A 63,592-nucleotide genomic window follows, 5' to 3' on the forward strand; every position below is an offset into this window, starting at 1 on the left:
GACGCCATGGGAGCGCGAGCGCTTGTAGGAGACAGCGGCCGCGCTTTCCACACGTTTTTAAACGCAATATGTGAACGGCCTCTTGCAGAGTTGGCCAATTACAATATTTTTGTCATCCTTGATGAAATACTTCCACACATCTGACGTGTGGCGTCTGTTGGTGACGTTCGCCATTTTTAATTCATTTATGGTTAATGGACGCTCGAGTAGTCGATTGTTTCCGACAGCGTCGACTAGTGGTTGAAGTAGTCGATCTATCGACTACTCGACTAGTCTATGCAAGCCCTAATATATATATATATATATAATTATTTTTATACAATATATACCTATCTATTATATTACATTACACATGTATATACATATATCTCTCGATTCTTATGGTTATTTTTGTGTTCTGTATTATGAAATTATAATAAAATATGTATAAGGAAACACTGTCTTAGTTTTGTCTGTTGATCAGAGGTGTGAATACAGAACAGTGTGAAATCCATAGTATTTACAAAAGTATATGTACAATATTTATACAAACCTTAGCATATCACCAAGGATGAGAGTTTTTAGACTCAATGGCTCCATGCCTTGACAAGTGGTCCACATTGGTAGTTCACAAGCAAACATGCCACTGTGAACAGTTGGTTTATGCTACCAGAAATGGACAAGGGGATGACGGTGTCAAACAACTTATGCTCTTTAACACGACGGATAAGACGTTCAACATGTACCCTGAGCCTAGCCACAGACTGAGTGTGCGTCACTTCATCAGCTGACATTTGTTTTCCATTGGTCAGGAAAACAGGCCGGTGGATTTTACATGGCACTAGGCTATCAATTAAGAAGCCCTTATCCACCATGATGGCCATGTCAGGGGTAAGAAGGTTAATGATCCCTGACTGTTTGAACAGCTCCCGGTCACTAATAGACCCTGCATACAGTGCAGAAACAAATGTTATTGCACCATGAGGTGCCATTCCTACTAAAGCTTTGAAGGTGCAGTGAGACTTGTAATTTGAAAAGACCTCACTTTGTAGTAGCAAAGAGGAAGGTGTTTGGCAGCGGATCTCTGTACAATCCAGGATAACCTGTGTGTCTCGAAATTGATGGAATTCTTCTGGCAGATGGGCTCGTACTTTCTCTTTTGGCATCCAAATGCACACTGACCCCAGGACAAAGTACAGGAAGTTGGCCCAGGTTGTTACGATGCGGCTTACAGTGGTCTGATGTACTTGAAACCGATGACCAAGGTCCCTTTGCTTGAGGCCCAAAGCAAGATGCCTCAAGAACAGGAATAACTCATCTATTGCAGGAAGTGCCCGAGTGTTTCCAGGCTCCTTGAAGACTTTGGAATTGGTGACACGAATCATCCTGTGAGTTGCCGGTTCAATCAGTTCCCAGAAGGCCATCAGGTGGTTGTATGTTGCAAATCTGTCAAGAAAGAAATGTGCATTGGTTCTCACATGGCATAAAATACTTATACATAGCTTTGTAGTAAGTTTAAAGTTTAGAAAATAGGAATGCTGAACTACAATCTTGCAATATTGAGTCATGACAATTATGGAATTTGGTATATATGATTAAACTAACTCTGGTTGCTGTTTAGGGCTGTGAAACGATTAATCGCATCCAAAATAAATGTTTGTGTACACATAATATATGTGTGTGTACTGTGTATAATTATTTAGTATATATAAACACACACACTTATGTATATTTTTAAGAAAAATTTGTTATTTATATATAAAATATTTATATTTATATATAATTCAAATTATATATATATATATATATATATATATATATATATATATATATATATATATATATATATACACTCACCTAAAGGATTATTAGGAACACCTGTTCAATTTCTCATTAATGCAATTATCTAATCAACCAATCACATGGCAGTTGCTTCAATGCATTTAGGGGTGTGGTCCTGGTCAAGACAATCTCCTGAACTCCAAACTGAATGTCAGAATGGGAAAGAAAGGTGATTTAAGCAATTTTGAGCGTGGCATGGTTGTTGGTGCCAGACGGGCCGGTCTGAGTATTTCACAATCTGCTCAGTTACTGGGATTTTCACGCACAACCATTTCTAGGGTTTACAAAGAATGGTGTGAAAAGGGAAAAACATCCAGTATCCGGCAGTCCTGTGGGCGAAAATGCCTTGTTGGTGCTAGAGGTCAGAGGAGAATGGGCCGACTGATTCAAGCTGATAGAAGAGCAGCTTTGACTGAAATAACCACTCGTTACAACCGAGGTATGCAGCAAAGCATTTGTGAAGCCACAACACGCACAACCTTGAGGCGGATGGGCTACAACAGCAGAAGACCCCACCAGGTACCACTCATCTCCACTACAAATAGGAAAAAGAGGCTACAATTTGCACGAGCTCACCAAAATTGGACAGTTGAAGACTGGAAAAATGTTGCCTGGTCTGATGAGTTTCGATTTCTGTTGAGACATTCAGATGGTAGAGTCAGAATTTGGCGTAAACAGAATGAGAACATGGATCCATCATGCCTTGTTACAACTGTGCAGGCTGGTGGTGGTGGTGTAATGGTGTGGGGGATGTTTTACTTGGCACACTTTAGGCCCCTTAGTGCCAATTGGGCATCGTTTAAATGCCACGGCCTACCTGAGCATTGTTTCTGACCATGTCCATCCCTTTATGACCACCATGTACCCATCCTCTGATGGCTACTTCCAGCAGGATAATGCACCATGTCACAAAGCTCGAATCATTTCAAATTGGTTTCTTGAACATGACAATGAGTTCACTGTACTAAAATGGCCCCCACAGTCACCAGATCTCAACCCAATAGAGCATCTTTGGGATGTGGTGGAACGGGAGCTTAATGCCCTGGATGTGCATCCCACAAATCTCCATCAACTGCAAGATGCTATCCTATCAATATGGGCCAACATTTCTAAAGAATGCTTTCAGCACCTTGTTGAATCAATGCCACGTAGAATTAAGGCAGTTCTGAAGGCGAAAGGGGGTCAAACACAGTATTAGTATGGTGTTCCTAATAATCCTTTAGGTGAGTGTATATATATATATACATACAGTATATTTAAGCAATTATTTCTTATATACATGCATGTGTATGTACACACAAACTTCTTTTTTTTTTGATGTGATTAATCACGATGAATCGTTTCACCAGCTGGTGTTCATACTTATAATTATGTTAGTCTACGTTGTTGTTGTTATTATTTTGGTCAGTGTAGCCTACTTTTAGGCTGCCTAGGCTACGTGTAGCTAGCGTATATAACTCCAATCATATTTATCAGAAACGTGGACTAGTGTTTTCAGGACAGTGGCAACGCTATTACAAATGCTTACCACAGGCAATATAATCTTACCTTGTATAAAAGCGTATGTCCTCATCGGACCCAGCAAATCTCCTGAGACCAAAGCGGTGTGTGATCTTTGTTTGCTCCAACTGCTTCCGTACATCTTCTATCTCCCTTTTTAACTCCTCGTTTTCATGTAGAACCATGTCCACAGCTGCAGCTTCGGGAACTGAACAATAATCATGTCCAGTCCTCTCCACATCAAAGTCCATATCTTCTTGGTCTATGTCCGAGTCTGGATCAGGGGTCAGCGGTCTCTCTCGACGTTCCCAAACACTCAACCTCGGCGGCTGCTCCTGACGGTTCCACTCAAACAGTGTAGGGAAAACACCTTTTTTCAGACGTTTCAGACGAGCCCCTTCCATAAAGTCATCATGTCTGAAATGAACGCTACACACCTTTGTGTTTTTGTTGACTTGGAAGTCATCTCTCCTGATCTGCGCGATCCACTTTTTTCTGAGATCCTCTTCCACTGGAAATGAATGGAAACTCACAGTCGAGTTGTATCTTGCCGACACAACGCACAACGGCACACAACAATGTTCCGATCTAGGTCGCATTAGCTTTTGGTATCGGAAAACCTTTTTCTCCATGGTTAAGCTGCCAAAAACTAGATATAAGAACAACCAGAAATGTTTGTCGCTGGTAAGTTTCGCGCCATACACAAGCCTAGGTTATCGCGCTTGGAACCGGAAACCTTTTAGCCCAGTAGAGAGTGTAGTCGGAAACACGTCACAATCCCCGCTGCATAGAGCCTATAGCCTGAGGGCGCTATATGCACAATAATACTCCATATATGGAACATGAAGAAGAGCCATAATCATGTGACCTTCAAGGACGTCACTGATAGCAGCTACACACAAAGCTAACACAGAGATCGCTGTAATATGCAGATACAGACGTTTTGAAGACAATAAACATGATTGCAAATGATATTTGATTTGCCTGTGTTCTTCAAGCAATGCCAGGTATTTTTATAATAATAGATTATATTTATAATGTAATGCTAATCGATATAGACTTTATCATCGTGCATACTATAAATAATATATTTTCTGTCTGATTTTTTTTTTTTATCTGAAGCCAAATTAGATCACAGAAGATTATTTAAAACACTCGCTTGCGTTATAAAGTAAGTTTGGAGCACAAACATGGTTTTAATCTCATAAATGGTCGTGTATTGATGGTGTGCTAAGCTAACATGCTAGCTAGCTCAGGTGCACCTGTCACCTAGAAGTTATTCTTTTATGGTTTTTTTTTCTAAATAGTAATGCTAACTGAAATGTTTTAGTGCATTTGATACAGTTTCAAATGTAAGTGAGAACTTTGATAAAATAAATTAGGGATTGAAACCCTATGAATAGCCTGTGAATAGCCAGTCGTTAGTAACTATAATGCAGACAAAAGATATGCATATTTAGAGCCATAACCAGGCTGGAGAGGTGTGTGAATGTGTGCATGGGGAGACTGAGACTGCATAGGGCTCGTTTGCACCACAAAACAATAGAGACAATAGACTGAATAGATGACTTAGATGATGACTAAACATCAGTAGCATTTTTAGAGTCTAATCAAAATAAAGTAATTTGACATGATCTTGAAAAACATTTAACTTATACAGAGTTTTAGACTTATCATTTTCAGATTTTAAATATAACATGGTCACACATATGGCTTTAGCTGCAGTGCATTTCTAGATTGCTACAGTGCCAACTTCATTTTTATTTTCATGAAGATGTTTCATAAAAATAAATTTCTAATAACTTTACAAAACTTTGAAGCTATTTAAAAAAAAATTATGACAATAATTAATTCTACATTTACAATCAACTACCAGGGGCCCGTTTCAATAAGGAGGTTCAACCAACTTTGAGTTACAACTTGAACTCTGAGTTGACTTACCCTGAGATGGGAAACTCTGAGTTTTCAGTTTCAGAACAGCTGAAATGAGTTAGTTCAATCAACTCTGAGTTGATTGACTCTGAGTTAAGCACGTGCACCACAACTATAAAAAGCCATTATCAATGGAGCGCAGATATTATGAGTCACCATGACAACAGCGCCAGACAAAAAGAGGTCTGCATATTTCTCACCAGCAGAACTGGATGAGCTTCTGCAAGCATATGGAGAGTACAAACACATATTATTATTATTTTTTAAATATTGGCTGCAGCAGCGAAGGACAGAGAGTTAGCTAGGGAGAAAATAGTTGCTCGAGTCAATGCTACGTTTACATTTTAATTACTGTTACAGTGATGGGTGTAATTAATTATCAAGTAATCTAAATACTGTAATTTAATTAAAGGGATTACTCTTAATTCTTCTGTCATTTAAAGTAAAATCTGATGTAATTGCATTAGACTATAGAACAATTCTGTATATTTAACATACATTTTTTAAAAGATACAGTATATTTTTAATGTAACCTTCTCCCTCTAAACACTTTGGTCAATTCAAGAATAATTCATGCAATTGTATATTGTTTATTTGAAAGCATTAAAAGTGAAGTTTCTTGTCCCTTTCTTGTATTGTTCAAGTGGTTGAGGTTGATATGGGATTTAGTAGGCCTAATAAGTAGACCAATACTTTCTAAAGATAGTCATTATTACATTAATCTAATTACACTGTTGAAGATGTCATTTGTAGTTAGTAATACAAGTAACTTACCCAACTGTTATAATATCAGAGGTGAAACTGAAGAACAGTATGTTATTCAACCTAATTTTAATTTTCATGAGATGCAATCCTGCAGGCATTAAAAGAACATGGCAGCAGCTGAAAATTAAACATAAAAACATAGGCTAATTCAATCAAGTAAGGCTTGAGCATATCATGGGTGTAGGCTACCCGACTTTACATTTGACATATTAAATAACTAAATAGCATCCAGTGTCTAGCAGTGCAGCAGCATTTTTGGCTGAGGGAATTCCTGGAGGGACTTCAGAGCCAGTCACTCCCGAAGATCCAAGGGCCTTCATAAAATGGTTTTACATATGTAAAAGAGGTTTACATATGTGTTATTTTTGATATAGGCTATTTTTGATATTTCCATTTATTTTACTTTGGGTTGGGTTTTCTGTTGGTCCCATCAGATTCTGATGGTAATATCTGTCTTTTGGAGCCTCCTGTCCCAACAGAACCTGCAGGCAGTCGTAAGTAGCCTACTCAAAACACCAGGAATTATGACAAATAGTATTATAAAGTGTACTCGACCAAATGCTCATCTTCACAGGACAATGGGGATAAAGAGTTTCTGCTGCCACAGAGAGGCCTACATTGTCTACACATCAAACAATCTACACATTCAGTTTTTTTCACATTTTTATGTGGAGTAGCCTATAGAATCTAAGTTTAAATCTAAGTATTTAAACGGGTATTCTTATCTCTCCCCCTCCCGCCCCAAGAGTGTGGAAGAACAGCAGGAGGACAGTCCATCAACTTCTGTTGCAAAGATGAACACAGTTCAGTGATTTTCAGTAAACGCCACAGTTTAATTCTGTAGAATTTGTTTAGAACTACATTATGTAACTCTAATCTACTACTGTATTTTCAGTTGCCAGTTAAGGAGTTATATAGACTTCATCTTATTAAAAAAATTGGGGGGGGGGGGGGGGGGAAACAGCAGTAAAAATAGCTATATTTTATTTATTAATAAAATATTAATTTTATTAATAAAAATGTACTGAAAGAATGAATGAGGTGTTTAAACATACTCAGAGTTTTCATATAACCTCCTTTCTGAAACAGGCCCCAGGTGTCAGCTTTCAAATGAGATCATACTTGTGCTTTTAGTGCAAAGGGTTCATGAACTGTATCTGTTTCAGTTTGGGTATGTCATTTCTGGGGATTTTTCAAAAGTGGCGTTGCAGCTTAACAGGTTAACCCTCTGGAGTCTGAGCGTTTTTTTGGGCCCTGGGGGTGTTCTGACATGCTCTGACATTTGTGCTTTTTTCAGTTGCTTATAAACATATTAATGGCAAAGGTGTAAATTCACTCTATATAGCACAAACAGGACTACAATAATATGTGAGCCACATGTATGTACATGTTTTCATTTTTGAGAGAATAATGTTTATGCGTGGTTATCGAAAAAACTAAAAATTAAAGTTTTTGAAATAAGGCCACAAAACACATACTAAATATGTGGCAATAAGACTTTTGACTAATGGATGTCGTCGCCTATAGTTTTTTCTTCAAAATTATGTGAAAATAGTCTTGCTTTATCGTTCACATAAAACCATACATTGATTTAAATTGATGTAAAACAGGTTTTGCTTGGAAAGCCAATATGCGAGGGGGCGTGAACGAGGAGTGGTTTACACCTTAGAATACACCCACTCTGCATAATTAGCCATTCACTCAGGTGTGACACTGACTGAGCCACAATGCAAGGACAAAAGATATATTTAGAAGAAGACTTATATTGACCATTTAAGATTTTGCTTACATCTATCTTGTAAATATGTTTTGCTATTTTATTAAAACGGTTACAATTACAACAATAATTACAATTTCAACAATATTTCAAGTGTACTCTTTCTTTGTAAAAAAAATGATTATAGGCCTACATTTTATCTATGTATTCATTAGTTTGAATATAACCAACATTGGCACAGCTAACATCTTAGTTGATGACTTTATTTTTGACAAAGATAGTATTTTATATATAGAAATTGCTAAACAAAAGCTTATTTGATGTGGCAGTATATTCTACAGTAAAAACTGTACCCAAATCTAGTCAACAAAATGTTGTCTTTCATATTTCGTCTGACTGTAACGTTGTTTTCATGAAATATTAGGGCATATTGTTAATTTGCAGTTTAATATGTTGCTTATACAAATAGCCTACATTTTATTTCAACATTCAGTCGATGTTTACTTATCTCAGTATAGCAATGCAGTTTGCTAAAACATCATCATTCATTCACACACGCGATTTAAATTTAAACTGTCTTTGCCAGCTGTGGTAAACAGCGCGCATCTCTGCCATTTATTCATTCATAAACAGAAACCCACGTGAAGAAATTCACGTGAGAAGGAAAAAACTTACAGTATTCCTCAGCTCGCTCCTCGATATACCCACACTTCTGAGGGACATTTTCCATTAGTATTATTCCTCACAGCGCTGCAAGACGGTGTAAACAATGATCTAAATAAACTTGTGTGTTTTCTCGAGCTGATGGGGGCGTTCACAGGATTGTCTCAGCCATTTGCGTTTGAATAGCGCGCGCTCTCCGTGGGCGTGGCCGATTATAACGTAATGAGATGAGATGAGCTCGACTGGAATCGCTCTCTTTTAATACAGATTTCACAAGATGAGAATATTAGCTTTTTATATAAATTACTTCATTTAAAAGAAGAGAATTCAAGCTTCATGCCTGTGTGTCTGTATGTCTGGACCAGCGGGCAGCATACTAGAGGCACGCAGCTCGCAAGTGGTTTTCTCTAGAATACCTTGTTCTCCTGATATTTCAGTGCTATATTTTAGTCAAGCATCTGTAAGAATTGATAGATATAAATAGAAGGGCTTCAGATCACTTCAATAGGACCAGCGGGCAGCATACTAGAGGCACGCAGCTCGCAAGTGGTTTTCTCTAGAATACCTTGTTCTCCTGATATTTCAGTGCTATATTTTAGTCAAGCATCTGTAAGAATGATAGATATAAATAGAAGGGCTTCAGATCACTTCAATAGGACCAGCGGGCAGCATACTAGAGGCACGCAGCTCGCAAGTGGTTTTCTCTAGAATACCTTGTTCTCCTGATATTTCAGTGCTATATTTTAGTCAAGGTAAGGCCATCTTCGATTCTCTTGTTCTTTTGTACATTTTAATTTCACATAATCCTGTATTTCAGTTAGACGCATTGGCACTTTAGAGAAATAGCCGCGAACGAAACACATGTAAATGTTTATAGCAATCTAATTTGCACGTAACTTAAGCCCTTGCTCCTAGCACTTTAGATTTGACACATTTTGCCGTTATTGACTTAATTGCCCGAACGAAACAGCATCTGTAAGAATTGATAGATATAAATAGAAGGGCTTCAGATCACTTCAATAGGACCAGCGGGCAGCATACTAGAGGCACGCAGCTCGCAAGTGGTTTTCTCTAGAATACCTTGTTCTCCTGATATTTCAGTGCTATATTTTAGTCAAGGTAAGGCCATCTTCGATTCTCTTGTTCTTTTGTACATTTTAATTTCACATAATCCTGTATTTCAGTTAGACGCATTGGCACTTTAGAGAAATAGCCGCGAACGAAACACATGTAAATGTTTATAGCAATCTAATTTGCACGTAACTTAAGCCCTTGCTCCTAGCACTTTAGATTTGACACATTTTGCCGTTATTGACTTAATTGCCCGAACGAAACAGCATCTGTAAGAATTGATAGATATAAATAGAAGGGCTTCAGATCACTTCAATAGGACCAGCGGGCAGCATACTAGAGGCACGCAGCTCGCAAGTGGTTTTCTCTAGAATACCTTGTTCTCCTGATATTTCAGTGCTATATTTTAGTCAAGGTAAGGCCATCTTCGATTCTCTTGTTCTTTTGTAAATTTTAATTTCACATAAAACTGTATTTCAGTTAGACGCATTGGCACTTTAGAGAAATAGCCGCGAACGAAACACATGTAAATGTTTATAGCAATCTAATTTGCACGTAACTTAAGCCCTTGCTCCTAGCACTTTAGATTTGACACATTTTGCCGTTATTGACTTAATTGCCCGAACGAAACAGCTGTACTCACTCAAGCGGTGAGAGCATTATCTGTATATCTGTGTAATTTGCACGCTGTCGCGGAAGCGTCAGCGGAAGCGTTCAGGCTCCTCGTGTGAAGACCGACTCGGGTAAAGACGCTCTACCTGCGCGACTCCACCGAGCAAGGACACCAGAAAGGCACTTACGTATCTCCTCTTCCCTTTTTCTTCCCTCTACTTATCTTATTGTTCACCTTAATCAACATGTGCTTTCAATACATTCCTGTTATCTCTCGGCAACGTCCTTTCATCACGCGCAATAGACAGCGCAATATTGCCAATCTGCGTCCCATCCTCACATCCTCACATACTCCCTCTCTCTCTTTCCGTGGGTCTATGGAATTGTCAGTCAGCAGTCAATAAAGCTGACTTCATTCCAGCCTTTGCATCTCATTCTACTCTTAGTATCTTGGGGCTGACTGAGACCTGGATTCGTCCAGAAGACTCAGCAACCCCTGCTGCTCTCTCTAGCAATTTCTCCTTCTCCCACTCCCCTCGCCAGTCTGGGAGAGGTGGGGGTACAGGGCTTCTCGTTTCTAACAATTGCAAATACTCCACGCTCTCTTCTCTATGCAACAACAACTCATTTGAATATCATGCTATTACACTTACAACTCCCATTAAAATCCATATTGTAGTCATTTATCGCCCCCCAGGTCAGCTGGGTAACTTTGTAGATGAGCTGGATGTGCTGCTGTCCACTTTCCCTGAGGACGGCACCCCACTACTAGTCTTCGGTGACTTCAACATTCATCTCGAAAAGCCACATGCAACAGACTTCACCTCTCTCCTAGCCTCTTTCGATCTCAAACGACTCATCACCACAGCTACTCACAAATCAGGCAACCAACTGGACCTGGTTTACACACGCAACTGCACCACAGAAAACATCCTGGTGACACCTCTCCACGTTTCAGATAATTTCCTCATTACTTTCAGTCTACAACTCTCTACCCCTGCACCACCACCCCCACCACCAGTCACTTTCAGACGAAACCTGCGCTCACTTTCCCCCTCCCATCTTTCCTCTGCCGTATCATCCTCTCTTCCCCCACCCTCACAATTCTCATCTCTGGATGTGAATACCGCAACGGACACCTTATGCTCCACTCTAATCTCTTCTCTAGACATTATCTGCCCTCTCTCCTCCAGGCCAGCACGCGCTACTCCCTCTAACCCCTGGTTATCTGAGGTTCTTCGGGAACACCGGACCGAACTCAGGGCAGCGGAGAGGAAATGGCACAAATCAAAAGACGCATCTGACCTGAGTATGTATCAATCTCTCCTCTCCTCCTTTTCTGTTGATGTTCATGCTGCAAAATCTTCATACTTCCACAACAAGATCAACAGCTCCTCCAACACACGATTACTCTTCAAGACATTCAACTCTCTCCTCTGTCCACCTCCACCACCACCCGCCTCCTCCTTAACTGCTGACGATTTTGCGCACTTCTTCACCAACAAAACAACAGCTATCAGCAGTCAGTTCTCAGCTCCACACACACAGGAACCCAGACCGACCCCTTCCACAGCCAATACCCCTCTGTCCTCCTTTTCTTCGCTAACCGAGGAAGAAGTATCTACACTTCTCCTCTCCAGTCACCCTACCACCTGCCCGCTTGACCCCATCCCCTCACACCTTCTACAAGCCATCTCTCCCACACTTCTACCATCACTCACACACATCATCAACTCATCCCTCCATACTGGCACCTTCCCTACAGCATTCAAGCAGGCTCGGGTTACTCCACTGCTCAAAAAACCCACGCTAAACACATCATTTGTAGAGAATTACAGACCTATCTCTCTCCTACCATTCATTGCGAAGACACTTGAAAGAGCTGTCTTCAACCAACTAACATCCTTCTTGTCTCTAAACAACCAGCTGGATGTCAACCAATCTGGCTTCAAGAAAGGACATTCAACTGAGACTGCATTACTGTCAGTCACAGAAGCCCTACGGATCGCAAAAGCTGCTTCTAAATCTTCAGTCCTCATTCTCCTGGATCTGTCTGCTGCCTTCGACACGGTGAATCATCAGATCCTTATGTCCACCCTCTCATCACTGGGCATCACAGGAACTTCACTCCACTGGTTTGAGTCCTATCTCACAGGTAGGTCCTTCAAGGTCGCATGGAGAGGTGAGGTATCCAGAGCACATCAGCTGACCACAGGTGTTCCCCAGGGTTCAGTTCTTGGTCCCCTCCTCTTCTCCATCTACACCACATCACTGGGACACATCATACAGGCACACGGTTTTTCCTACCACTGCTATGCTGATGACACGCAGCTCTTCCTCTCCTTTCAACCAGATGATCCCACAGTAGCTGCATGGGTCTCAAGCTGTCTGGCGGACATCTCCACATGGATGAAGGAACATCACCTGCAGCTCAACCTGGCAAAGACTGAGCTTCTCGTCCTCCCTGCCAATCCGTCTCTACAGCACGACTTCACCATCCAGCTAGAGTCATCATTAATCACCCCATCAAGATCGGTCAGAAATCTTGGAGTAACGTTTGATGACCAGCTGACCTTCACAGATCACATTTCAAAGACAGCTCGATCATGCAGGTTTGCACTGCACAACATCAGGAAAATCAGGCCTTTCCTAACTGAGCATGCAACACAACTTATCGTCCAGGCCCTGGTCATCTCTAGGCTTGACTACTGCAATGCTCTTCTGGCTGGACTTCCAGCATGTGCAACCAAACCCCTACAGATGATCCAGAATGCTGCAGCTCGTCTTGTCTTCAACGAGCCCAAGAGGGCCCACGTCACTCCTCTGTTCATCTCTCTGCACTGGCTACCTCTCGCTGCTCGCATCAAGTTCAAGGCACTGACGCTTGCTTACAGAACTATCACAGGCTCAGCTCCCTCCTACTTTCACTCACTCCTACGAGTCTACATCCCTACCAGACACCTACGATCGGTCAACGAGCGACGTCTCGTGGTTCCATCACAGAAAGCCACAAAATCACTTTCCAGAACATTCTCATTCACAGTTCCATGCTGGTGGAACGCTCTCCCCACCCTCATCCGGAATGCAGAATCCCTGACAACATTCAAAAGACAGCTGAAAACCAATCTCTTCCGTGAGCACTTAACCTTATAGAAAAAAAAAAAAAAAAAAAAAAAATAATAATAATAATTTCCTTTCCCTTTGAAACATCACTTATCAGGCTTATGCTACTCTGAATAATACCTGAACTTCGTATTTTGAGCACTTCTTGCGTTGTTGTTGCTTTTGCCTCTTTATGATGACTCGCTGAATTTTGTCCTAATTTGTAAGTCGCTTTGGACAAAGGCGTCTGCTAAATGACTAAATGTAAATGTAAATGTTTGACTGAGTATTCGCTGAGTTATTGTTAATTTTCGGACGCGTTTCAGAATGGACTTCACTGGCAGAGAGAAGGCAGAACTCGCTTCGTGTTTATTTTTCTTTATTTGGCAAAAAGCACAACACTTTGTTTTTATTGTGAGTATACACAAAAATAATACACATTTAACAGAATCGATTGATGTATGAAACTCCTATGGAAAATCAAAGTCAACAGAGTATTTATGAGTTTCTTTTACACTAATAAAAATACCGGCAATACCGTAGACCTCAGGGGGTTAAACAAACAGATTGTTAGTGTTTTGAACGTGGAGGAATAGTTTTGACCATGAAAGAACTAAGAGCTGATGTTTTGCTTTCAAAAGATAAGCTTGTGATTGGCTGAAACAGTTTGCTTATCTGAATCTGGTGTGTGCTGTGGGTGAAATGGCCAGTGCGACAGAGACACAATCTGAGTGGAAATTTGTAATGTCTAAATTCCCTGATGTGGGCAAAAGACAAATATAAAAATTATGTTTATTTGAAAACGCATGTCATTTCTGGCAAAGATGCCTTACGCTGGGCTAGAGTTAAAAGATGGTAGATAAAGTTTGATTTTAGAAGTTGATGAGAGTGCAGTGTACCAGTCCTAAATGCATCAGAGTCTCTCTCTAATTCAATGACAGCTAAAAGCTGTTATCTGAGCCTGTGTCATAAGTGATAATAAGTTATTTATAGTAAAGCACAGTGTTTCAGTTGAAAACCATAGACATGGAGATGTTAAAAGAAATCATGCTCCAGGCAGTTAAGATTTCATACATTTAGAGGGCAAATGTTTTAAAAGTAAAACTGAATGACTTTAAAGAAGTCTCTAATATAATAATGCAGACCTTAAATGGTAGAAATTACATTTTTGACTAGTTTAGGACCAGTAACTTCTTTGTCTCATTTTAGTCTCCACCATACAGGGCCGGTGGCTCCGGCTACAGATGTAACAGTACACTGAATGGACGTTGTGATAACTAAATTCACTGAGTATAATCTCAGTATTGCGATTTTGCTGATTTGAAGATGTTTAAAAGATTTAAGTGATTAAATACTGTTGTTATTAACCTGTCTCCCTGTGTTAACACTATTAGGCAGTCCAGAGTACTCTGGTGACTCTTGAATGTGCCTTTCCTAAGCTCCAGAAAACAACTGAGTCTGTTGAAGAAAACGGATTTTGTTATGGGGAAGAGCGGTTACCAGTGTGCACGAAGTGACTACTCAAAGACGGGTAAGAACCTTTGGCCAGAGGTCAACCTAAGGCAGGGGGTCACGCAGACACTGGGCATCTCCTGAATGGAGGTGTTTTATGTGAGATGGGTATGAGAGTGTAGCGGATGACTGAGGCCAGCAGCATCAGCAGAACATTGAGAGGGGAGATGAGCTGTGAGGAGTTACGGCAGTCTGACCCAGAAAATGTGAGTTCCTCTATACCACTAACCAGAAACCGCATTCATTGTATGGCTTGTTTTTCATTATGACAAGTGTCTGCAACTATGCCAGGGGACAACACCCTGAAGAGAAGAAGATTATAGATTAAGAGCTAATGGGAATGGGCTTTCAAGAGCCAGCTGAAACCATGAGGGGATTGTCATTATTTGTTGTGGAGACAGTAACAAAACTGAATTTATTTCAGGAACATGATGCTGGTTGCCTTATGGGCAAGGGAAAAATTATAGAAGTGTTGATATTGAAATAATATGTCTGTAAGATATTTTTAACTCCTGAAGGTCGTTAGATATGTTGGTGGCTAAAGATGAAGACAGCTTTTGTAGATTCAAGAAAAGTCTGGATAACAAAGGTGAATGGTCAAAGCATGGGCGTAGGTTTAGGGGGGGACGCTAGGTACTAGTCCCAATCAATATTTTGAGATGACAAATTTGTCCCCACCAATATTTAGCAAGCTCCTTTGAACTGCTATTTGGATCTTTGCGCTGCTATTTGGATCGATTCCAACGGCCAAAACAACGACAGTACAAGAAACGGCGTAATTTGATTGGCGGCGGTGTATCTGACAGGCTACACGCGCGGGCCGGGACTACTTTTGTGCTTGCACTGGCAGCGAGCGGGTGGTGTGTGTGTGTGTGTGTGTGTGTGTGTGTGTGTGTGTGTGTGTGTGTGTGTGTGTGTGCGCGCGCGCGTCGACGACGCCGACGGTAAGTTACCAGGGCTGTCTCTCTGCCACATACAAAGGCCAGAGTAAAACATTTTAATATTCCGTTTTTTGCCGTTTTTTGTACTTTGTAGATAGATCAGCTATGCCACCCAAGAAGAAGAAAGGGGACATACGAAGCTTTTTCATAAATCAGAGTGTAAGTAGGCAAAATAACTAGCCACACAAATAAACTAGCAGTAGTAGTGACTGACCAGGCTTTCAAATGCAGATTCTACTGTGGAAAATAGTATTGATTGGTGATAGTATGTGTTACCATGTTGTTACAGTTCAACCTAGCAGCAGCAATCTTTCAACTAAGGTTAAGAGTATTGATTAGGCTGTGCAGCACTGATAGACTCATAGAAGTCACGCTATCATGATAGAATGCTACGTTAGCAAGTCACTGAATGTTAATTAGCTGACCTTAACTTAGAATCTTGCAGTCAACATAAACAGTGGATCTGAGACATTTTTCGTTTCTACATTCTATTTATGTAATGTATTTGTGAGTGAGTGTAGCCTAAGAATTTAATATTTAAGAATAGAATATATCAATAGAATTTGATATAGAATAGTAGATACAATTTTAGTATTAATGGAATACTGTAATCATGGATAATAATAATAGATAATAATAATGGATTTGTTGTGTTGAATGCATACTATGATACGTGTGTATTTTATTCATTTGTTCATTATTTAATTACATATAGAAAACTCATTCCAGGGGGAGGGGGAGGGGGAGGGGGATGTCCCCACCAAAGCTGAGGCCAAACCTACGCCCTTGGGTCAAAGGTTATTGTAATGAATTTATTATTAGATTTTGTCTAAGTTACAGTCTTAGGAGGCTGTTGAAAAGATTATTTGTTTATAGTGAGAGAGACTGTTGAGTGGAGGAAGGGATGGTACTCTGTCTGTCTTTCTGTTATCGGCCTACTAAAGCAAGCTGAAGCAAAATAATGACAATGAACCAAAACAACCCAGCTGACTTTTCTAAGAGAAAATGAATAATGAACAGACGTGCTTTGAAACTGGTTAAGAGACCATGTAAAATTAGATAAAAGCTACAGGAAAATGAGAAGTTTAAAATCTTATTTAAAATTTTTATATTTTTAGAGTTAAAATCAAAGATATGAATATGAGAATATGAGCGGTTCATAGTCAGGTATGTGTGTGTGTTGGATGGTGACAGCATTGTGTGTTTTATGAGTGTTAATTCATATTGTGTCATTAACCTCTGGAATGAGTTTTATCATTACAGATGGGTTAAGGCAAATGACAAATTTGAAAGAAGCAAAAATCTGATGAAAAGACAAGACAGAACACGGGGCAAGTTTTAAGTTGATTAGTCATCAAGCTCCGTCTGGCATTTATGGTGTTGATTTGAATTACTTTCTGGATCAGTTTAAGTATTTATGTAAATTGGAATTGTGAAGCTGCAGATCGCCGTCCATTATGAGTTGAGAAAATGGTACAGATTTGATGGCAACAACAAAAGTGACACATTGGCTAAGTCAATATCAAATTATCCAGAGAGCCCCTCACATTTATGAATATTGTGAACTGAACAAAGGAGGAGAATGTTGTTTGACTGATACTGACCAAGTCTGTACACCATGACCTGACCTGATAGAAACAATTGATGACTTTGACATTGGAAAATGTTTGTAGATGACTGACTTAAGAGACCAAATAACAGGCCTGAAAAGCAGTGAGACTCAGGGCCGGTGCCCTTCAAATTATTAGATAAGAAGATGAGATTGTGGCTTACGAAATGTTTTGTTTCAGAGGCAGAGAAAGATGTCTGGGGGAAATTTGGCTGAAGGACAACGTTTGGGTTAGTGTTTACCCAAACACCATTATGTTAAATTGATGCACGAGTTGAATCATGCATCAAAAGGGGGATGGTAACAATTGCCATACCAAGGGGTTCAAATTTGATGAATGCAATCGCAGTGGGACGATAAATGTTGGGAGGACACTGGGTTTAATTGGGTAAAAGTCCTGTAAGAAGTCATTCTTCTCCCTAACAAAATTGCTGTCTCTAAGTGTGCTAATAACAAGGACTGTTTCAACAGGGAACGCCAGGGCAGATGTGGCAGCGAAGGCCGCGGCAGCACAGCAGACAAAAGAAACTATGTGTACTTTACTATCTGGCAATAACCTCGACATTTGTGTTTCTTTACAGAGGATGCAGACTTTTGATACAGGGCAAAGTGTCATATTGGTGAAAACGGAACGTACATGGGGCCTGACCAACACACCTGGAGGAAGATGTGGACCAACTAATGGTTTAAGTTTAGCAGAATAATTTGTTTTGTGACGATTTTGATGATTTTATTTGATTAAATCAAACTAGGGCTTAGTATTGATATAGATCTAATGATTTGATTGGTGCAAATGTTTTCAGGAAAAGTAGAAAATCTATTCAATGATGTGAAGTACGGTCATAAACAAAAAAAGACAGTCGGTCTGTAATGGAAAAGTCAGAGTTAATTTTTAACAACCACATTGGATAGAATGGATAAAATCATAAAACTCTTCTGGTTAGATTTGATTAAATAGGGTATTAAATAGAGCTTACTAAGTAAAACCATTGCCCGATTGAATTAAAAGTTAACAAAATATGGTTAGGAAAATGGTTAGGAAATATGTAGATGGGTGTGGATTAATGGAAAAGGCAGAATGTATAGGAGTTATGATTGTATGTGTTATTCTGATAATTTTGTTATTCATGGGTGAATACGAGTGCAGGAATGAATGTTCAATTGGTTAAGATGACGGTCAATTCTGATAATGAAACTGGTGAAAACAAATGTGAATGTGACTGTGATACAAATAGCGGAAGCTACAGTAACGTGGTAAAATTGGGGGGAGTGTTTTTTTTTTATTATTATTTTCTTACTTTCTTATTCTTTCTTTCTAAGGACGATGATAATGTGTAAAGAGGGTTAAAAGCAGCAGTCATCCGTGTCATGAGGTGGCGTACAAGGACAGGGTTTGAAAATGAGGGATTTTTATATACTTTTTATCTTTTTGTATTTTTATGGCTAATTGAATTAACTAGGGGGGTTGAATTGATGTGTTTTTCCTACTAAATATAATCTACACTATTTCTTGTTTATACTGAGGTGACTGAGGGTCCGAACTATAGTATTGGGAATGCAATAGCAGTGCCTGTTCATTTAGCCCGGCTTCAGAATAAACCTTTATTTGCTTGCTATAAAATTAAGGGCCTATCCTTACAAAAACAGCCTAAGCTTATTTCCTTTTAATCTTTTTTTTTTTTTTTTTTTTGAGTTTAAGAAGAGTGATCAGTCATATGAAAATCAGAAGTGAAGAGTATAAGTGTGATGTAAGACTCAAACTTGGTTCATTTTATTATTATTATTATTATTATTATTATTATGGTTTGATGTGTTTTGATTAATCAATTATCAGTAAATGATAAAAAGGGGGAATTGTTATGGACAATTTAGATTTTCATTGATTTACAGTATTGATTTTCATTTACTTTCAGTAAGACATTGAAATGACTCTTTGCTGGACCGTATGTGGTCTGCCAACATATGACTAATGTGTGTGTGTTTTAAAACACTGGGAAACAGGTGAGATGTCAGGAGGAGGCAGATTGAAAAGGGACAGGGCTGCCTCGACGACTTTCGTGAAGACGCGAGGAGACAGGGCTAGTCCAATTTAGAACTTGTGAGTATGTAAGAATAAACTCAGCAGGATTAGATCACTAGCAGAGAAACTTTCCCTTGTTTAGATAAGGGCCAGTAAGCAGAAGACCTTGAAAGCAGTATAAAGGCCTTCTTGCAAGAATAAAATACTTTTTAATGATCATTTGAATTTCAGAGTGTCTCTTACGCAGTTGATGATTGTTTAATGAATTTTTTGCCACAACAATCTCCATACCGAGAAAAGAGATCCTCTGCACGGGGCAGAGTTTGCTCTTCTCCCAGTTGACCCGAAGGCCCAGACGAGCTAGGTGCCGGAGCACTAGGTCCCTGTGTTCGCAAACCTGGTCTCGAGAGTGAGCTAGGATAAGCCAGTCGTCGAGATAGTTCAGGATGCGAACCCCGTGTTCCCGGAGGGGAACAAGGGCTGCCTCGACGACTTTCTTGAAGACGCGAGGAGACAGGGCTAGCCCGAATGGGAGAACCGCGTACTGGTATGCCCGCCCCTCGAAAGCAAACCGAAGAAACGGTCTGAGTTGAGGTAAAATGGAGACATGGAAGTAGGCGTCCTTCAGGTCGATCGCTGCAAACCAATCCTGCGGCCGCACGCACTGGAGGATGCGCTTGGCCGTGAGTATCTTGAACGGCAGCCTGTGAAGGGAGCATTTCAAGACGCGCAGGTCGAGGATTGGCTGTAACCCACTGGATTTCTTCGGTACAATGAAGTAGGGGCTGTAGAAGCCGGACTTCATTTCGGCTGGAGGGACAGTCTCAAGGAGGGACAGTCCCTTCGCCAGTAGGGTGGAGACCTCCGCTCTCATGACAGGGGCATTGCCACCGACCATAGTGAAGCGGACTCCCCTGAAGCGGGGAGGAGACCGCGCGAACTGAGTCGCGTAGCCGAGCCTGATGGTTCTCGCGACCCAGCGGGACAGTCTGGGGAGCTCTTAGCCAGGCTCCCAGAAACTACGCCAGAAGGGTCACTCGAACCACAAACGTACCGTCGGTGGTGCAGCGAGGCGGAATGACCGTCCCAGGCGAGGGTGGCATAGCGGCCCTGTGCGGGGGCACGGTCATTAGCCGCGTCCTGCCAGAGGAGGCCAGGGGAGGACCAGCGTCCCACGGGGGCGTGCTCTGGCAGGGGTCTGGCGACAGAGGAGGATGAGAGGAGCGTGGCCCATGGGCAGCGCGTGCTGTCATCCACAGCCTCTTGGTGCTCAGAGAAAGAGCATCAGTTCTTTTGAACGAGATTCTCCCGCAGCCCTCCACCGGGGGAAGGAGTGGTTCTGCTACCAACTCCTGAAAGAACTGAGCCCTAACTCCAAGCTGCCCGTCTCAGGAGTGCTGCTTACCCAGGTGTTAGCCGGCTAAGGGGCAGAGACAGGCGGTGCCAGCCTCCAGCGACCTCCTCGTGCTCGGGCCGGTGAAGGCTCGAGGGGAGGAGCCGCATGGAGGCGGCGTCGGCGGGAAGCAGACTAAGGAGACAACACGGACGGATGACCGTCAGTGCAGAAGCCTCAGTCCGCTTCTGGAGTGATCGAAGACTGTTGGGCGCAGTCCTCAACCACACCGCCGACCAAGCTGCCCATCTCAAGAGTGCTGCTAAGGCTGGCGTGGCAGTCTAAGGGGCGGAGACGGGCAGCGCCGCCCTCCTGCGACCTCCTCCTGCCCAGGGCCGGTGAAGGCCCGAGGGGAGGAGCTGCATGGAGGTGGCCTTGGCGGGAAGCAGACTAAGGAGACCACACGGATGGATGACCATCAGTGCAGACGAACCTGAGTCTGCTTCTGGTGGCCGAAGCCATCCCGCCGAAGAGCCCAGCCTGGGACATGGGGGAGCTGAGAAAATGAATTCTCAGACTCCCTCACATCAACCTGGCCAAGCCCATGTCTGGACCACTCTAGTGGACACCACCTGGCCCAGGATCACGCAGGTACCGATGTTGCCCGAGAGTGAGGTCAGTAGTGTGCGCGGCGGAACGACCATGCCGGGCATGGGAGGCATAGCGTCCCAGCAAGGGGGCGTGGTCGAGTTTCGGCGTTCTGACAGCGTTGGCCAGGGAAGGACTAGCGTTCCACTGCGACCGGTTCTGACAGAACTCCTGAGTCAGCACTGCCTCGAAGGCGACACACAGGACTGCATGCCTGTGTCACAATAGTGACAGAGAACATACAGACCAAGATCGACTCACGATCAAGGGCAGCGAAGGCGGAGGACGCCCGCGGGCCGGAAGCGTCCTGATGCACATCCGGGAAAGCCTACAGCGCTCGGGGGGAGGGCGGCGCCACTCCAACCGATGCTTTCAGCTGCCCGGGAAAGCATGGCCATCAGCTCTGGATCTGACCCGACTAACGCTGACACTCCTGAGGGAGGCAGTGTAGTCGAATCCTCATTTCCAGAGGAATCAAGCCCGCCTTGTGATGCTGTGAGTGACATGACACCATCTGCTGGAGCCCCGAATGAAACACTGGGTCCCCGAGAGGAACCAGGCACACACGGAAGCCCCACGGTTTGCGATGTGGAGGGGGGCGTGGTTTTTTTATTTTTATTATTGTATATATAACTTTTTTTTTGTATTGTACCACACTATAACCCTCAGATCACCCTGGCCACCAGCCAAAGTATCCCGTAGGAAGAGATAGATTGGAGTGTGGCAGAGGGGACTCTACCCACACTGAGATCATTGAGTCTCGATCTATAAACATCGCGATGGTCATGTTCCTGCAATGAAAACATGACTCATCCACGAGCGCTGCCGAGCGTGATTAAGCCCAACACGCGAAACAGCGCTCGTGACCGTTAGGCAGATGAATCACGCACCCACATCCAGTAAATACACGGGCGAACCGTCTTGAAAATGACGTGCCGCGTGCAGCTCTTTTAGAGAGGAAAAAGCTCAGCAGAGTGCTGAAGCACCCAGGGAGAAACACACTCACTGTCGGCAGATCACTGCACAAAACAGCAGCAGGCAATGCGATCTCGCTGGAACGCGCCATCACACAAACACACTGAAGAGCCGCTCGTCTCGTAGAATGAAGATGATTCAGAATGGCTTGTAGGAGTGAAGAGAACTCTTGGCTCCGAAGCGAAAACATATCTGCATGTTGCCAGCGTACTTCCTTATATACCCCCAGGATGGGGCGGAGATGCGCTATGCAAATTCCGCAGACCCATGGCGTTTCATTGCCATTGGCTCGTTTTCTATACTCGAAGGTGATAGGCTTTCTAAGCGAAACCCCATTCGTTGTCATCCGACGTAACTCGGAGTGACCACAAAAGGGAACTTGTTCTAACTTATCATAAAAAGTGGTATGGCCTGGCGGTCTGTAGCAAGCCCCCAATAAAATGGGCTTGGTTTTTGGTTAACATATGTGTGGCGAGGGGGGCGTGGTTTTGCGGAGTCTGTAGCGGGAGAGAGAGGACGGAGCAGTAGGTCAAGTGCAGATGATGAACACCTGTGTCTGATTTCAGTAATTGGCGTGGAGAGACCGGATATAAGCCGGAGCACGACAGAGAGAGAGAGAGAGAGAGAGAGAGAGACGAGCTGGGACCTCGTTGTGTGCTGCTGGGAGCTGAGAGAATCACCAAGAGAATTCTGAGTTATTGTGTTTGTTGTTGCTGTGCATGTGCACGGTGAACGCGCTTTGTGCGCACCTTTTGTTTATTTCTAAAGAAACGTGAATAAACGAGAGTCCCAGCTCAAGCCGACCTCTGTCTTCTTCCTTCCTTACCCATATTGAACTGAACCTCACCACACTGGTGCCGAAACCCGGGAAGGAAGAAGATCGCCGCCGCCATGCAGTCCCCGCCAGGTACACCATTTGCGGACATCATCCAGTCACTCGCCGGTCTTATCCAAGAGCAACACCAACATCTGATCTGCTGGTGATCAAGGAGGAGCAAGATAACCGCTTCGAGGCGCTCCTCCGATCCCAGCATGAAGACCGCAAGCGGTTCCGGAGCTGGGTAGACCGGGAGGTTCGGGCCATCCCCTCATCAAAGGACAATACATCTCCTCTGCCGCTCAACAAGATGGGTCCTCAGGATGATCCGGAGGCATTCTTGGATTTATTCGAGAAATCGGCAGAGGATCGGGGATGGCCCACCGAGGACTGGCCAATGCGGCTTATCCCTCTGCTGTCAGGAGAAGCGGAGGTAGCCGCCCACCAACTGCCAGTCCAAAACCTCCTGGTCTACCGGGACCTCAAGCGTGCCATCCTCCGGCGGGTCGGTCGGACACCGGAACAACATCGCCAGCGGTTCAGGACCCTGACCCTGGAAGAGTCCGGCCGACCCTTCGTGATGGCACAGCAGCTCTGGGACTCCTGCCGCAAATGGTTGATGGCCGACAGTAGCGACGTCGAGGATGTGATCGATCGTGTGGTACTGGAGCAGTTCGTGGCCAGGCTGCCGAGGAAGACTGCGCAGTGGGTCCAGTGCCACCGCCCGACGTCGCTGAACCAGGCCATCCAGCTGGCGGAGGACCAGATGGTGGCGTGCCCAGGGGTCGGCGACCCCTTACCATGTGCATCTCTCTCTCTCTCTCCCCCTCCCCTCTCTCTCTCCAAACCTGTTCCCCTTCCTAGGTCCCGTGGAGGGCTCCCGCCGAAGCCAGCGCCCAGGTGGAGAACGGGTTATTTGGAGGAGCCAACAGCTGCACCCAGGGCTCCTCCCAGGGGAGGGAGTTCGACCACGGGATTCTTCACACCGCCAACTCCATCACCGCTCTCTCCACGCCAATCACTTGACCCGCTTCCTGCCGCCAGGGCGGCGGTAAAGTCTGGGCCGGCCTGTTGGCGCTGTGGGGACCCAGGACATTTTATTGACCGATGTCCGGTGATGGAGGTGGGGACATTGATCCGGGTCCCTGACGCGCCACAGGCTGCCCTCGATCAAGCTGGCCTATACCAAATACCAGTGAGTATCAAGGGGGGTACATATCAGGCTCTGGTAGATTCAGGATGTAACCAATCCTCCATCCATCAAAGCCTGATTCAACCTAGGGCATTGGATAATAGCCGCATGGTTAAGGTTCGGTGTGTGCACGGGGAAGTGGTGAATTATCCTATTTTGCCTGTGGATATCCAATTCAGGGGAGAAAAGCATAGAATAGAGGTGGCAGTTAATCCACACCTCCGGCATCCGATAATTTTGGGTACTAATTGGCCCTCATTCAACAAATTATTGGGATATTTATGTTCGGATGCCTCTTGGGAGAAAAGAGAGAAGAGTAGAATAGCGGTTGCACAGTTGGGAGAAGCTGAGCCGGAACCTCTGGAGCCTGTTTCGGGGGAACAGAGTGCTCTGGAGTGAAACATCCTCCCTGAGCATGATGATTTTCCCCTGGAACAGTCCCGGGATGCAACGCTGAAAAATGCCTTTGATCAGGTTCGTTCTATCGACGGTCAGCTTCTTCAGCCTGATCAACCGCTCTCCTATCCTTATTTTTCAATTTTAAAAGATTAGTTGTATCGGGTGACCCAAGACGCCCAGACAAAGCAAGATACAACCCAGTTACTGATACCTAGAAGCCGTCGGGAAATGCTTTTCCAGGCGGCTCATTGTAATCCAATGGCCGGGCATTTAGGACAAACGGCTACACTAAACCGTCTCATGGCCCGGTTCTTTTGGCCGGGCATTCACGAGAATGTGCGCAGGTGGTGCGCGTCTTGTCGTGAATGTCAGTTGGTGAATCCACCGGCCACCCCAAAAGCACCATTGTGCCCCCTACCATTAATGCAGGTCCCCTTCGAACGAATTGGTATGGACCTCATCGGGCCATTAGAACGGTCAGCGCGAGGACACCGCTTTGCATTAGTTCTGGTGGACTATGCAACGCGATATCCTGAAGCAGTGCCGCTCCGCACTATTTCTGCTAAAAGTGTGGCGAGCGCACTGTTTCAATTAATCTCCCGGGTGGGGATTCCGAAAGAAATCCTCACCGATCAGGGCACGGCGTTTATGTCACGTACTATTTGTGAGCTTTACGAGTTGTTGGGCATTAAATCAATTCGAACCAGTGTCTATCACCCACAGACAGACGGGCTGGTCGAACGGTTTAACCGCACATTAAAATCCATGATTCGTAAGTTCGTACATGAAGACGCCAAAAATTGGGATAAGTGGTTAGAACCCCTCTTGTTCGCTGTACGGGAGGTCCTGCAGGCCTCCACGGGGTTTTCCCCCTTCGAGCTTCTCTATGGACGTCAGCCCCGTGGGGTGTTAGATGTCCTTAGAGAGACTTGGGAGGACGGACCTTCTAATAGCAAAAATGAAATTCAATATGTCATGGACCTGAGAACAAAACTCCACACTTTGGGGCGGCTATCAATGGAGAATTTGTTACAGGCACAGGACAAACAGAGTCGGTTGTACAACAGGGGGTCTAGACTACGTCAATTTGCACTGGGAGATAAAGTGCTTGTATTACTCCCTACTTCTAGTTCAAAATTACTCGCGAAGTGGCAAGGACCCTTTGAGGTCACACGGCGAGTTGCGGATCTCAACTATGAGGTAGCTCGAACGGATAGGGGCGGAGCACATCAAATATATCACCTCAACCTGCTAAAAAAATGGTCTGAGGCAGAATCAGTGATGCTGGCGACGGTAGTGAGTGGGGAGGAGGATCTCGGTCCAGAAGTGAGTTCAAAGTCCCAATCTCTCGCTCTGGCCCCTGGAGGAGACCACCTCTCACCCTCGCAGCTCACTGATATAAAATCAATACAAGCAGATTTTGCTGATGTGTTTTCGCCCCTGCCTGGTCGAACGAATCTCATTCAGCACCATGTTGAGACTGAGCCGGGCGTGGTTGTTCGCAGCCGGCCGTATAGATTACCAGAACATAAGAAAAAATTGATTCAAAGTGAATTAGAAGCGATGCTAGAAATGGGAGTAATAGAAGAATCCAACAGTGACTGGGCGAGCCCGATAGTTTTAGTTCCTAAAACGGACGGCTCAGTACGGTTCTGTGTGGATTACAGAAAGGTGAATGCTGTGTCGAAATTCGACGCATATCCAATGCCTAGGGTTGACGAATTGCTTGATCGACTAGGTACTGCTCGTTTTTATTCGACACTGGACTTAACTAAGGGTTATTGGCAGATCCCCTTGTCTCCCATGACCAAAGAAAAAACAGCTTTCACAACGCTGTTCGGATTACACCAATTTGTTACTCTTCCGTTCGGATTGTTCGGGGCTCCGGCCACCTTTCAGCGTCTGATGGACAGAATTCTCCGGCCGCATGCTGCATATGCCGCTGATATCATCATCTATAGTGGTGATTGGCAGCGACATATGCAGCATTTGCGAGCTGTCCTGAAGACGCTGAGAAGAGCTGGGCTCACGGCCAATCCGAAAAAGTGTGCAATTGGGCGGGTGGAAGTAAGATATCTGGGTTTCCACTTGGGTCATGGACAGGTGCGTCCACAAATTGACAAGACGGCAGCAGTTGCGACTTGTCCAAGACCCAAGACCAAAAAGGAGGTTAGACAGTTCCTGGGGCTGGCAGGTTATTATAGAAGGTTTGTACCTAATTTTTCGGACACTGCCAGCCCGCTGACTGATTTAACTAAAAAGGAAGCACCAGATAGGGTCCAGTGGACGGAGCAGTGTCAGCAGGCTTTCACCCAGATAAAGGCTGCTCTGTGTGGCGGTCCGCTCTTAAATGCTCCTGACTTTTCTCTCCCCTTTATCCTACAGACAGACGCGTCGGACAGGGGGTTAGGCGCTGTCCTGTCCCAGGAGGTGGAGGGTGCGAGCGGCTGGTGCTGTACATCAGTCGCAAGCTCTCTAAGAGAGAGACGATGTACAGCACCATAGAGAAAGAGTGTCTTGGCAATCAGATGGGCTGTTCTCACCCTCCGCTATTACCTCCTGGGGCGGGAGTTCACCCTCTGTTCGGACCACGCTCTCCTGCAGTGGCTCCACCGCATGAAAGATACCAACGCGCGGATCACCCGTTGGTATCTAGCTTTACAACCTTTTAAATTTCAGGTGATCCACAGGCCGGGTGTACAGATGGCTGTAGCTGACTTTCTCTCCAGGAGGAGGGGGGGGGAGGCTGCAGACCGGATGTCTCCCCGGCCTGAGTCGGGCGGTGGGGGTATGTGGCGAGGGGGGCGTGGTTTTGTGGAGTCTGTAGCGGGAGAGAGAGGACGGAGCAGAGCGGAGCGTAAGTAGGTCAGGTGCAGATGATGAACACCTGTGTCTGATTTCAGTAATTGGCGTGGAGAGACCGGATATAAGCCGGAGCGCGACAGAGAGAGAGAGAGAGAGAGAGAGAGAGACGAGCTGGGACCTCGTTGTGTGCTGCTGGGAGCTGAGAGAATCACCAAGAGAATTCTGAGTTATTGTGTTTGTTGTTGCTGTGCATGTGCACGGTGAACGCGCTTTGTGCGCACCTTTTATTTCTAAAGAAACGTGAATAAACGAGAGTCCCAGCTCAAGCCGACCCCTGTCTTCTTCCTTCCTTACCCATATTGAACTGAACCTCATCACAATATGTTCATCCAAACAATCTCTAAATCACTAGCAATGTCATCTCTACAGTTAAAAGCCACATCTGAGCGCACATATACATAAACCCTGCCCCCCTTTCTATTCTGGTCCTTCCTAACTATACAGTAATTATTAATGGCAATTAATGGCTCTGATTGTTTTACCAGTTGTCTAATTTCCTCAATTTTAGGTGGCAGACTTCTAACATTAAGATGTGGGAAATGTAAACCTTTCTTACTAAAAGTTGATTTAAAGTCCGTGACCTTATCCTCCGGCGTCAGGTCATCCGCTAGTTGAAAACATTTGTTAGAAATTTAGAAAAGTAATCAAATGTAATCAGTTACATTAATAAAGTAATTGAAATAGTTACACTACTTATTACATTTTAAATAGGGTAACTTGTAATCTGTAACCTATTACATTTCCAAAGTAACTTTCCCAACACAGTAAACAGTTGAGAAAGAACTGAAAAATTGAGAAAGAACAACGCACAACTATAATGGATCTATGCAGCCGGTCTTAAAGTGATAGCATCCAAATTTACCTGCTGTCATTATTAATGCTAATCAAACAATAAAAAGAGAGAAAATCCACAATCCACAAAACACCACAATCTCTTCAGTGACGCTGAACTGTTTTTGACTTCAAGATCTATTGTTTGTTACAAACAATTGAGGATTCTATTGATATTTTTACACAAAAAAAAAAAAAAAAGTTACAGCAAAAAAAAAAAAAAAAAAATATATATATTTTTTTTTTTTTCATAATACTGCTGTTTACGTTAAGTTTGTTTAGTTATTTTGTGTTCACATTTGTGATCAGGTGAGATGCATCACATATACATGAGTTAAATTTTTTATGGTAGATTTTATATTTAATAAAAAATGCCCCATAGCAAAAAAAATTTAAAAAAATTTTTTTATTTGATTTTTTTATATTACACATCTGGTAAAACAAACATGTTGGAAATTATAAGAATGTGCAAATAATGTGAGCCTGCTGCACATCGCAATCCCAAATGAATGTAATAAATAAATGGAGACCCAAACTCACAGCAAATGCAGAAAAGCTGAAACTGTGTGTCAGTCCAGCCCTGAATATGTGTCACGGGGACACACAGGAAAGTAGGTAGATCCAAATGCAGTATGAAAATAGTTGTTTATTGAAGTGTAATCCATCTCGTAGTCATCCAGGCAAGGTTCAAAATCCATGATAGCGATCCAAAATACACAAGAAACAAAACAAGAAACAGGTAGAACGCAGACCAGAAGTGTAGTGACAATATATGACGACAACGTGACAAGGACTAAAACAGACTAAACAATGTAATGAGAAACAGCTGCGTGCAATGATGAGTGATGAGAACAGACAAAGGATCGTGGGAAATGCAGTTCCAGAATGAATGGTGACAGTAAGGGAGAGAGACCTCTAGTGGACACCCGGGGAAACACAAACCAGACACTGTGACATAACCCCCCCTCTACGGAGCGGCTACCAGACGCTCCACGACACGAAACAAAACCCAACAAAAGTCCAGGAGGGAGGTGGAACGGTGGAGGATCAGGGGGAGGGATGGAGGGCCAGGACCATGGAGGGGAACAGAGACAGGGGGTGCTGGCTTAGCAGGCGGGCAGGGCGAAGCAGACAGTCCATCGGGTGGCCAGAGTGGAGACTTTCCCTCAGGCGGCCAGGGCGGAGCAGACAGTTTATCAAGCAGCCAGGGCGGAGCAGATAGTCCATCGTTAGGCCAGGCCGGAGACGACCCTTCAGGCGGCCAGGGCAGAGATGACCCTTCAGGTGGCCACGGCGGAGCAGACAATCCATCTGGCGGCCAGGGCGGAGCAGACAGTCCATCTGGCGGCCAGAGCGGAGACCTTCCCTCAGGCGGCCAGGGCGGAGCAGACAGTCCATCTTGCGGCCAGGGCGGAGACCTTCCCTCAGGCGGCCAGGGCGGAGCAGACAGTCCATCTTGCGGCCAGGGCGGAGACCTTCCCTCAGGCGGCCAGGGCGGAGCAGACAGTCCATCTTGCGGCCAGGGCGGAGACTTTCCCTCAGGCGGCCAGGGTGGAGCGGACTGTTCATCAGGCGGCCATGGCGGAGACGACCCTTCGAGCGGCCATGGCGGAGCAGATGATCTATCGGGCGGCCAGGGCGGAGACTTTCCCTCAGGCGGCCAAGGCGGAGCAGACAGTCCATCGGGCGGCCACGGCGAATACGACCCTTCGGGCGGCCACGGCGGAGACGACCCCTCGGGCGGCCACGGCGGAGATGACCCCTCGGATGGCCATGGTACAGGCACCCACTCAGGAACAGGCACCGGATGCTCAGGAACAGGAACGGACACCGGCTCAGGAACAGGAACCGGCTCAGGAACAGACACAGACACCGGTTCAGGAACAGGAACAGGCACCTGCTCAGAAACAGACACCGGCTCAGGAACAGGAACAGACATCGGCTCAGGAACAGGAACAGACACCAGCTCAGGAACAGACACAGGCTCGTCGGTGGCAATCTTGTCCGGAGACACTGGCTTATGAACAGGAACAGACACCAGTTCAGGAACAGACACAGGCTCGGTGGCCATCTTGTCCGGAGACACAGGCTCGGCGGCGGCCATCTTGTCCGGAGACACCGGCTCGGCGGCGGCCATCTTGTCCGGAGACACCGGCTCGGCGGCGGCCATCTTGTCCGGAGACACCGGCTCGGCAGACGCGACCTGAACAGTCTCTGGATCGGCAGACGCGACCTGAACAGTCTCTGGATCGGCAGACGCGACCTGAACAGTCTCTGGATCGGCAGACGCGACCTGAACAGTCTCTGGAACGGCAGACGTCCTGTGTCTCCTGCACGCATGCAGTACCGCCACTGCATAAAAGAGGAAGACAGCCCTCTTGGCCGTGGCAGGACTGATGGTGCGCAGCTCCAAGACGATCTCAGGGATGACAGCGGGCTGCACGGAGACGATCTCCGGGATGACAGCGGGCTGCACGGGGACGACCTCCGGGACGACAGCGGGCTGCACGGGCACTGCCTCCGGGACAACAGCGGGCTGCACGGGGACGGCCTCCAAGACGACAGCGGGCTGCACGGGGACGACCTCCGGGACGACAGCAGGCTGCACGGGGACGGCCTCCGGGACATTAGAGAGACGGGAAGTCTTCCTCCTTCTCTTTGTCCGCGAGCGACTGGGTGCTGTTCTCTCCCCAGAATTAACCGGGAGCGCAGCACTCTCCTCCCTGATATGAGCACACAAAGCATAACAATCCTCTAAAGTCATGCGCGGCTCCTCCTCTTCAGCTCGAGGATTCTCATTCCGCTGTCTCCTCTCCCTCTTCGTGATTGTGGAAAAGTCACGAAAACTCATACTGCTGGATCTATAAGGTGACGGAGTCGTTCTGTCACGGGGACACACAGGAAAGTAGGTAGATCCAAATGCAGTATGAAAATAGTTGTTTATTGAAGTGTAATCCATCTCGTAGTCATCCAGGCAAGGTTCAAAATCCATGATAGCGATCCAAAATACACAAGAAACAAAACAAGAAACAGGTAGAACGCAGACCAGAAGTGTAGTGACAATATATGACGACTCCATGACAAGGACTAAAACAGACAGGGTATTTATACACAGAAACTAAACAATGTAATGAGAAACAGCTGCGTGCAATGATGAGTGATGAGAACAGACAAAGGATCATGGGAAATGCAGTTCCAGAATGAATGGTGACAGTAAGGGAGAGAGACCTCTAGTGGACACCCGGGGAAACACAAACCAGACTCTGTGACAATATGATGTCAGACAATTATGGCGCTTTTCCACTACACAGTACCAGCTCGCCTAGACTCGCCTTTGTTTGGTTTTCCACTGTGTAAAAGTTGTACCTGTACCCGCTTCCAGGTACTTTTTTTCGTACCACCTCCGGCGAGGTTCTAAGCGAGCTGAGGCGATACTTAAATGTGACGTGAAAACACGGCAGACTGCTGATTTGTCAGAGAGAATCGTCACTATTCACTGGGTCATCATTGCATGCGCCAGACGGAGTATCCTGAATAAAAAATAGCAAAAACAAAAACATCCAAAATCAGCATACACTCGATTTCCTCCATTGTCCTGTGTGTGTGGGTAGCGGGTGTGTGTCGCCTAGAAGATTAAGTCACGGCAGTTTCCTGCGGTGTCGCTCTGACGACCAGGTACTATTGTGGCGGTACTATCTGCAATGGAAAACGGAGCGAAAAGCGAGCCGAGGCGAGGCGAGACGAGGCGAGTTGAGCTGGTACTGGTAATGGTAATGGAAAAGCGCCATTAGACTAAACCAGCATCTCATTAACATGTTACATGGTGTCTCTTCTTCAATTCTCTTCCCTCAGCTGATGAAATGTAGTCTGTTTGCTCTCATCTTTCTGTTGGCCTATTTTCTTACTCTCTTCTGCTCCGATTATAAGATCTCGGTTTGCTCATCCTGGAGGGAATCTAATGAGTGTTGAAGTGTAATCCAGTGAGCAGCAGTAAATCTGAGCTGTTTACTGCGCACTCAGGGTAAATTACTGCTATGTAAATCTGCTCAAGTGCCGCGCGACTGGAGAATCTCTGATTGAAGCGGCTGGAAGAAACACTAAGTGGACAGAAAGCCAATACTATTAAACTGAGAGAGAGAGAGAGAGAGAGAGAGAGAAAGAGAGAGAGGCTCTCTGCCATCTTTCACTTCCTGCGCTTAGCCAGCGACAAGCCATTTATCAGAGAAACCTGGAGATGGAGACCGAGAGAGAGAAAGATAGACAGAGAGAGAGACTGTTAATGAATGCCATACTGATATGCCCCTGATCAGGGACGGACTGACAATCTGTGCGTTCTGGAAAAGTCCAGAACAGCCGTCCAACCGAGGGCCGTCGGCACAAGAAAAAGTCTAATAAAGCAATATGAACAGCCAACAGCAGGGGCACTAATACGATCACTTATATGCTACGTGTAAAAACTGAGAAAAAAAAACTGAGGAAGAAGAGTCGGCCTACTAGCCCCTGACAGAAAGTTAGTTTTATAAGGCTTACCTATACTGCACTTTTAAATTTGCTTACATTATATTTGAATAGTTAAGTTATAGTATAGCAGTGGTCTCCAACGTGTTGCCTGTGAGTTGCCCGCTAAACACATTCTATAAATAGCCCCAACTTGCCAATAGCGATCCACTGTAAATAGGGGCTCCAGACTTTGACTAAATGGTATTCATTTTGCAACCTTTTCAACTCAACTTTTCAATTTGCACTTTTGCCTCTACAAAATTACCCAACTCTCTTTGATTATACGGTGTCATTTGCGTTGCGTATGAGAAACATATGGCAAACGCGAAAAAAGCGGAACAAAACTCGTTTGATCATTATCAGCGTTATTGGCATTATCAGCTCTGCCCAAAAAACAGCGATCGCGGCCAAAGCTGATCTCGATCATGCGAACATTATTACACAGAGCTGCGCGATCCACTGAGAAGCATTTAAATTCAGCGCAGAATTCTCTATCTCTATTATAAACCCACAGATGACATTGTGATTTAAGCTTGTTAAAAGCCAGCTGAAACAGCGCTAATATTCAGCCTGGTCTCATTGTTAATAATATGTAGTATTAATACGTAATTTTCGAAGATAGAAAACGTACGTTTTATACGTTTGGATAGATGCTGAAACGTATGATATGGACGTATCTGCAACAATTAAACGTAACATTATTACGTTTTTACAGCTACAAAACGTTAGATATTTACGAATCTTTCATATCATTAAGATATCTGTATAATTTACCTTTTACCGTTTTATAGATAAATGGAAGATCCCTTAACCCTGCTCCCAAACCTAAACATAACGTTACCCATTTTATACAGAATATAAAAAGTATAAAACGTTCAGAAATGTGTAGGGAAATGGCAATTTTATTAACAATATAGCATTAAAAGATTTTTTTAGCAGCTAATCCTACTCCTAACCCTAAACCTACCCATAACAATTTCTTAAAACTACATAGGCTACAATTATGAAGAAAAACAACATACGTGTAACTTAATCACAATAATTTATTTATTGCGAAAATGTCAAAACCGGTACCAAAAGTCGTTCACATTACGATAGGGATGGCTGACACGAAACAGTCGTTCCGAAGCTTTGCGAGATCCCGAAGCGCAGACGTTTCGAAACACTGATCCGAAGCGTGATTCAAAACACCCATGTCACGTGACTAGGGATGGGACGGTATGAAAATTTCATATCACGATTATAGTGACCAAAATTATCGTGATTATCAATATTATCACGGTTTTGTTAAAACGAGATGAAAGTGTTCAAAAAGAACTGATGCTCACACTAAAAACAGTTTAATATTTGAAAATCAACAAACAACAAATAAAACAAGCAGCTCTGTGCACTTTTTTAAGCAAGATTATATTCTGTGGCATTTCCTTCCTTATAATGACCGTCGTCAATAGCAACGCATCATAACACAGCGCACATCCATGTATCGCAACGGACGTGCACGCGCTCTCTCGTTTCATTCAAATACAACTTACCGTCTTGCGTCTCCGTTCTTGGGCGATTGTTTATACGCTGTACAAAATGGATTTATAAACAGGTAAGATTTAAAACATTAATCTCAATTCAATATGTCCCCGTAATTGTGTGGTAAAAAAAAAAAAATCGGTGTAATAAGTGTACAATGATAGTCTTGTTTGAACTTGTTCGTTCGTCTTTGGCTCAAAGCCACTTGCTGCAAACTTTTCTTCGCGGAAGCTTCACGTTTATTTCAAGTGAGTGAGATAAAATATTTCAACTCAAAACAACAGTTTTTGCCCAATTATTTCCCAGACGTAGTTTTTGGTAAGTTAACTTGCTATAAACAGTGGGTGATGGTCACACAAGAGGACTCGGCAGATTTGAAGTGTTTCCCCCCTATTGTAGTCCTCGATTAAGTTTCACTCAGGACTTTGTAAAAGCCAAAATATGACCACACCTCAGATTTGGTCCTCTTAAAACGCTGAAAAATCTCCGAGCACGGTCACTGCCTTCCGCCATTCCTTCTCGAATAAAAAAAACAACATTGCGCGCTGCGCCTGCGTCAGACTGTTGCTGGCTGGACAGGATTTACAGTGAGTTATTAAAATCGCGATAATCAAACACGGTTTTAATGATAATAAAATTTTGAACGATAATACTAACCGTCAGTACATTTTATCGTGGTTTATAGTGAAACCGGTAATAGTCCCATCCCTACACGTGACTATGGCCAAACGAAGCCTTGAAGTGTTTCACTAAGTGTTTCATCAGGTGTGGTCCGCCGAATCAGCGTTTGATTGACACGGTCGGGAACAGACCACACAATCGCACATCTGTATAAAAGTGAAATCAACGCATATTGACCTCGTGGGTTTTTGTGAGAGGAGTTTGATTTTGAGATTTTTGGTGATATAGCGACATTTGATTAGTTGTAGGCTATTTAGGCTTACATTTAAATTTACACAACACATTGACTGATAGGCTAGAGACAGACAGAGTATACATATAGTGACACATTAATAGATACATAGATATAAATATATATAGACAGCTAGATTAATAGATAGATAGATAGATAGATACATATATAGATAGATTATAGATACATAAATACATAGATAGATTATATCTAGATACATATCTAGACACATAGATAGATTCATATATAGCTAGATAGATAAAATGGAGGCTCCCCAGAAGAGATGCCGTACATCTGTGGTGTGGGAGCATTTCCGTTTAGAAACACCAAATAAAGTGAGATGTGTGTATTGTGATCGGCAGCTAGCCTACTGCAACAATACATCATCCATGATGCGCCATTTGAGGAGAATTTGAAATTTGCGTATTTGCCCAGAACTCATGATCCACAAACTTACTGGAAAGAGAGAGCAGTAATCTTTCCTCATTTGTATGTCCTAGCTAAAAAATATCTTTGCATTCCAGCAACAAGTGTCCCTTGTGAGAGGATTTTTTCAAAGGCTGGAGAAATTATCTGTAAAAAAAGAAGTAGGCTAAGTCCATCCACAGCAGAGAAATTAATAATTTTATAATAAAAATCTCTAAAAAAGTGAGACATTGTGGCTTGATTTCTTTTATTAATATTCATTTTCCAGGACCAAAATAACATTATGCACAGTGAGGAGCCTATAGGTTACAAGCTTCACATATTAGAAAAATACAATAATAAAAAAACACTTTTTTTTTAATGGCTCGTCAAGGTTGTTTCAGATCAACACCTGCAAGTGACCACTAGGTGTCACCGTTGAGACGGGTGTCGGATTGATTCGAAGCCTCGAAACAATATGGTCCATTTGGTTCAACTGTTTCATTGCTTCACGAAGCCTCGATCTGCCCACCACTACATGACGATGTGTTGCAGTCACAGTCCTCTCTTTCAGTATATAATAGTTTTGAATGAGGTATAGAGCAGAATTTAAGTTATTAATCCATGAAAATGTTAATCCGGCTTCGCTCTGTGTGAAGGCGCGCGCGCTTCTCCATTTCAAATGTAGTAGTTTACCGACTGAAATACGGCATGTCGCAATCTGTGGCGAGAGCCAATGAGCGTTTGATATCACTGCCGTAAAACATGTTGTAACGCTTCTTGAGGGCGCAATTTTTGAATTTGAATTCATCATGCGGGATGACAGTTACGGACTTGCGCTGCTGTGATAGCCTGTGAAATTATGGCGGGCCGGAAGGTCCAAAAATAGGACTAATGATTTGTCGTGGGAAGTCACTATACTATAGCCCCTAGCTACTCACTTTCCCACTGATATGCCAGCAGTGGATCTGTATACGTACTCTCCTCACACAGCGAGCGACTCGCTCTCCTCAGCGAGCGACTCACTTTCCTCACACAGCGAGCGACTCAATTTCCTCAGCGAGCGACTCACCCTTCACAGCGAGCGACTCACTTTCCTCAGCGAGCGACTCACCCTCCTCACACAGCGAGCGACTCACTTTCCTCAGCGAGCGACTCACCCTCCTCACACAGCGAGCGACTCACCCTCCTCACACAGTGAGCGACTCACTTTCCTCAGCGAGCGACTCACCCTCCTCACACAGCGAGCGACTCACTTTCCTCAGCGAGCGACTCACCCTCCTCACACAGCGAGCGACTCACTTAGCGACTCACTTTCCTCAGCGAGCGACTCACTTAGCGACTCACTTTCCCACTGATATGCCAGCGGTGGATCTGTATACGTACTCTCCTCACACAGCGAGCGACTCGCTCTCCTCAGCGAGCGACTCACTTTCCTCACACAGCGAGCGACTCACTTTCCTCAGCGAGCGACTCACCCTTCACAGCGAGCGACTCACTTTCCTCAGAGAGCGACTCACCCTCCTCACACAGCGAGCGACTCACTTTCCTCAGCGAGCGACTCACCCTCCTCACACAGCGAGCGACTCACTTAGCGACTCACTTTCCTCAGCGAGCGACTCACTTAGCGACTCACTTTCCTCAGCGAGCGACTCACTTAGCGACTCACTTTCCTCAGTGAGCGACTCACTCTCCTCACACAGCGAGCGACTCACTTTCCTCAGTGAGCGACTCACTCTCCTCACACAGCGAGCGACTCACTTTCCTCAGCTGGCGACTCACTCTCCTCACACAGCGAGCGACTCACTTTCCTCAGCTGGCGACTCACTCTCCTCACACAGCGAGCGACTCACTTTCCTCACGCAGCGAGCTACATGTACATTGGCCTAATATTATAATAAAATCTCTACCCTTTCAAGTACTGTATTGGTGCAATAACTAACTACTTCAGTAAAGTGTTCAATTTTTGTGTTGTAAAAGTCATTTATTCTGAACCAATAATCTTAAATTGATTCTCATTGCATTTTTTAAAACATTTATAAAGGCAATTTCCCCCTAACTGTCATCTTTCAAGTCAAATTCTATACATTTTAAGTTACTATATTGCTTTTACCAATCAAATTGACTAGTATCAACAAAAACATTTTTTCCCACTGCAGAGAAAACAGAATCTGCATCAGAGGTGGCATTTATAAAAAGTTTAATATGCAAAACAAGCATAAAAAACGAAACATTATTCAACATGAATGCATGATGGGGCAAAAATGAAAAAATATTTTGTGTATATTATGTGTATTTTATGTTTGTTTAAGGACTGCTGCTGGCCAATAAAAAAGCCAATAAAACTTATGAATACAATTGGAGTTAAAAAACAAAAAATAATCATAAAACATAATGGGGCATTCATGTTGAATATTCTTTTGAATGGTGTCATCAAATAATAATCTGTTATAATCTGATAGAGAAAAACAACATGCAAGTAATTTATAGGCCTACAGTTAACTAATGTGATCTTTACAAAAACATAATGGTGTATGTAACTTTGAAATGTGTTTTACCTATTTTGATACCAATGTGAATCAGCAAAAATGGAAATGTCACAATGTCAAGATAATTTATAAAATCAACGAAAGCTTTACAGGTGTTTATTTTAAAGTGGTTAAACAGTGTTTTTTATGCTTGTTTTGCATATAAAACTTTTTATAAATATAAGTTTCCTCTGCAGTGGGAAAAAATTTTTTTGTTGATACTAGTCAATTTGATTGGTAAAAGCAATATAGTGACTTAAAATGTATAGAATTTGACTAAGTTGAAAGATGACAGTTAGGGGGAAATTGCCTTTATAAAAAAAAAATAAAAAAAAATGCAATGAGAATCAATTTAAGATTATTGGTTCGGAATAAATTACTTTTACAACACAAAAATGTAACACTTTACTGAAGTAGTTAGTTATTGCACCAATACAGTACTTGAAAGGATAGAGATTTTATTATAATATTAGGCCAATGTACATGACTGAGTAGCTCGCTGCGTGAGGAAAGTGAGTCGCTCGCTGTGTGAGGAGACTGAGTCGCCAGCTGAGGAAAGTGAGTCGCTCGCTGAGGAAAGTGAGTCGCTCGCTGTGTGAGGAGACTGAGTCGCCAGCTGAGGAAAGTGAGTCGCTCGCTGTGTGAGGAGGGGTCAATATCACTTTAAAGTGCCTTTGGTGTCCTCATCAGAATCGCTCAGTCATCATGAACATAATGCAAAATAATGAAATTCTGTGGTTTTATTATAAATGTCCAAACACTTACACACATACAAGTACAATGATACGTCTCTTGAAATGTGTTTTTCTGATTTTATAAAATTTTCTTTGATTGGATGTATGTGATTTTGGCATGTCCCACACGCTGCTCAGCTAACTTCAGTGAGTGTAAAAAGTGGTTAAATTACATAAAATTAAAATACTTTTTAATGTACTTATTGTCCTTAGCAAGTTATTGAATAAAACAAGTCATTTTGATTATTTATATTTTATTTTTATAATAATATTAAGCAGTTTGCATGTGTCCCTGAAATTGCTGTCCACCCTGTCATTATGGGGTAAACGCCCCTTTAAGAAACTAACTGATGTACTCAGTGCCATCCCCTCCCCCATTTGGTCTTTCTTCAGTGGAGGTTAAAACATCTGCAACACACACAGAAAGTATCTACACTTATATTTCCTAATTTTCATCATATTGTGTTTGTAGTTGCAACACGTCAAGCTTGTCCACCCTGTCATTGTGAAATATTAATTAATATAAAAACTTTTCAGAAATTCTAAATATACATTTTAAACAGTGCACAGTCAGCTTCAACAGTGAATCACTTTGCTAACTGCTGTACACCATGTGCTCATTAAATACTAACTTTAGCCAAAAAATTTTTGACATGGTTCATGACAGGGTGGACATTTGCAACTCCTGAAAATCAGCCTGAGCAAGGCCCCTCCTTCTTCTATATTGGTTAAGGGTTTCTTGAAGGTTCTGTTGTTTTTCTAATGTTCTCCCGTTCTGCTGATCTATCTACAAAGTACAAAAAACGGCAAAAAACGGAATATTAAAATGTTTTACTCTGGCCTTTGTATGTGGCAGAGAGACAGCCCTGGTAACTTACCGTCGGCGTCGTCGACGCGCGCGCGCGCGCACACACACACACACACACACACACACACACACACACACACACACACACACACACACCACCCGCTCGCTGCCAGTGCAAGCACAAAAGTAGTCCCGGCCCGCGCGTGTAGCCTGTCAGATACACCGCCGCCAATCAAATTACGGCGTTTCTTGTACTGTCGTTGTTTTGGCCGTTGGAATCGATCCAAATAGCAGCGCAAAGATCCAAATAGCAGTTCAAAGGAGCTTGCTAAATATTGGTGGGGACAAATTTGTCATCTCAAAATATTGATTGGGACTAGTACCTAGCGTCCCCCCCTAAACCTACGCCCATGCAGCTATGCCACCCAAGAAGAAGAAAGGGGACATACGAAGCTTTTTCATAAATCAGAGTGTAAGTAGGCAAAATAACTAGCCACACAAATAAACTAGCAGTAGTAGTGACTGACCAGGCTTTCAAATGCAGATTCTACTGTGGAAAATAGTATTGATTGGTGATAGTATGTGTTACCATGTTGTTACAGTTAAACCTAGCAGCAGCAATCTTTCAACTAAGGTTAAGAGTATTGTTTAGGCTGTGCAGCACTGATAGACTCATAGAAGTCACGCTATCATGATAGAATGCTACGTTAGCAAGTCACTGAATGTTAATTAGCTGACCTTAACTTAGAATCTTGCAGTCAACATAAACAGTGGATCTGAGACATTTTTAGTTTCTACATTCTATTTATGTAATGTATTTGTGAGTGAGTGTAGCCTAAGAATTTAATATTTAAGAATAGAATATATCAATAGAATTTGATATAGAATAGTAGATACAATTTTAGTATTAATGGAATACTGTAATCATGGATAATAATAATAGATAATAATAATGGATTTGTTGTGTTGAATGCATACTATGATACGTGTGTATTTTATTCATTTGTTCATTATTTAATTACATATAGAAAACTCATTCCAGGGGGAGGGGGAGGGGGATGTCCCCACCAAAGCTGAGGCCAAACCTACGCCCTTGGAGCATATATAAAGAGCTCATCAAGCCTGCAGTTAAAAAAAAACAGTAATATTATGAAATATTATTACAATTTAAAATAATGGTTCTCTTTTTTAATATACTTTAAAATGTAATTTATTTTTGTGATGCAAAGCTGAATTTTCATCAGCAAGTACTCCAGTCTTTGGTGTCTTATGATCCTTCAGAATTCATTCTAATATGATGATTTATGATCAATGTTGGAAACAGTTGTGCTGCTTAATATTTTTTTTATAACCTGAGATATTTTTTCAGGATTATTTGATGAATAAAAAGTTAAAAAGAACTGTATTTATTTAGAATAGAAATCTTTTGTAACAATATACACTACCGTTCAAAAGTTTGGGAACAATAACTATTTTTTTTAAAGAAATTAGTACTTTAATTCAACAAGGATGCGTTAAATTGATAAAAGGTGATGGTAACGATTTATATTGTTAGAAATGTTTTTATTTGGAATAAATGCTGTTTTTGTGAATAAATGCTGTTAACGTTTTACTCATCAATGAATCCTGAAAAAAGTATTCCAAAAAAATATATTAAACAGCACAACTGTTTCCATCATTGATAATAACTGAGTATCAAATCATATTAGAATGATTTCTGAAGGATCATAAGACACCAAAGACTGGAGTACTTGCTGATGAAAATTCAGCTTTGCATCACAATAATAAATTACATTTTAAAGTATATTAAAAAAGAGAACCATTATTTTAAATTGTAATAATATTTCATAATATTACTGTTTTTTTTTTTGTTTTGTTTTTTAACTGCAGGCTTGATGAGCATAAGAGACTTCTTTCAAAAACATTAAAAATAGTAATGTTTCCAAACTTTTGACTGGTACTAATATATATATATATATATATATATATATATATATAATATATATATATATATATATATATATGTTTTCCTACAAGTTTAAATGATTTGTGGACTATTATTGGTCCGAACCAATAAACTGTCCGTGAAGCACAAACGAGTAGCATAGTTTCGTTCCGCTTTCATTTTGTTTACCATTCGCTGCTGGGCAACGTTGCGGTCGCGCCAGCGCGACATATAACACAATTTGGTCACACCAGCAGGAAAAATAGTCGCAAAATGTATAGAACCCTGCCTTTAACCCGATTAACTTTTAGCCTATTAGCTAATTTTATCCAAACTCAAACTACATCTCAGTTGACAATGTGTGAATCATTTATTTTGGTTCCTTCGAGTAAAACAAGTAAAACTCAATCACATTTATAAAATAACACAAAATGTACTTACCCAAAAGCAGATTTTTTGTAATTCGTCGACTTTCTGTAATTCTGCAACACACGATGCGCCCTCAAGTCCTGCTCGCCTCGTGGTACGGTGGTTGTTCAAAAAGAAAACGCCCCAAATCGCGAGATAATACACTACATCCTATCGCGGGATTTTGCAATATCGCGAGATTTGTTACAACATCTCGGCAGCAGTTTTGACGTCAGTGTACGTCTTTTCAGAACCTCTTAAAAACTACTTGGGGCACTTAAATTAATTATTGTAGTGTTGACCAAGGTGTATGCATAATTGCTTTAGCATATTTCATAGGATTTCATAGAGGGTCATGATGGACTATAAATGCACGTGTAAAGGACGTCACCTAGTGGACGTCCACTTGCGACTGTTTTTGGCCAGGGACACGACGTACGTGCAGTCGGACCAATGTGTGCTGGGTTATTGCAGAATTAATCATGCAAGGATTAAGCATATTTTTTTTGCATATTTCAACACGGATTTCATAGAGGGTCATGATGGACTATAAACGCACGTGTAAAAGACGTCGCCAGGTGACGTCCTCTCACAACCGATACAACTAGGGTAGATATTGAACTGCACGTAGCTAAAAGTCAAAATAACAACTATACATGCAACCCCAGATAACTGTAGACATGTACAAATGTATCTGAATGCATTTTTAGGAAATGTTCTGTGTTACATATTTTTACCGATTTATGCCGTCCTACCGCGACTATTTTTGGCCAGGGACATGACGTTGCCGTCGGACCAATGTTTGCTGGGTAACATCATAAAGTATGATTTTTTTTTTTTTACTTTGAGGAATGATGAAGCTATAATTGACTCTTAGAAGCATGTAAAACAGCTCCTTGAAAAAAAATTTAATGTAATATTGTAGTTATAAACAAAGGTTTATTTTAGTTCAGATTAACATTTGAGGGCAGTAATTTCATTCATGTCAAAAAAAAACCAACGTAATGTAACTTGAAAGCATTATAGCCTACTATTCCTGCCAAACTTCCATGGTTACAGTTTGTTTTACTACAGTAAATCCATGGTGAATGTTGCTGATCTGTGGACACTGGATTGTTCATTCATGGCACATTGTTTCCACGTCAGCGCTGTTTGATCCGTTAATAACAGAGATATATGAATGCTTCTCAATAGATCTCGCAGCAATGTTATTACTTCAGTGGGGATCTCTTAGCGCCGTGTAGTAACAGTGTCGCTTGATCAAGATCGGCTCGCGCTGCACTGGTCCAAACTGATAAACGGCCCGTGAAGCACATAATAACAGCACCTGCTTTCTGGTCAGTTAGCCTACAGTACCTGCTTTTTTTGTGGAAACCAAATCTTTTGATTGTGAGAGAGCCATGTGTTAAAAGTCAGATGGCACTTAATCTACTTTATGATTTGCCCTATGTCTGAACAAAAGAAATAAAAGTTAACTATCTATACCATATTGAATTGCATAGCATCATATTTTTGCAATGCGTTGAATCGAAATCGAATCGCACCGGATCGTAATAAAAGTGAATCGTATTGCATTGCATCGGTAGCTGGCAGCTGCTTATATCAGGGTTCATACACATTTTAACCAATACTTTTCCATGACTTTTCCATAACTTTTCCATGACTTTTCGGCACATTTCCATGACTATGTATTCCTGAAAATGTCAGTCGACATTATAAGAATAAAAATATGTGTTAAAGTTTACCCTCAGAGGTTTCACAATAAAATGGATGACAATTTATGTGGTACAATCCAAAATAAAGTGCAAGATCTTTGAAGGACACAGAATAAAATACATGTACAGTCAGGGCCGCGGGAAGTGGGGGTGCTGCAGCACCCCCTGTTTTCACAGAATTGTAAATGCAACGCATATGTTTGTTCATTAAAATGTATAAATTTTTAGCATTTAGTCATTTATTTGTAATAAACACTTTAAGTGGGCTATTTAAAAATTGTTATTTATATGTTAAATTATCTTTTTAAAACATAAGCGCAGAGTGTTACGTAATATTGTGTGTGTTTGTGTTTCGAAAGAATTTGTCCGCAGCTGCTCAAAAAAAAAAAAAAAAAAAAAAAAACGTCAAAAACCCCACTGTCAGTGTTTTGTAAGGAACAGGCAAATATGTAAAATATAGCAGGAGACATTTTAATTGTTTACTAATAAAACAGTTATTTTTTATGTCAGTGTCGGCTAGACAGATGAAGTTGACGACTCGCGATCTTCGCAGCGCCAGAGAGAAATGCACATTTCATACGAATTGCATAAGCAGTGCAGTCTGTTTTCTTTCGTTTTGAATTGTTCTGCTTAAAAGTAGACATTTCAAGCTATCTATATGTCTCAGGTCTGTGAGGCAATAGGCTACCTTATAGGCCTACGCTGAGTTTCATTATGAGACGAGCTCCAGGTTCGCCAGCGCCTCCGTATCCTGATTATTTATTTTCTAATAGCCTATATTTAGGCTACTTCTTATTAAATCCAGACAATTTGTTGATGAAACATCGATTAAAATTAAGATACAATTAATACAAAACGAAATTAAATTTAAAGACAGGCTTTGTGCTTTCAGTTTGAGGTCTCTGTGAAAGTTTTAAAACATTATTTTAGTGCCACTTTAGAGCGCTCACGTCCGTAACGGAGAACTGTCTGTAAAATTTTTATTTATTTTTTTTGTGAAATAAATTTCTAAAAAAATGCGACTTAGTCCAGTGCGACTTAGGCTATAGATGTTTTTTTCTTCCCCGTGGCGCATTTTGTGACTGATATGCGACTCCGGAGCAATAAAATAAAAGGGACTCCGGAATAAAAGCAGAATCAATAAAGTCAAAAATGTGATGTGCAGTCAGGTTTGAGTGTGTGCGCGTTTTTTGAGGAGTTTTATAGTCTTGATATTGTTTCTTATTCAAAAGTGGTGACTCCCCCCCCCCAACCTAAAACCTCTTCCCGCGGCCCTGTGTACAGTGTCCTCAGTATTAAAGGATACTTTAAATATGAAACTAAAACCACCAGTAGGTGGCGGCAAGTCACTGTCTTAATAAGCGAGTTGTTGGAGTAATTTATTCAACCGATTTGTTCAAACGGCTGATTCAAACAAGTGATTGTTCATTGAATCGTTAAAATGATTCGTTCAAAACGCGGATTTCATTAAATAAATTAAAAAAAATCATCGATGTCTGTTGGACTACGGCTTCATTATGAAATTCTCGTCGGCGATATAAAGTGAAAATTGACAATATTGTGTCCAAAAAGTAACTCACAATGTTAACTTTATTGTTAATTTAACTGTTGTATAAAATAAATAGCACATTTGCAATTATGCACAGGAAAACGGCACTCTTGCTCATGTGATATTCTAATATAACAACATAATATAAATATCAGACAAAAACTCATTTGGGGACATCTATAACTGCACTGACACATCACAGTGAAAGCAAGCATGAGAAACAAACGCGATGTCAGCTCGCACTCGCAGTGCCTCGTACATAGTTAAAACAATGATTACAATATCATAGTTCATAGACAATATCGCACACACCTAGGCACATAAAGAATGAACTTACAATTGAACTGACATTTACTCGTTTTCTTCTCTCCTCTCGCGTGCTGGAGACATACGTAGGCTTTTATGCTGCGTATCCTCTTTCCGCTACGTTAAAGGGACTATGTGTAGCTTTTTAGGTATTTTATTATCTAAAATCAATATTTTTATTCATAAATATGCCCTCAATGGTGTACAAATACCTATGCCAATGATCAGACTAATCCTCGTAAACGAAGAATTTATTATCTTTATATACATGGGACGGGTAAGTCCACGGAGGCTTCAGTTCCGCCATCTTGAAAAACTATAATAGCAGAGAGGGACAAAAAGTACTAGGCCAACGCGTTTCCACAACGCGTTTTCGTTCAGAACCAGCGTCACGTGACTGAAGCCAGCAGAAGCGGAGGAGCAGAGCAGTGAGAGGCGCTTGTCACTGCACCGGCAAGTTTAAAAGGCTGCACTGCACGGTTATTTATAATGGAAGGCCAAAAGGGCCAAAACGTGTGAAACTGTCGCGTTAACGCGTAAATTACGTGTTAACGCGTACCTAAATTTGGAACATTAGCACCACCTACTGGTTTGGTGCTGCTCTTGCTCAAACACAGAGAACCTAAATTAAGCTTGTAAATAGCAGTTTTTAAGGTGAAAATACATGTTCAACAATGACTTTTCAGAATAATTACAGCATATTTTAAATGGGCATATTTAGACAGTTAACTATAACTGTTCAAGCCCTAAAAGTCATGACCATTTTCACAATCACAATAGAAATTGTGTAATATATTTACACATTTCTCCAAACAGTATTTACATGTACACTTATACTGTAGCATATTTCTAAAGTATCTTTTTATAATTGAACCACTATGCATTATTTGTTAGAGAACCCCTTCTGTTAACACCATTAAGCCTTGAATCTGAGAATTTAGAAGAATCTGAGATTTGAGATGCATTGTTTTGCAGTATTTTTCGAAGATAACAAGCTCAATAAAATATAACAAATAATATATATATATATATATATATATATATATATATATATATATATATATATATATATATATATATATATATAGGCTATAAAGGTGGTTATAAATTAGAATGTCTTGGAAAAGTTAATTTTTTCAGGAATTCAACTTAACAGGTGAAACTGTCCATAAGCAAAAGTGGCCCAAACCAAGTATTGAGTACATATGCATTATACTTTTCAGAGAACCAACATTTCTGTATTTAAAATCCTTTTTTTGTTGATTTCATGTAATATTAAAATTTTCTGAGATTTTGAATTTGGGGGTTTCAAAAGCTGTAAGCCATAATCATCAAAATTATAACAAATAAAGGCTTGAAATATCTCACTTTGCATGTAAAAAGTGTATATTAGTTTCACCTGTAAAGTTGAATTCCTGAAATAAAGGAACTTTTCCACGACATTCTAATTTATTGAGAAGCACCTGTATGTATATGTGTATATATATATATATATATATATATATATAAAATATATATATATATATATATATATTACAAAGTTATATTACAACACACACTACACACAAACACAAACACACACATACATGCGTAATAATAATAATCTAAAGTGATTGGCTTGAATTTTTAATAAATGAAATGAAACAGAACTTCTGCTTTTCTTTTTTTACAATGGATATTACATTGTGAAATCATGAATATAGGACCAAAAGTAATAATATATATTTTATTAATACTACACAGAACAAGAGATTAATCTATATTCTCGCCAAAATGTTGGATAGATTTGGAGTGCTAATACACTCGTGATCTATCTATTCAGTTTCCTGGAAGTTACCCTTCCATCAGTGTCGTTGCTCATGATGGCTCATGAGGTATGTTCAGCGTAGTGCTTGAGTCACTCTATCATGAATAATTCAAATAAAATAAAGGTGTTGTGTCACGGTGACACCGCCTGTCGTTACTGTTTGTAATCATTCTCATGACTATTAATTTGGTGACGCACACCTTCGTTTTATTGTATTTATTCATGAGATTGCGAAAAAGCGCTTACCTCATGGATACGATGAGCCAATACGTCACCTGGCATCTTCCGTTCGGTGCGCGCCCGTGATGAGAATCGTATAGAGAGACGGGAATCCATACATCGTTTTTCCAAATTATATATTACACTTCTTTACAGGTAACTGTGAACAAACTAGCTTTCGGTTATAATAAACACTGTTAAACATATTACGGTGGGTTGAAAATAGTTTTTTTTTTAAACTTTATTTAAGTTTGTCATGAGATTGTTGCTTCGCAATTAGCGCGACAGCCTGCCATTATATGCAATAGGCCTACATCAAAAATACCGTTGCATGGAATCCATAAGAGTTGATGTTTCAGAGTTATGCATTTTCTTCGACTCACATATTTGGTCATTTAACCCCCTGTGATATGTCTATTAACAGCGAGTTATAGTACTAGAATGGGCTAGCCTATGTCTTAACACATTTAATCATTTTTTCCCCCAGAGTTTCCCCACATTTGTATGGTATTTACAAGATAATTAAATAATCGATATCAATTATATATATAAAAAATAAATACTTTAAGGCTTTTACTTTTATGGCACAACTAATCAAATAAAATGATGACACAATTACAAAAAATCTAGAAATTGGATGCAGTTATTATAAACTTTATTATAAACTGAATAACACAACAAATAAGTAAAGATAGATAGATAGATAGATAGATAGATAGATAGATAGATAGATAGATAGATAGATAGATAGATAGATAGATAGATACATGGTTTTACTACAGTTCTATTGTATCAATACAGTAAAACCATAGTAACCATCACTGTAGTAACCATGGTTTTACTAAATTATCTAGAATTACATTCAAGCCATTTTGTTACAACAAACATCTACAAAATAACAACAGAAAGAAAAGTTACCATTCTATGATACAGAGTTGATGACAGACAGACATAACTAGGCTACATAGATATCTATCATAGATAGATAGATGAAACCATCACATCAGCATTATTTCCTAAATATATTCCTAACTATATTACACTTATTTTATTCCTAAGTAACTATATTACACTATAATACACTTCTTTTCAGGAGGATTACAATGGCGCTGGGACAGTTTCTGTCAGATTGCAATAGAGCATTTCGGGAGTGCACCCGATTGGCACAAACAGACGACCAGGACTCTATTGAAACAATAATTACAAGGTAAGTTAACCTAAAAGGCAACTGATTATTAAGAAATATCTGTTCCAGCTCCTCTATTTTTGTATTTGACTTAAATTAAGGTAAGGCTATCCATTGATTGCCCTGTTTCTTGTTAAATTCTGTCTAGAATGGAAACGATGGCACGGAGTCTTCAATGGGCAAGAGGGAGACTTTGTGAATCCCAACTAGCTGACGGACTCTTAAATTTAATTGACGAGTTTGTGGCAGATGTTCGGAGTCAAACAGGTGGTCAACGGCAATGACTTACTGGGTCCAGAAGCTGTACGAGCAAGACTTTTTGGAGAAGGTCTGCTGGTGCAACGGAGGCGTGTTCGCCAAAGTATGCTCCGGACCAACCCAGAAGGGGCTGCACGCAGAGCCATGTCTTCCAGACTACGCAGGCGGACATACCGAGTTGCAGGGCCAAATTCTTTATGGCATCTGGATGGCAACCACAAGCTAATTAGGTGGAACATAGTTTTACTTCCTCTTTTATATATATATATATATAAAATACTTCAGGTCAGGACAATGTTTTTTTAACAAGTGTATTAATATTGCATTTCATTTTCAGGTGGAGAATTGTTATTCATGGGGCTATTGATGGTTTTAGCAGACTTGTTACATTTTTGGAAGCTTCAAACAACAACCGAAGCAGCACTGTGATGGAGAAGTTTGTTGAGGCTGTCGACCAGTATGGTGTGCCCTCAAGAGTTCGCTGTGACCAAGGTGGAGAGAACAATGCCGTTTGTCTTTTCATGGAGGTTTTTCGAGGTTCTGACAGGGGGAGTGCTTTGAGGGGAAGGAGCACCCACAATCAGCGGATTGAGAGACTGTGGGGAGATGTTTGGAGAGGTGTTGTTAATGTGTACCATTCACTTTTCACCCTTTTAGAAGACGATGGAGTAGTAGACTGCAACAATGAGAGGCACCTTTGGGCACTCCATTACATCTACCTTCCCCGAATTAACCAGGACTCAAATTTTTTTGTCAATCAGTGGAACCATCACCGCCTGAGAACTGCAAGGTACATGTCGCCATATCAGATCTTTGTGCGTGGCTGTCTTCGCTTACAGGCTCAAAATCTGACTGGGATTCAAGGAGTGTTTGGTGCTGATGAGCAGCCAGCTCAACTGGATGCAGAAGTGCCTCACTCACCTCAGGTACCCACTTTTAACTGGCCAGACAGCGTTGAGGTCCCCTTGACTGAATATACCCTGGACAATGACCGCTTGGGTGAACTTCAGCAACTTGTTGATCCCTTGGGAGGACCAAGAGACAACCTTGGAGTGGACCTCTTGAGAGAGGCCATTAGGTTCCTTGACTCTCTGTAATAACCTTTTTATTGTTCTTTGTACTGTTTTTACATTGTATTTATGTACAGTACATCTCTTTTTCCCCATTTTAAGCACTCATTCATCTCACTAAGGTTTGGTTTTGCTTTGTCTAATACATTCAGATTTTCCTTGAAATGTTCATAATATTTCTGCTTCAGAATCCTAGTTATTATCCAGTCAATTTAGTTTAGATGTTTCATTTTACATGCAGTTTACTTGATATCTGCAACATTCATAAGACAATTCTTTCATGTGTTAAAGTCAATAAAACAATAACAATATAAAATATTTCAGCCTATTTATTGTGTGAAATGGTGAACAGGGAAACAGTTCAGTAAAAACATCCAAACACGTTAAACAGGAATAAAAAAACATGAACTTGTTACAAAGGAACAAATGTAAGTAATATCTACTGAAGGCAAGTTTGAAGAACCCAAGTGAAGTATTTATTCAGAACAAGATCAAACATAAAAAAAAGGCATGCCGTGGCCTGGATCTCAAAAAAAAAAAAGTGAACATAGACTTACAAACAGTGAATACAGGAACAATACTTGACAAAGACACACGGCTAACATGAGATACACAAGACTAATTACTAGACAAGGGTCACCTGTAGACATAATCAAGACAATCAATCAAGGACAACATGACACATTCACATGAGGAACACATGGCAGGATCACATGACTATAACAGGACTGTAACAGACATGAAACAAAACCAAAACATGACAGGAACGCAGATAAAATACAAAACTTGTCTACAAAAAAATAAAACATTTACTGGAAACCAAACTGGTCTGAACAGCCAATCCCTGTTTCCATTGCACTTTTAAACTCCCTATAGGTATTCTTGACTGGAATTCTTAAAATAAGTAAACATGTGTTTGCAGTGGGGTACATTGCCAGTCGTTCATCACCCTCATGGAGGAAGGACAGCTCTGGCTGGGGTTGAAACCCCATTGCTGGAACCCTCTCCAATCCTGTGGCAAATATTAAAATATCGGGTAGAGAAATTGGAGCTGCATCTCCACCTGTCAAGAAATATGTATGATTATAAACTCTTTCGTTTAAGTACTTAGTAGAGCTGCACGATTCTTAAATCACGTTTTTTTTTTTTTTTAAATAGATCACAATTCTCACACAATTCTGAAAAGACAATAAAAAAATAAAAATAAAAGTAATTTACTCAAGGTTCTGACAAACTGTTTATTGCTGCAGTCAATTTAATAAAGTTTAAAAATTAAAAAAGAAAAAGTTTGAATGAATGATTCAATGACTCTCTCATTAAGACTTCACTTGTTTAATCACTGGATGAATCATAATTTTTGAACAATCTCTTGCATTAATGATACAATGACAAATACATTAAAGGTGCTATCAGTGATGTCATGCGTTTTTTAGGCTAAAACATTTTTTTCACATACCGCAAACATCTCGTCACTATCCGCTAGCTGCCTGTCCTCTGAACACACTGTAAAGAAACGTGGTCTCTGTAGACAGCCCAGGCTCCACAAACACAGCTCAAACAAACTGAGCAACAAACAGTTCGACCCGTATCACGAAACATAACAGACTGTTCCAGCCAATAACCGACAAGAATGATGTGGGGTGGGGTTTGGGGGGTTATTGCACAGATGAGGAGGAGGGAGGGTCTAGCTAGCTTATGTTTGATAATAATTCAAACATCAACAAGAGGTTATGCCAACCGAGATCACTGATAGCACCTTTTACGTAATTGATACAATCTTTATTTGAAGCACTTTTATTTGAAGTTACTTTCAAAAAGTGATTTACTCTATTATTTTTATCACTGTTATCCAAACTAAAAACTTGTATCGCAGTTCTTCGATTATCTATGATAATTTGAATTATTTTAACAAAAATAATTATACGGTGTGGTTGAAAAATACAATTTGTGAATTTCTGAGTTTGAAAACGGTCTTACCCTCCACCTCCAGAAGCCAGTCCCGCCAGAATGCAATGGTCCTGGTCTCTTGTCTCCTTTTATGGGAGCCTCTTGGTGAGCTGAATTGTGGCTTGAACAGCTCCACAATGTCAGCAGCAGTAATTTGGGCATCAGTTTTCAGAAATTGTTCTTGAAAAACTGTTGGGTGAGCCACAAGCTCATCTAGGAGCTAGGGCTGGGTATCGATTCAGATGTTACAATTCGATTCGATTTCGATTCGCAAGCTCTAATTCGATTCGATTTCGATTCTCGATTCGATTTTCGATTTCGATTCTCGATTCGATTTTTCCAATTTCGATTCTAAATTAATTTCGATTCGACTCACTCAATGAATATTAAATACAAATCCTATATTTATTAAAAAAAGAAAAAGAAAAGAAAAAAAAGTGAACAAGTTTTCAAGTGTTTAATTAATAAAAAGAAATTAAGAGCTACAAACCTGTATATTAAACTCTTTTTATTTTAGGTACACTTGGGTACATTAAAACAGAACCCAACTCTATTTCAAATGCATACAATGAATAGACAGGATTTTGATGCAAGATGAAAAATTGATGCTGAAAATTGGACAAGTCAGAACAGTCGCATGTCTTGATCAAACAGGTTAACAATCCTCACATAAACCCACATATAAAAACGTTGCATATAATATAATATGTGCCCTTCCTGTCTAACAGCTAGGCCATACAGAAATTGAATAAAATTATCAAACAGTCTGTGTTGCATTAATTATAAATTATATATTGACTAATCAAAGTTACAAAAGTTCTTTATTCAAGAGCAGTGAGTGTTTTTCTCTGTTCTCTTTGTTCTTTGATTAACTTAAATGACAGAGATAATTAGTGGCTACAGTGTACTGTCCCTTTAAGACCAGCCGCTGTTGACAGAGACGCGGAACTCACACGCGGACTCATTCTCTCACGAGGCACAACTCTTCACGTTCGTCATAAGACTGCTCTTATGTTACTCGACAAAAATACATTTTGGCATAATTGTGTGTGTTCTTCGTTCAAGCGCGAAAGATAATTCTATTCTGTGCTGTCTTGTGCGCACGCACGATATCATCGCAAGTTTTTCTGTCACAGTCACGACAGCATTTTGGCAGCATTTTGGTCATATAGCCTAATTGCGTATAGGCTTGTCATAGCGATTGCGATATGATTAAACGTGCAGCACTAATTGAGGTTATTTTATGATTTAGATAAAACTACCATAAAATCTCACAGCATTAGCTATAAAATTGAGTTTGCAAGCCTATGAACAGTGGAGGAAAACTAATACATAAAGATGGAAAAAAATCGATTCTTGGCGTTTGAGAATCGATTTTGAATCGACCACATTTTAAAAAACGATTAATCGAAAAATCGATTTTTTTGCCCAGCCCTACTAGGAGCCCAAGGGCATTTAGACCTTCTTTGAACCTAAAGTAAAGATGGTAGTAGGAAAAATATTTTGTGTAAATACTAAATATATCACAGAGTAAACATTTTTAAACCTATTTGACCACTCAATGACATCTGGGTTCCAGAAAGTACAATGTGCAATTCTTTGAGAATAATTTAATATTAACACAATTGAAGAAATTTTCATGTATTTTCATAGAATTGCATGTACTATAAAAACAGTTAGTCCATTTCACAAGCACTACACTTATTAAAATCACACTACTGCTGTAAGAAATTAAGAAATCTTATCATGGTAAAAACAAGCTCCACACCCTGAATCTGAATGCTTTACAAGCTTCATTACGTCTCTTAGTTGGAATAAAGACTTATTGATGCATCTGCCACACAAAAGAATTCCTCTTCATCATTTTTCTTCATTCCTTAAACCATAACTTACTGCTGGAGTGCGGCATGAATACGGCCCTCTGTGTAAAACTCCAGGATTGCTGTCATCAGTTCGTCTCTCTGGGCCATGGAGTTTAGGTAGCATAAAGCTCCCATAACAGACAGCTCATCTGTGGCTCCAGTGATTGCCTCTCTGGCCTCCTCTAATGTACCAGCACTTGCTATCTAGTATGAGAAGGAAGGAAGGAAAGGAATGTAAAGCACAACTGGAAGGCAGATCTCTACATTTTCTGGAGAAAATGTGAGTGGTGCTTGCTGTGGCAAAACTCAGCAATCGTTTGTTAGGGTGCTTTACATGATTGCATACGAGCCAACAACCATGTCTGTACGATATTGTGGGGCTGAAATATGTTGCAATATGGTTTCTAGGTGGCTCTAAACGGTTGCTGGGGGGTGCTAGACAGTTTGTAGTTGACACAGATGGTTATTATGGAGTTTTTATAGACTTCTTAATATGTTATTAACATGTTAACAATAGAGGAGAATTTGATGCTTCACTAATGGGAAATTTCTGAAGTTATAACAAACTCTCAAATCCATTTGTCCTTTATAGACAATTGATATATATCTATTAAAACTACATATTTAACTAGTAATTACTACTATTAAAATAAATGCATGGAAACACTTTAACCTCTTTACATGTGATGTGAGAGTTACAGGTCCAGTTCATAAAAAGAGTCATATCTACAAACCAGTACATTGCCGCTTGACTGTTCTAACATTCTAATGATATTACAGTATAAAGTAATTTACAAACTTGCCTTGCGCAATTTGTCCTGCAACTCTGGGTCTGCCACCTCTTCTATGGAAGGGGCAAGCGGTGGAAGGCCACAGACTTGCCTGAAGAGCCGATCGGAGAAGAAGTGTGGAGAAACCCCTCCCTGAATTAGGCAAACTGCTACCATTTGGCCCACAAGCCTATATATCCCGTTGTGCAGAGCTATAGAGGAAAATTGTTTAAAATTTAAGGTCTTGATGCATTACCATTTATTAGTGTTTAGTGTAGGATACCCAGTGACTAATGTTATAATATAATAATATTAATATATTAATATAATAGTATTAAAAAAGTGACATTTAAGATGATTGTGTGGAAAGCAAACATACCAACACTGTCTAGAGCCAAAGCTCGTGATTCGGAAGGCCCTTCAAAAATATGGTGCTCCTGGAGCTGGACCATGAGGAGACGACAGAACTCCCTTGTTGGCCCACCTTCATCAACAGCCCCTTCACCCACTCCACTCTCATCCACAAACACCACATCCAGCCTGGACTGAGGATCAAATGTGGACCGACTGAAAGCTCTCACCGCACAATCAAATTCCTCCCCACGGAGGACATTAACTTGATTGGCAGTGATAGCCCTCTGCCTCACCCTCGACCGCAGGCAAAGCATAATGTGAGTAATGTCCAAATGTCTGTATTGTAGATAAAAAATACATTGACATAAAGAAGGAATTAAATTACATATCTTTAAAATGCTCATATTCTGATACCCAAGCTTAAACATGTTGTATAACACTTGGATGCTACTTTTCACCAGAATAAAGACTGGTAGATCTACAAAACAAGAGAATTTCACTTCATTGTTTTTTTCTTTTCTTGCAAGTTAGTTACTTGGCAGAATAAATATTGACCTACAAATGCAAGCATGTTGTGTTTTTAATTGCTTAAGAGCAGTATTGTCTGTGAAAGCATTAGAATTAGTAAGCATTCACTACTCACTCTTCAGGTATGCCAGGTGACAAGAGAGACATGTCGGAGCTCGGGGGTGAAATGGCGGGCCGTGGAGGTGAAATGACGTATAGTGGGGGAGAAATGGCGGGCCGTGGAGGTGAAATGACGTATAGTGGGGGAGAAATGGCGGGGCGTGGAGGTGAAATGGCGGGGCGTGGGGGTGAAATGATGTACCGTGGAGGTGAAATGGCGGGGCGTGGAGGTGAAATGGCGGGGCGTGGGGGTGAAATGATGTACCGTGGAGGTGAAATGGCGGGGCGTGGAGGTGAAATGGCGGGGCGTGGGGGTGAAATGATGTACCATGGAGGTGAAATGGCGGGGTGTGGGGGTGAAATGGCGGGGCGTGGGGGTGAAATGGCGGGGCGTGGGGGTGAAATGGCGGGGCGTGGAGGTGAAATGGCGGACCATGGAGGTGAAATGGCGGACCGTGGAGGTGAAATGGCGGGGCGTGGGGTTGAAATGACGGACTGTGGGGTTGAAATGGTGGGGCGTGGGGTTGAAATGGCGGACTGTGGGGTTGAAATGGTGGGGCGTGGGGTTGAAATGGCGGACTGTGGGGTTGAAATGGCGGACCGTGGAGGTGAAATGGTGGGGCGTGGGGTTGAAATGGTGGGGCGTGGGGTTGAAATGGTGGGGCGTGGGGTTGAAATGGCGGACTGTGGGGTTGAAATGGCGGACCGTGGGGTTGAAATGGCGGACTGTGGGGTTGAAATGGTGGGGCGTGGGGTTGAAATGGTGGGGCGTGGGGTTGAAATGGCGGACCGTGGGGGTGAAATGGCGGGTGAAAATCCAGTCGATGAGATGTCTGTATTTGTAAGCAATTCCTGAAATGATAACACATTCATCACATGTATGTTGTACACTTATACATATATATACTTATACAATATTATATATATATATATAGTTGAGGGAGTGAAACCTGCCAATGAATGAAAAATATCTGTAGTTATTCAATAAAGAAAATAATAATGATAATGCACAGATAATTACTATTTGTAGTAATCACATAATAACACACATGTATCACATGTTCTTACCTGTACCTCATCCGAAGATAACCACAACACATAAAGAGTGGAAGGCCCATCTATGCCATGATCTTCTAGGGTACCTACTAGATTGCTATATAACGGAGTTGGTGAGAGTGGCAACTGCACTGAGAACACTTCACTTGCCATGTCATCAACACCAGCAAATGCAACCAGGTCCTGTCAGAAGCAAAATAAATTATCAGTAATTGAAACAACTTTCTTCAACAAATTAAAAAAGTAAAAAGTAGATAATAAAATAGCAATTAACCTGAAATGACTGAGAGACATTGAATCTCCTCTTCAGGATTCTCCCATCTGGGTATTTAAATTGTATCATAAGACCATCGGCCGGCTCAGGAATTGCTGATATATGCCTCCGGCGATCATCTATTGCCTTTTTAAAAAGTTAAACATTTTTAGTTACATACACAGAAAAAAATATTGTGGCCAAATTTTTGACGACATCATATTTGAATATACCTTTCTGCGTCGCCTTTCACACTCTTCCATCTGTCTCCTTTTTATCTCCTGTTACATTTGAAAATGTACAAACACAAAATAACATTTTGAAGAACAGTTTCTTGTCGACATTGACTTCCATAGTATTTATTTTCCACTGTGGAAGTCAATAGCTACAACCAAGTGTCTGGTCACCAACATTCTCAAAATATCTTATTTTGTGTTCAACAGAATTTTTTTTTATAATTTTTTTTTTTTATAAAAAAAAAATCATACAGGCACCAAACAACTAGTATTATTTGTATTATTATAGGCCTACTTACCCTTGCTCTGTCAATTTCCAGGGAGTTATTGTACTCTATATCTTGTTGTTGCCTTAGGGCCCTGGCCCTCCATGCCCTTAAATCCTGCACAGATCCATATAAACACATGCTTATTTAAGAAAAAATTATGTAAATGTTGATTTTGAGGTAGTAGTGCAGCATATAACACAATAAGAAATACTACTCAATTCTGTTTGTGAATAGAATGAATCCATGAATAATGAATGGAACTGATCGAGCGAACAACAGCTTGGTGTAACTCTGGTCTATTAACCTACTAACTGTAGTGAAACACTTTTTCATTTACATTTTTCCCCAATCACATTTTCAATCATAAAAAATTAGGTCACTCAAAAGCTTAAACACTCAAATTTCATCCTGTGAAAATCGCCAGAAGCTGTTCTTAGAAAAGAGTTTACAGTACACAAATATTACTTGCTGAACAAAAGTTTCCTTTTAATATCTTAAACAAATTGTTACATTGTCATCTTGCACTATAGCTTCATCCTCAGCTGGCTCCAAAACCTGAAAAAGATAAAAAAGCTGTTCTTAGAAAAAAACATATCCCTTGCTGTAAACTGTCACACATGTTAATCATGTATTGCTTTCAATATCTTAAATTTTAACAATTGATAAATTTACATTGTCATCTTGCACTAAATCTTCATCTCCAGCTCGCTCCAGAACCTAAAAAAAAATTTATATATATTCTATCAAAACAAATTACTTGCTGAAGAAGTGTCATTTAATCACATAAATGATCTACTACAGTTTTTCTTCACTGCTTTTGAGCATTTCTCAGATCAGATAGGAAATTCTCAAAACTGATTGGTCAGATGCCACATCACGTTGACACTTGTGCAAAATGCACATAAAAGGAGCTGAGCTGAAAAAACATTTAGATAGAATCATACCCTTGGTCTAATGTACACAGCAGAACGTGAGTTCCTGAGTTCTTGGCAGGACTTTATGGTAGCGGGGCAAACTGTGGGGAGGATTAATGGGATAATCTGCCTGTGCCGATTTAATCGGCAGAGTGTGAATTCACACTGCTGCACTTCAGGAAATTCCTCCCTTATTTTTGCCACAAATTCCCTCTCAGACATGGAATGTGGGACAACCAATAGTTTTTGTGTTGTTCCAGCTGTAAAGAGGGGTAAAAAAAGGTTTAGGCAGAGCATGAGAAAGAACAATTTGATTGGTTACAAGATCCACTTTTAACAGCTGTTTTCAGAAATAGCTTACTGCACATTTAAAGGCCCCATATTGTACACCTTTCTAAAGTTTTGTTTTAGGTTTTGATGTCCTTAAGAATATATATTTGCTGTATAAGCACCAAAAAGCATCTCAATATTTATTTTACAGCTCCTTAATCAGGAGCTCTGCCAAGAACAAGTCGATTTTGGTCTGTCTGCTTAATATTCATGAGCCTCTCTTCTGATTGGCCCGTTGTTTTCTGAGTGAGCCACCATTGGTAGGGGTGGAGACTGAAGGCGGAGACTGAGTAGTTCTGACATCACATTTATACAGAAGTCACTATGGCTCCTGAAATGGCACAGCTATTTTATGCAGGCTGTGTGCATTTGTCTGCGGATCGACTGTTTTGAAACTATATTATAGTTTTACAGACCCTAGAGCTCTGTTATCATGAAGAAAGCCAAGGGATTTCAGTTTTGACAATATGGGACCTTTAAAATAATCTTGTCATGTACAAGTTATGTGAAATTCTACTTAATTTAATAGTTACATATTTTAGCATAAAATATGCACTTACGCCTTGGCATATATATTGTGTCATTCCCATTTTGAATCAAACCCATTCTTATTCTTGCCAGGCGCACTCTCGGTGGTCGTTGTGTCGCAGATGTTCCCTGTCCCCTTTGGAACATCCTCAGTCTTATCCAACACAAAATACAGAACACATTACTTAAAAAATGAACAGGTATAACTTATCAAGAGCCCAACTAAAGCAGTCACTAATCACCATCATGGTAACTAAAACAATAAATCAACAACATCTAAACCTCTGTTAATTCTCAAACAGAACTGTAGCAGAACAGAAGTTAAGTCAGTCTGGTTAGTAATAAGTGAAGCTGGTAATGCTGTTTGTGAGTGTTGTTTAATCCTCCTTTGCTGAGATCTTGAGGGATTTGATGTTTTTTATGTTCATTTGATTTCATCAAGGCTGTGTCTGAAGTAAGATGTAGTTATTGTGTTTCTGCTCGTCGCTTCTCTCCTCTTTCTGTTCTTGTTATTTCTCTAAATTGACATTCCCAGAATTCCCTGCGTGAGACTTCACATTTAATGTTATTTCATTTAAATAATTATGTTTCTTCTTAGTTTTTGTTTTCAGTTATGTACATTTGGGGTTTATATTACATATAATTTGTTTAATTAATGTCTATGGCATTATTTGGAGTCATGCGTGTCACTGTGATGTTGTTTTGCATTTGTAGACTGTACACCATCTTTACATTATCATGTACAATCAACTTATGGAAAACGAATGGTGGTGATCTTTGAATCATCACAATCTATTAAAGTTACTGCATTGTTATAGGCAGAGAAAGTTTGGGGGGTTTTTCTTGGAGTGTGCGGGTTTTAAGCATAGCAGAGGTTTTAAGGTGGAAATCACCGTTCCAATCTGGCAACACTGATATTTCGGCAAATAAGGAGCGGGTTAAAAGGGAACTGGAGTCACTCAGCCTCGTCTCTAATACCGTTTTGAACCAGAGAGCTGCCTAGCTATTTCTCAGACCCAAAACCGCCAATAAATAAACCAAGCTTAAGTGTTAAAGGGATAGTTCACTTTGAAATAAAATTTTGGTATTTAGCTTACCTCAAGGGCATCCAAGATGTAGGTGTCTTTTTTTCCGCAGTAGTTTCAATTTAGATATTTTTAGGTCAAACCATTCTTGTCTGTCAGTCATATAATGCAGGTCGATGGTCACTGTCTCAAAACACAAGCACAGAGTCCAAATTAAAACAATTCCCCACGTCCAAATGAAACAATTCCCCATCATAAGTACACATTGATGGCCTAAGACACGAAACGAGCGGTTTGTGTGAGAAAACGAACAGTATTTATATCGTTGTTATCTCTTGAACACAGCACACGTATACACTATACACTAGATGTCGCCTTCGCTACTGCAGTTCATTGGAACGAAACCGTAGCCAAGGCGACATCTATGTATATATCTATACCCGCCCGCGCCGTCAGATCATTTGGACGTGTGCTGTGTTCAAGAGATAACAACGATATAAATACTGTTCGTTTTCTCACACAAACCGCTCGTTTCGTGTCTTAGGCCATCAATGTGTACTTACGATGGGGAATTGTTTAATTTGGACGATGGGGAATTGTTTTAATTTGGACTCTGTGCTTGTGTTTTGAGACAGTGACCATCGACCTGCATTATATGACTGACAGACAAGAACGGTTTGACCTAAAAATATCAAAATTGAAACTACTGCGGAAACAAAGACACCAACATCTTGGATGCCCTTGAGGTAAGCTAAAACATATCAAAAATTAATTTCAAAGTGAACTATCCCTTTAACCCTTGCGCTAGCCTAAATAAAAGGCCACATTCTGACAATATAGACTAGGCCTATTTAAATTATTGTTCATCCATAGGTAATTTTGATCAACGGCGAAGGTTTTACTGCTTTAATTTTTGGTTAATTTTCATAAGGGTACAAATTACTAGTCACATTGGATAAAAGAATCTGATAAATGCAATGCAAATGTATCTGGGTCATTATACGAAAACGTGCCATTTCCCACTTTTAATGTTTGATTTTCAAAGTACTGTTTTGAAAATCTTTAAGCCCCTTTTTGGATGAAGTAGATCCTGCTTTTCTGATGTATCAAATACTTATGTCATGCAATAAAAGTGAATTTTGGTTAGCATGAGTAACTGATTATAAATCGTGGACCGACCGTGGTCCGCCAGAAAACACTTATTATAAACCAGCGGTGGATAGCGCGGACCACCGTCGGGAAAGCATCGGTGATCCGCCGGTGGGCCGCCACTGGCCCGCTGGACTCATGTTAGCTGGGTAGGCTTTTTAGAACGTATGCATAATAATAATAACAACAATAATAATAATACCGTAATAAGAAAAAGAAGAATAAGAACCCATTCTACCATGCGAACCTACAAGTTAAGCAAGCATTACTAGGCTTACCTGTCGATTAGTCCTTCACCTGCAGAATTTTCTCCGTCTTCTGCCAGTCTGTTTTGAATCAAAGAACTGAACCTATCTGCCAGAGAATTCAGCCTTCTGTGTCGCTCCATCAGCTCTCAATATCTTGATTGTCGAAAACGAAGACCTCAAATCACAAAATGGAGTTTGAATAATGCGCGGGCAGATTCCTAACCAATGGACGGCGGCGGCGTTTCTTAGTGCGAAATTTTTAATTCGAATTCTACCCATAATTCTTCTCAACGGGGCTACACTATATAGCCTATTATTATTAATAATATTAATACTAATTGTTATTAATAATATTATTCATACTAATTGTTATTAATAATAATATTAATACTAATTGTTATTAATAATAATAATAATAATACTACAGGGCTTTTCTTGGGTCAAATTATAGTCTTCGGTGGTGGTCTTTTTTTAAGATGTGATTTTACCACTGGATTTCATAGCTTTGTTACATTAAAAAAATCCCTATTTTGTAGACCTGATAATTATGTTGGTATATAATCATTAATATTAAAAAAGTAGATGGAAAAGAAGCAATGAAAAAGTTTATTTTGTTTTTTAACTTTTTTTATTGTTCAACAGTCAAAACTTGGAGTCCTCACCATTATTCAGTAATCATCTTTGCAATTACACCTTCAGCCAGTAGGCTAGCCACCATCAGTCAAACAAAACAAAAGCACATAAGAAATAGCCTAGTTAAGGGACCCGCACTTCACAATTAAATTTTCAGAGCCTAATGCAAATGCAAAAATTAAAAATTAAAACCAGACATACTTTTTCTTGTTTTTCCAGTATCAATGGATAGTTGCCTTTTCTCCCCCTTTTTAAATTAATTGTGCTAAATTGTGACTTCAGAAACAAACATTTGAATAAATGAAATATAACAGATTTTCTATTTTTTCGTATTAAATTTGCGCCGTGGACTAACTTTATCATTTCATTGATGCAACGGCTTTATTTACACTGCATGCACGTTGAGAAGTTTGAAAGACTGAACACAGGACGACATTTTTTACCCAAAGTAGCAGTTTTTATTGTTAATAACTGCACTGTTAAGTGTTAACCCTTGCGGTAGCCTAAATAAAGGCCACATTCTGACAATATCATACCATTTTCCATTAAAACAGTGTTGCCAGTATTTTACTGTAAAAAAAAAAAATGGTAAGGTCTAACAGTCTGTGCTAACAAAATCTAATGACATTGAATAAGCTTGGTTGAGATAATCTAACATAGCCAACAACAACTAGGCTATGCGGAAAATAATTCGTAAAGCATAACAAAACAAACATAACATAGAACAAAGACGCTGCTTCTCTGTCTGGAACGCATCTCTCTCTCGTTTCTTCTCCTCATTGCCGTCAACCTATGAGAAAGAGAGCTGCGCGCTCATAGAGGCAGAGCGACACAGAAGGGAAACAGAAAGAAACATAACATAAGACATGGACTATAACCACCGACCGTAATAGCCTATATCATAACCTATTACAAGAATATCGTTGTATGGGTCTAAAGACAAAACCTCAATAGCTAATAGCCTATATGACATAACAAAAATGACATTTACAGTCTACAATGATCAGATGCCGTTCATAATTCCGGTAGTTAGTGTAGTTAGATGTTCCAAACATATTTTCATACATAGCCTATTATCCTTTCCACTCAATTATGCCAAAATGGGGACATGCAGAAAATGCTTCTTTTTTTTCTTTTTTTTTTTTGTGCTATGTAGTTTTTATTATCCTAATGTTTTTAATTATATATTTAAAA

At 41.1% G+C, this 63,592-nt stretch overlaps 2 protein-coding genes across 2 annotated transcripts; both read left to right on the forward strand.

The window, feature by feature from the left end:
• Nucleotides 1–25,394: 25,394 nt before the first annotated feature.
• On the forward strand, nucleotides 25,395–31,083 carry LOC309492980 (uncharacterized protein; the record flags this gene model as incomplete). Its single annotated transcript, XM_082162008.1, has 4 exons — nucleotides 25,395–25,521; nucleotides 27,015–27,210; nucleotides 29,311–30,327; nucleotides 30,384–31,083. The coding sequence occupies 4 exons, from the start codon at nucleotides 25,395–25,397 to the stop codon at nucleotides 31,081–31,083; spliced, it is 2,040 nt and encodes a 679-aa protein (XP_082018134.1).
• A 17,062-nt stretch (nucleotides 31,084–48,145) lies between these two features.
• LOC309493043 (uncharacterized protein) lies at nucleotides 48,146–50,387 on the forward strand. The gene is made up of 3 exons (XM_082162097.1): nucleotides 48,146–48,890; nucleotides 49,018–49,357; nucleotides 49,465–50,387. Exons 2-3 carry the CDS (start codon nucleotides 49,119–49,121, stop codon nucleotides 50,222–50,224), a joined length of 999 nt encoding a protein of 332 aa, XP_082018223.1. The 5' UTR covers nucleotides 48,146–48,890; nucleotides 49,018–49,118; the 3' UTR covers nucleotides 50,225–50,387.
• Nucleotides 50,388–63,592: the final 13,205 nt, after the last annotated feature.

This window comes from Leuciscus leuciscus, assembly GCF_965113295.1.
Source record: "Leuciscus leuciscus genome assembly, chromosome: 2".
Classification (NCBI taxonomy): Eukaryota; Metazoa; Chordata; class Actinopteri; order Cypriniformes; family Leuciscidae; genus Leuciscus; species Leuciscus leuciscus.

Excerpts from the sequence above, each read along its gene's own strand:
- LOC309493043 (XM_082162097.1), top strand. The coding sequence starts at position 49,119 with ATGTTCGGAGTCAAACAGGTGGTCAACGGCAATGACTTACTGGGTCCA. Across the intron at positions 49,358-49,464 it reads GGCAACCACAAGCTAATTAG|GTGGAGAATTGTTATTCATG; the intron begins GTGGAACATAGT and ends TTTCATTTTCAG.